Here is a 72,089-nt window from a genome sequence, read left to right as displayed (position 1 = left end):
AAAGTTTAATAAATTCTTTCGGAAGCCAAACAAGTTAAATGCTGAAAAACTTGAGAAAAGCAAAGCCTTTGTGAAAAAGAAGAATACTGTGAGTTCGAATACAGGTGTAAGCAACAACAGTGTCAAACAAAAAATAAGAATTCTGAGAATAAAGTTCGATGTTTTGAATGTTCTGGTTTTGGACACACAGCATAAGAATGCCCTAATCGCCTTAAGAAGAAGAGTAAAGCTATGAAAGTTACTTGGGATGACTTAGATGAATCTGATGATGATTCTAGAAAAGACGAAGAAAACTTTGTAGCTTTTACCGCTTGCTTACTTAATATTAATTCTGTTGTTGATACTAATAGTACATATGATCATGATATGTTACCAGCTAAGGAAGATGAATCTGAAATTCAAAAGGCATATAATGACCTGTACCTAGAGTCATTTAAACTCAAGAAAAGCAATCTTAGACTACTTCAACGACTCAAGGTAATCGAACTAGAAAGAATTCAATTTGAGGAGAAGTACAAATTGGAACTTGAGCGTGTCAAAGACCTTTCTGAACAACTTGACAATGCAAAAAATAAAATGAAGGCTGATAAAATTGAACTAGAGCGACTGAATAAGGAAGTGACATTTATAAAAGGGAAGAACAAACTTGACGAAAGGCTCAAGATCTCTGAAAAGACAGGTATGGTATTAGATACACTAGTAATTCAAATAATAATAAAACTATCTTCGTTTCTGCAGGTATACAAAAGGAAGAATATCTGAAGTCATCAAACGCATTTACAAAGCAATCCTGGATGAATGCTTCTAAACTGAAGTTGAATCTACAAATTGGTGAATCTTCAATGGCACCAAAGGTGAACTTTAGTCACACTCCTCGACAAAAGGTGAGTAGAAAAGGGTTTGTTCCGACATACTATCATTGCGACATTCTAGGGCATATTCGACTTCATTGCAAATTTTTGCAAAAACCTAGAAGTGCTTTCATTTATGGGATGAAAACAAAGGCCATATGGGTCAAGAAAAGTGATTTGAAATGTTATGCTGTGCATACAACCTTGAAAGCTTTAAATTCTGATTTGTGGTATTTAGACAGTGGCTGTTCAAGACATATGGCGGGTGACAAGTCGTTATTTTCTAATCTTGAAAAACATGAAGGGGGACTTGTGACATTCGGAGATGGTAATTCATCCAAGGTAGTAGGTAAAGGAAAGGTAAGTTCTCCAGGGGTTTCTATTCTTGAAAATATTTTTTATGTTAAGGGCTTGAAAGTAAATCTTCTGAGCATCAGTCAATTTTGTGATGAAGATTATGAGGTAAAATTCCCCAAAAATGATTGTACTATTTTAGATCATAGTGGTAATGTTATATGTTATGGATCTAGAACATCTAATAATTGCTATGTTGTTGGAACGTCACATAAACAGAAATGTAACAATACCTCTTTCGACATTGCAGATCTTTGGCATCAATGTCTTGGACATGTGAATCACAAGAAATTATTTACTCTATCCAAACAAGAAGTGGTAAGAGGAATTCCTAAGATGAAAGAAATGTCAAAAAGAGTGTGCGGTTCGTGTCAAATTGGAAAACAAATTCGGATCTCACACAAGAAGGTAAATACAGCTACCACCGACCGTGTGCTTCAATTAGTTCATATGGACTTGATGGGTCCAACAAAAATGGAAAGTCTTGGAGGTAAACGCTATATATTCTTAATAGTCGATGATTACTCTAGATATATCTCGGTTGCCTTTCTACGTGAGAAGTCTGAAATCTTTGAAGTTTTTCTATCACTATGCTTAAAATTGAAGAATGAAAAATGTACTACCCTAGTTAGGATTCGTTCTGATCATGGAAGAGAATTTGAAAATGAAATTTTTTCTATATTTTGAGATTATCTTTGTAACGCCCCCGCCCGGCACGGGCACGTGCACGCCCACGCACCCACACGACACGCATGGCGCACGCGACAGGTCGGGCGGGGCTGTCACACAACAGATACTCTCCTATACGCATATAATCATGACATCATCAAATAAAACCTGCTAACTTATCCATGATCACACATCACCAAATAAATCATACTATTAACCAAATAAACCGGTTAACATATGAATATCCCAGTCCACAATAATATACATTAGACCACTACATAATCTGGCAGTACCCACATAGGCCACAACAAACCATCAAGATACAACTAAAATAACTAATACAAGAGTACACTATGATTCGACCTGTATTATACAATTCATCGTCTAATACAACAGAATACAAATATCAAATACTGGTACAACTCAAATCCTATATAAACTATCATCTATACCATCTCGCATCTATAGCTCACCTCATCATCACTCTAAAATATCTTCTCAAGATATCTCAAGTTGCTATCACATACCACGTATCTGAGGGGGTTAGAAAAGAGATAAAGAGAGTTATGAGCAAAAGGCTTAGTGAATAGACTTTACTCCAAATCAGTGATATCAAACAGAGAGTAAATCATGTACTGGATAGTATGAATCAGAAAGAGCATCATGTCATGAATGAGTATATGAATGTTCCTCAATAATACATAAATGAAAAATAGATAACATGTCATGTCATAACTGATAAAATATATAATCCTCGACAATGTATAAATAAATCTCCATGTCATACCATCATCATAACTCTCTCTCAAATATGACATATGATGCATGCCGACTATGACCATGCTATGATATCAAATGCAACCATATATAATGCATATTGATCACTCGAGAATTAGGTAACCAAATGATAATGAAATCATATGCATTTCTCAACATCACAATCATCAATCATCACGGACATCTCGGTATAATATCATCATACTAGACCGTTGTGCACAGTCAATACCCGGTACCCAGTCTCAACATCATGTCCAAAGACTCAGAGCATACTCCGCCCCCGCAAGAGTATCTCTAATATAACCATACCTCGCCACCCGCTAGGGTATCAGCATCCATCCAGACCGAGCACCCACATAGTTGATAGAAACATCGTGAGGATAACTCACCACATATGGCCTAGCCAACGACATGTGTCCGAATGTCTGCTGCGCACACAGACTAACGACCTCAGACGTAAGGCTAACAAGATCGCGACTATGTCGAGTGATCAATCATCTCTAGGCACGCCCTGACCCTCGCGCCCACTCGGGTATCCTCACGCTTTCTATCAACTATCCTATCAATCACATTTCATGCTTTCCTTCTAAATGACAGAGCAAATGCATATATCCAGTACGATAACAAGTCAATGTATAACAGGAATTTAGGTGGAATAGGAATCAAGAGAAAATGATGCAATGTAGTCTCCAACTGTATCGTCAACACATGCATACTCATGCTAATCTATTACATGCATACTCATGCTACGGATCAACTTGGTAAACAATCATAACAGTAGAATCATCTCTAATTATCTCTATATATATCACCAATGTATTCATATCCCAAATCAGCATAATCGAATGCATGATAAAATATGCTCGACTATAATCATCTCTAGATAAAATCATATAATCATGCTGCAGGCCAAAACATGCATGTACATAAATATATAATATAACCTAATTTGAGAAAGACGTCTAAGGGATAACACATCTTATCAGAAGACTCAACACACCTATCCCTCGAGTCCATCAATCAACTGCCACTCGACACTGGTAAGATTCTCGGGGTCTCAAATAAGGGGGTTCAGAGTCTGAAAATGTTTAAGTAACATAAAGTTAGTTGTTTATCTGATTATAATTCGTTCGAGTAAAATATGATATTTTATTAGGTTTAATATTGATTAGATTTATAGGATAAATTTAATTGTGGCAATATTAATATGCAATTTATATTTATTTAATAAAATCCTAATTTGGTAATTATAGAAAATAAGTATATAGTAATTTATCTCCTTTTTATAAATAACCAAGACGACTATATATATGATTTAATAAAAATATAATTATAGAATATTATTATTACTAGTTATTTTGTAATACTTACTCTTATTTAACTAATCCTAGATTATACATAAAATAATCATTATCCTATTATACAAAGATAATCTGCAATTCTAGTATTCCATTTTATACAAACTATTAGACAATAATAATATACTAAAAATAGACATATATAATATAAGTTAAATATAAATATACGACTACATATATTCACTAATAAATAATAACTAAAACTCTAAATAAATTTATTGCGAATATTTATAGCGAATATTTATAATTGTAATTAATAAATTATTATACTAAAATGCTTAGTAAAATTATATTAGTTATCAATTATAAAAATAATTAATTACCTAAATAGACTATGTTACTTATCATTAGGAAGTAATTATATATAAAAATAATAATAATAATAATAGTCCTCTTCTAACACTGTCTGCTACACAACAAGAGGAGGAGGGCCAAGAATGGACAAGAAGAAGAGAGGAAGGAGAGGAGAAAGAAAGAAAGAAGAAAGAAGAAGAAGAAGAAGAGAAGAAGGAGAAGGAAGGGAGGCTCACCTAGGCTGCGGCGGTGGCGGTGGCGACGGTGACAGCGACAACGGCGGCTAGCGTTGATAAGAGAAGGGAGAGAGCTCAAGAGAGAGAGGTGATAGAGAGGGAGAGAGAGAGAGAGATGAGGGTAAGAGAGAGAGAGAGAAGGTGGTGCGGCGGCAACGACAAGGGAAGAGAGAGAACGAGGGAGTTAGAGAGAGAGATATAGGTGGTGAGAAAGAGAGCGGTGCTAGAGAGAGAGAAAGAGAGAAGGGTAGAGAGAGAACGAGGGAGTTAGAGAGAGAGAAGGTGGTGAGAAAGGGATAGGTGATAGAGAGAGAGAAAGAGAGGAGGGTAAGAGAGAGAATGAGGGAGTTAGAGAAAGAGAAGGTGGTGCGGCGGCGACGACGGCGACGGCGGCGGTAGGCCGGCGTCGGCAAGGGAAGGAGAGAAAGAGGGAGCTCAAGAGAGAGAGAGAGATCGAAAGAGAGAGATATTTAGAGGGAGAAAGAGAGGGGCGGTGAGGGTGGTGCTGCGGCGGCGACGGCGGCGGTAGCCGGCGTCGGCAAGAAAATATGTGAGAAAAGAGAGAGAGAGAGAGAGAGAGAGAATATGTGAGAGAGAAAGAGAGAGAGATATATAAAGAGAGAGAGGGAAGGCGGTGGAGGAGGGGGAAGGGCGGCGACTGCGGGGCCCGCCGCAACTAGCTGGTTCGGCCTAGTTGGCCGGGCTGGCGGTTGTGGGCGCACGTGGCGCCCCCAACACGCGCCCACGTTGCATGGCACGAGCTCGTGCCATGCAACACCAATATATATATATATATATTTTTATTTCTTTCTTTTTGTCTCTTTTTTTTAATTTATACATTATTATTATTTATTATATTATTTTTATTATTATTATTATTATTATTATTTATTATTATTATTATTATTATTATTATTTGGGTTATTACAATCTTGGTATTCAACATGAATTTTTAGCTCCTATAACTCCACAACAGAACGGGTTTGTGGAAAGAAAGTACCGAGTTGTGCAGGAAATGGTTAGGGTTATGCTTCATGCTAGAAATGTTACTCAAAGGTTTTGGGCAGAGGCGGTCAATACAGCGATACATGTGATAAATCGTGTTTATCTAAGACCAGGTACAAAAATGACTACATATGAAATCTGGAAAGGTAAGAAACCGTGTTAAATATTTTTGAGTTTTTGGTAGTAAATGTTATATCTTGCGTGATCGAGAATATTTGACTAAATTTGACACTAGAAGTAGCGAAGGCATCTTCTTAGGGTATTCTAATAATAGTAGAGCCTACAAAGTATTTAATCTTGACACTATTACTGTTATGGAATCTGCTAATGTTATGATAGATGAATCCACGACTGATATAACTGAAACTACTCCTATTTTTGTGTCTGCAGATACATATAACGAAGAAATAAGAAAGGAGCTTGATTTGGAAATTGAAAATCAGGATGAGGACAAAGTTGAAATGAACAAAGATGACTACAACGTACCGGAACCATTTGCTAGAGTGAAAGCAAATCATCCACTGTCACAAGTGATCAGAGACGTGAATGAACCAATTAAGACAAGACGACAAATCCAAAGTGAGGTATCATTTACTTGTTATACATCTTCTTTTGAACCTAAAAATGTGAAGGAAGCATTGTTAGACGATTCTTGGGTTAATGCTCTGCATGAGGAATTAGAGCAATTTTCTAGGAATGATGTTTGGTATTTAGTTCCTAGACCTAAGAATGTAAATGTCATTGGAACAAAATGAATTTACAAGAATAAAAGTGATGAACATGGCAATATAGTTCGAAATAAAGCTAGACTAGTAGCATAGGAATATACTCATGTTGAAGGTATAGATTTTGATGAGACATTTGCTCCTGTTGCTAGATTAGAGTCTATTCATATACTGCTTGCTATTGCTTGTCATTTAAAATTTAAATTGTTTCAAATGGATGTTAAAAGTGCTTTCTTGAATGGTACTCTGAATGAAGATGTTTATGTGGAACAACCGAAAGGGTTCGAAGATCAAAACTTTCCTTCTCATCTGTCTAAACTGAAAAAGGCCCTCTACGAGCTAAAACAAGCTCCAAGAGCTTGGTATGAGAAGTTGACCACTTTGTGGGGTTCACTCGAGGGGGAGTGGACAAGACATTGTTCATTAGACGGTTGAACAAGAGTTTAGTTGTGGCACAAATATATGTGGATGACATTGTCTTCGGGGCAATGAGTCAATCTTTAGCTAAGGAGTTTGCAGATCTCATGCATAGTCATTTTGAGATGAGCATGATGGGTGAGTTGAAGTTCTTTTTGGGACTTCAAATTACTCAGTTGGAAAGATGGATATTTATTGCTCAAACCAATTATGCTAAAGATCTTGTGACTAAATTCGGTTTAGAAAATACAAAACATGCTAGAACTCCTATGAGTACAACTACCAAACTAGGTAAAGATATTTCAGGAAAAAGTGTTGATCAAACACTGTATAGGAGCATGATTGGTAGTTTTTTGTACTTAACTGCTAGTAGACCAGACATTGCATTTAGTGTCGGTGTGTGTGCTAGGTTTCAGTCTGAACCTAAGGAGACACATTTGTTTGCTGTGAAACGTATTATAAAATATGTCGGTGGCACAGTTGACTTAGGTATCTAGTTTATGTATGACTCGGGAGCTATTATATCTAGATACAGATCGATTGGCGGAGTTCATGTGATGATAGAAAAAGTACCTCAGGTGGATGTCTTTATATTGGAAACAATCTGGTTGCTTGGCACAGTAAGAAACAAAACTCGATATCTTTATCTACTACGGAGGCCGAGTACATTGTAGCGGGAAGTTGGTTTTCTCAGTTACTATGGATGAAACAGATGGTCAAAGATTACGACATTGAACAAAATACTATGGTGCTTTATTGTGACAACATGAGTGCTATTAATATATCGAAAAATCTTGTTCAACACTTGCGTACAAAACATATTGATATCCGACATCATTTTATACGCGAGTTAGTTGAAGACAAAATAATAGCACTGGAACATGTTGAGACGGAGAAACAGTTGGGTGATCTATTTACAAAACCTTTGGATTTATAGAGATTTGAGTATCTTCGTACTTCTTTAGAGATTTGTGCTTTTGATTGATTTTTTTTTTTCGTTTGCGTGTTTCTTTTTTATTATTTCTTTTCGTTTCCTTTTAGGTTTTCTTTACTCTGAACTTTTCTTTGGTTTTAGTTTCAGATTTGTCGAGAGTTCTTTTTTTGTCATAAATTGATGCACTCTTAGATTCAATAATATACTCTTGACATATAAATATAATTTTTCTCTTGATTATGAGTTATTATAGTCAATTTTGTCATCTTGTAGTATATTGTATCATTTCTGATTTATTCACACTCTCGACTTATATAATAATTACACTAAATTTAATGCACTCATAACGTGTGTATATTCTTAAGTGAGCATGACATCATGAAATTTTCTTTAAATAGCTCACTATTGACTTTGATTTGCATAGTTTGACCTCATGCTTAGTCTTCACAAATGTATTCATAAAATATCAATAAAAAGGGCTACAATGAGTTAGTGTGAAAGCCATCTTGTTTAGAGTCCAGTTTGACTCAGTACATTGCTTGCAAATTAAATAAAAATTTTGCTATTTGTGTATATATTCTCACATATTGTTTGATATGTACTATAAGAAAAGAGCTATTTACTCATATGTGAAAGCCATCATTGCACCTATATGGTTTAAGTATATAAAAAAAATTACAGGAAAAATTCCCATTCTATTATGGAGAATAAGTCGAAAAGTGCAAATTTAAACACTAAGTCGATTTGACTACTGTGTTGTATCATTGTTCAAATAGGAAAGTTTATTTAAGAAGAGTGTTTTATGTTATCTATGCTCAACTTGCATATGCATATTGTTATGATCAATCAAGATTAAATTAATTTTGAGTGATGCATTAGAATTGATTGTAATATGCTTTTAAAGATTTGATTGATCTGTGTATGATTTATTTCATTCAATTGTCATATTCTATGTCTTGAATCTATTTTGAATTTCTAGAAGTGCATCTCCAAAAAGATTTTTTGATTTTTTTTCTTAGACTTTTTATTTTTAAAAAAAAGGGCGTTCAAACGCAAAATTTTGAGTTCGAACGCGGTGACTGGCGCGTTCGAACGCACTCAAGGATTCTTTATATATTGCGTCCGAACCCAAGGGTTTTCATCTTTCATCTTCCAAACCCTAGAAACCCTTCATTTTCTCCCTCTCAAATTGTAACACCCCAATTAAAAAAAAAAAAAAAAAAAACCTGACTGACGCACGTGCCGAGCACGTGCGTCAGCCTGTCAGCCTGCCACCCTGCCCTTCCCTTTCTTCTTCTTCTTCCCTTACTTTGCCGTGCACGCCACCCATCTCCCTCATCTCTTCTTTCCCTCACCGCAGCCTCTCCGTTCTCCTCTCTCTCCCTCGTGGTTGCCGCCAGCCGCCGAAGCCGCCGAGCTCGCCGACCCCCCCCCTCCGGTAAGCTTTCCTTCCCCTCCTTCCTTTCTTCCCTTCTTCCTTCCCCTCCTCAGCCTCGTGCTGTGCCGGACCCATGCCGTCGCCGTCCCCGCGCTGCGCCGCCGGCCTCGTGCCGCGCCGCCGCAGCCCATCTGCCTCTCCGCCTTCCCTTCGTCTCCTCCCTCGGATGGGGAATACCGAGGGGGGGTGGGTGGGTGGGGGGGTTGTTTAACCCCGTGATCCCCTCCCTCTTTTCTTTTGTGGGGCTGCGGTCATACCGCAGCCCACCTCCCCGGGTGGGCTGCGGTCGAGACGCGGCCTATCGAGCCTGGGTGGGGCTGGGTCCGACGCAGCCCCGAAGCCTTGGTGGGCTGCGGTCCGACGCAGCCACCTGAGCCCCTTGGTGGGCTGCGGTCCAAACCCCGGCCCACTAGGCTTGGGTTGGGTGGGGCTGCGACCGCAGCCCACCAACCAAGCCTCCGGTGGCTGTGGTTGGACCCAGCCCACTTCGGCCAACCTTGTGGGGCAGCGGCCCAATTGCAGCCCACCTTGGCCCCTTGCCTATTAGGTTAGGTTTGAGCCTAACCCAATACCCCTAGCCCAGCCCTTTGGGGACCATTTGGACCCTATAACCTCGTTTACTTTTTTGCACCTGATTTAATTAGCCTGATCTAGTATTAGGTGAATTGTAGGATGACATAAGACCCGCCCTAGGAGACCCTTGACTCATGTAATTGCCAACCATAATTACGCTAATAAGATAATTGATTCTATTAGTTGGCTAATCTTACATATGACTTTAGTTGCGTGAATTAATAGGATTGACACCGCGTGAGGAAGATTTTCGGATTCCGGACTAGCTGACGAGTTTTACCATACCGTGGAGACCCCCCAGGCGAGTAGAGTTATACAAATCTAGCATAACATAATTACAGTCATTATACCTGTGTAGAAAATGTCGGTATTAATGCATGCAGTTGGTACTCCCTATTATATCTTTTGCATACGTAGTTATTTATAACCTGTTCATCATAGTATTATGAGAATGTTAATGTGACATCAACATTAGTATGATAATGCTTTACATGTGTCCGGTATGGTATACCATTGCATAGATGTATGATTCTTTGTGAATGTAGAATGTAATGATCATGATGACTATAACATGTTTTATGCACTCATAAACACTTTGCACCACTTCCACCTATCATTAGTAGTCGATTTCGACTAGGCGGTACCCTACTCACTCGGTCCGGGGTTAAGGGTAGAGTGTATCTTATATGACTATACTATTAGCGGCCTACACCTGAGGTCGGGAAGCCTGTGTGGCATTCAGGTAGTTATACTGCATAGTTAGGACTAGATTATGATGATAGAAGAACATGATTGTGAGGCGGGGATATATCTCTAGCGGTACCCGACGACGCAGGGTTAGGGCGTTTGTTGATGAGCCGAGGGCTCCCGATTCTCCCGCCGAGGGCGGTGATGATTTAGAGAGAGTGAGATATGGGCTTACGACCGGGGTCCTGAGTCTGATGGCCACAGACAACCGGTCACATGTAGTGTCGCCATACACGTGTAGGTGACATTATCGCTAGATGTGTATATATCCCCCCCTCGATGTATGAGATGATGGATGATTGTTTCTTAAGAGTATTTACCCTGTGTGGTGAATAGCTCGGTGAGCGATGATAAGTATGATTATTGCCTTGGTAGACATGAGATGACTAAACTGCTATTTTATTGCTATGCATAATATGTAAAACCTATGATTGAGATGTGTATGAAAAGAGATTGTCTCAAGCTTTATATCTGTGTGAACTTATCATAATACGTTTAGGATCTAGCATGTTCCAGGATAGTGATTGGTAATCTTTATCAATTGCATTGACTTAGTAAATTGTGGTAAGTCATTTCAATAAGCATATCGTTATCGTTAGCAAATATAGGCATACATTGGATATATACATGCGATGTCATTAATTTAGATTGTATGAATCCTACTCGCTGGGCTGTAAGCTCACCCCTCGTGGCGGTATTATTTCAGAGCTAGGGGACGCAGGTGCGGGTAGCGAGGAGTAGCCGCTTTTCTTTCCAGTACGTATATTAGTGTATTAAGCCCCTGCGAGGGTGTGATGATGACGTATTTTTTTGGACTTTAGCATTGTATTTTGGATGTATATTTGGAAGGCTTGTTGTGGCCTGTGGACTTGTATCCAGACTCTTATAATTGAGTTTATTTATGGTGAAATTGTGCTGTTGTGTGCCTTGTGAAATCCTTGTACTGACAGGTCATGTGATACACCGCGTGGGGGGGATTTACCCACGCGGTTTACACGTGTATTTGGAGGTTTGGGTGTTTCACAAATCTTCAAGATCTTGGTCTTTTTCATCAAATTTCTCACTATAAACCCTTTTAGAAGGTAGTTCTCCTCCGGATCTAGCATCTTTCGGCTGAATTTCTTAGTTTTTTTTTCACTTTTGCGAGGTATGATCATCCATCAATTTTCCTATTTTTTTATTCAATTAAGTCTTTTAATCTTGATTGATTTCGTGCGTTTTTGAGTTTTGATCACGTTAAAGTTACTATCTTGATGTTTCTTGTATGATTGAATGTGATATATTAGCGTTTTCATGTGATGGATTTCATTTAGGGCCTTCATGGTTTCTTGAATTTTTTGGATTTCTTGCTATCTTTTTGTTGGCTTTGGGCATGTATTGAATCTTGCATCTTGCTTCTTTCTCAAGAATGCCTAGAAAAGCTGCAGTTTCCAAGAAACCAAGGCCGCCTTCATTGCCTACTTCGGCTCTCAAGTTTTCTACATCTACTGGCTGTAGGGTGATACAAACATAATTTTGGCACTCAACCTATTATCTGTGAACGGCCCGTGGTCATTCTAATTTTTCTGCCTTGGGGATCGAAAAGATCTTTACTGAGCGAGGATGGTTATCTGTGTGTCGGATGAGTGGGACTGCATATGTGGAAGTTGTTAGGGAATTTTTCAGTAATGCCACGGTTTTAGAATGATGTATACGTTCTACTGTCCGTGGGGTTTTGATATACTTGGACTCCAATGTTATTCGTGCTGAACTCCAACTTCCTGATGGTGAGTTCTAGTATCCATCATCTTCTCCACTTCCTGATGTCAACGAATATGCTGGTATTGTGTTAATCAAAGGGGAACGTTGGAAGGGAAACATGATGCCTTATGCGAAACTGACATCAGTGGCTCGCATGCTTCACCTGCTTTGTCTGTACAACATCACCCCCAAGACTCGACATTTCAGTATTAGTCCGGATCGTGCCTTCCTCCTTCATGCGATGTTGTCGAGAGTTTATGTTGATTTGGCTACGGTGATCTACGATTCCATTCTAACAGCTGCACAGAAAGAAGCGCCTCATGAAGGGTTGCCGTTTGGCATATTTACTACCAATTTGTGCACTCAGAGTGGGGTGCGAGCGGATGCCTCGGAACCTTCCCTTACTTCGCAAAAACTATTGGATCGGATTACTCTTAAGCAGAGTCAAGCTCATGATCAGTCGTCTCCTCTCAAGCCATCCTCTCCCGCCGTTGGACGTTCATCACACCTCGACATTTTTTATGACAGTTCGGACGATGACTCATCTCACACTAATGGAGAGTTACCACAGTTCTCTGACCGTTTCGATCAGCTAATGCAGGACCTCCATTCGGTCATGAATGATTTACGAGCTAAGCAAGCTCGTCAGGGGACTGTACTTGACTCCGTGTTGTCGATTCTTCATCGTCAGTTCCCTCCGAGTTCCTAGTCTTTGGCATTTGTGTCAAAAAGGGGGAGAGTGAGTGTGAGTTTAGATGTGTGTTTGGAGTTTAGGAGTTTACTGATGTAGGGGGAGTAATGGCGTAGGGGGAGTTTACTAGTTTATGTTTACTGCATAATAACTTTGCGTGAATACCTATGAACTTTGTTTGCTTGAGTACTTGTGAACTGCTTGCTTGATAACTTGTGTTTGGATTGTTATTCATTTCAAGTTATTTTCACTTGATATTGGTTTGGTATATTTTTATTTGTAGGGATTGATGTGCTAAAAGTACTAGACTTGTTGAATGCTCATTTTGAATTCTTTGTAATATCTTATAAACTAGATGTTTTGTCACAAATTGCCAAAGGGGGAGATTGTTAGGTTTTTAATTGTTGGCAATTGTGTACAAAATATTCTAAGTGTATTTTTACATGTATATGAGCTTTATACAAGTCTAGAATATCTTTGGTTTGAAGAATTGCAAAATTATTAGAGAAAAGCTATTGAGTTCACACCGCGTTCACAAACGCATTTGAACGCGGTGCGTTCACAAACACGTTCGAATGCGGGTACTGCGTTCACACAGACCAAGAACTGTGTTCACAAACGCGTTCGAATGCGGGTACTTGCGTTCACACAGACCGAGAGCTAAATTTACAAACGCGTTCGGACGCGGATACTGCGTTCACACAGACCGAGAGCTGCGTTCACAAACGCATTCGAACACAACTTGAAGAATTCAAGCTGTCGCGTTCGAACGCACTCGGGGCCGTTCGAACGCACCTGAGATCAAGTCATGCCATTCGAACGCACCCGGGCCACGTTCGAACACACCAATGAAGTTTGAAAATCTTGGACTTTCATGAGTACGGATAAGACTTCGATTTGGCTCTATCTTGGAGATCATATATAAGGATTTTGATGCCCCATCTCTAGGGTGGTTGAAGAAGTATTATTGAAGGTGGTTGAAGAAGTATTTTTGAAGGAGACTTCTTGAGGCTACATCGGTTCTTCAACTAACAAGATTCCACTCATCTTAAAAAGTTAATCTTTCGTCTTAAGGGCAATCTAGACGAAAGATCAATCTCGAGGGTTACTGAGGTTGGACTTCAATCACGAGAAGCAGTGAATCCTGGGTTCTAGCGAGCAAGACTCAGAGGAACAAAGTCATTTGGTTCGACGGGTTGTTTTGTGAGTCAGTCTTGTAATTGCTACTATTTTAGTGATTAGTTTTGATCCGAGTTTGGATCCGTGATTTTTTTCCCATTTGGGTTTTTCCACGTTAAAATCTTGGTGTTCTCTTCTTTCGTTAATATTTCTACGGACTTTTATTTAAGCGAACGAGTGATATCATTGCCTAGTATTTAGATACATACTTGTGTCTAGGGGTTTTTCAATACTCCACCCACTCCTCCTCATCTTCATGTAGAGTTAACACCCGAGCCCTAGGGTTCTCCTCGGGTTGCACTGGTCTAGGGATAACCGGGGCTTCTCATGCCATGGGGTGTGGAAGAATCAGCTCGCGGTGGTGCATGACGTGTCCGTCGGTAGAGCTAGCCAGACCCGATGTTTGACGCCGATGTGTTGAGGTCTCGCCGCGTTCCAACATCAATCTATGAATCATTTCGCGAGTGGCGTGGTGGTCTTCCTTGTTCTCACCACTAGCCTTCACCAACCTTTCCAAGATCATGTTGGTCGGTGCCAAGGTAGCCATCAATGTGGACACTAGGCCTTCCGCAGTCATTGGACTTTCCGTAGAAATATCCGCTCTCAGTGCTTCACGCCTTGGTGTTTCGATGTTTGTGCCTTCCTCCATTATGTTTAGATCTTTTGTTTGCCTTCTAGATGCCATCGCTCAAGTCATCGTCATCAATGATATCTCAGCTCATCAAGGAAGGGAAAGGTAGGAGAAGAATATGTTGCAAGCTCGACGGTATCGAGTTGGCGCAATAGTGCATCTGCCGCTCTATTTTTTGTTCCCTTCTTGTATTGTATTTCATAATCATACACCAATAATTTTGTGACCCATCTCTTCTATGTCAGAGTGTGTATACGTTGTCCCATAAAGTATGGAAGACTCCTTTGATCTGTTTGTATAATGAATTGTCTACCGATCAAAAGATGCCTCCACTTTGTCACCGCATGCAAAATTGTCAACATCTCTCTCTCATAAGTCGATAATTGCTGAGATTTTTGTGATAAAGTCTTGCTAAGATAAGCAATGGGACGTCCTCTTTGCATTAGTACAGCTCCTATGCCAACACCCGATGCATCACACTCCACAATGAACTCTTTGGTGAAGTCCAATAGCGCTAAAACGGGCGTCGTTGTCATTGCTGTTTTTAGTTTTTCAAAGGCTGAAGTGGCTTTATCCGTCCATCTAAAAGAGTCCTTCTTCAACAAAGAAGTGAAAGGAGCAGCGATCTTGCCATATCCGGCAATGAATCGGCGATAATATCTGGTCAGCCCCAAAAATCCTCTCAATCCGGTGATAGTAGTAGGAATAGGCCAAGCGGTCATGTATGCAACCTTTTGAGGATCCGCCACTACATCTTTCGCTAAAATAATGTGGCCTAAATACTCCACTTGTGGTACTCCCCATAGACACTTAGACTTCTTGATCTTAAATTGGTTTTGTTTCAACAAATTTACCACATCCTCCAAATGCCGCCAATGCTCCAATTCATTTTTGCTATACATCAAAATGTCGTCAAAAAATACCAAGACATACCTTCGCAAAGAGGCTGAAATACATTATTCATGAGGCCTTGAAAGATAGCTGGAGCATTGGTGAGACCAAAAGGCATCACCCGAAACTCAGTTTTATGCACATCCGCCAAGTGAACTCTAATTTGATGATACCCAGCTCTCAAGTCAAGCTTACTAAATATAGTCGCCCCTGCAAGCTCGTTCAGCAAGCCCGATAGTCGACACAAAAATACCATGTCCCGTCCTTTTTTTGCACCAATAGCACGTGGGATGAGTATGAGCTACGACTTGGTTGAATGAGGCCTTGCTCCAACATCTCGACTACCATCTTTGAGATATTGCACATGTGGATACTGATATGGCCTCACGTTCGTCGGTGCAGCCCCGGGTACAATCTCAATGCGATGATCCGCCGCTCTCCGGTGGCAACTCCTATGGCACCTTAAACAATCCAGAAAAGTTATCTAATAAATTAGACAATTCAATGGTAGTACTTGAACTCATTTGAGACTCATCTCCTACTGGTGCTAACTGAAGAAGATAGATCAAATCACATGCACAAGACAGCCCCCACCATAGCTGCATCGCAGGAATCGGCGAAGACCGAATACCATCAAGCTTGCACATCTTTATTTCCTTGTTTAAATTTCATCCACATGCTTCGAAAATCAAATGTGACGGGTCCCAAACTCTGTAACCACTGAGTGCCAAGGACAATGTTCGCTCCTTGCAGCGCCAATGGATACAAGTCCACAATGATGTCGTATCCTTACACCCGTATACCGACCCGACGACACAAGCTCTCTGCTTTAAGCTTCGTGTCGTCTCCAATAGCAACGTCATATCCCGTGGTCAATTCGGCATCCAAACCTAATCCTCCTCATCGATGAAGCGCACCGATGCCGCACGCCTCTCGAGTTCTACCACCGTCGGTTGGGTTTTGTAACGGAGGTGGGGGATGATGTGTAGTCATAGATAAGAGGGGATTATTGACACTCACATGACGCACCCGAATACCGACTCGGCGACACAAGCTCTCCGCCTTAAGGTTCCTGCCGTCATTAATAGCAATGTCAAATCCCGAGGTCGGTTCGGCATCCAAATCTAATCCCCTCACGAACCTCCCGTTTAGAAAGTTGTGTGTACTCCCCGAATCGATGAGGATGTGCACACAATATTTTGTAATGAGTCCGTCTACTCGTAACGTCCTCAGCGCGAAAGTACTCGAATATGCATACATCGATATTTCAGCTTGGATATCTTCCTCCGCACCCACCTTAACAACCTCCTCATGGATCTCCTCGGGACACTCTCCATCATCAACAACCTCATCATCATCCTCGAGACCATCGATGAGCATCACACTCTTGATCGATTTGGCACACCGATGACCGGGGGTGAAACGTTCATCGCATTGAAAGCAAAGGCCCTTCGCTCTTCGCTCCTCCACCTAGGCAGGTCTGAGAGTTCGAACGAGGGGTCTTGTGCTTCCTCTAGCATCAGAAGGTGGTCGTGGTCTAGTACTAGCAGCTGCTGTCCTTGAACCTGTAGAATTTCCAGCCGACATTTTAGAAGCAAACCACCCATCTCGGTTGCCCCAACCTATTTTTGCTGCCATCTTGAGAGCCTTATGCTTTTGCTTCATCCTAACGGCCTTCTCAAAGGCCTCCTCAAGAGTGGTAGGGCATAAAGCACGAGCATCCGCATTTATCTCCTCTCGCAGCCCTAAAATAAATATGTCAATCAATGTTAGTTCGGGCCAAGGTGGCTCACAACGACTACTAATTCTTTCAAACTCGACTTGGTACTCCAATACGGTTGTCCTCTGAACCATCTTGCTTAATGTGGCAGCAAAATCTTCATATGCCACTGTCCCAAATCTGCATGTAATCCTCTTACAAAAATCAACCCATTTGATCATTCCTCCACCACAAATAATCGATCTATACCAATGCAATGCCATTCCTTGGAGGTGAAAGATTGCCATCTGGACCTTTGCATCTTCCACTGTACCTTGACAATCAAAATATTGTTCAACTTAAAACACCCAATATGTTGGATCACCGCCTTGGAATTTTGGAAAGTCGAAGCGTGCGGCTCTCCCCCGAATAGCGTTGTCGGGTTCGCGAAAGATCCTTGGTTTAGGTCTAAACCTTTGTGCAAGTCAATCCCCTTCTCTAAATCCTCGAGCACGCCCATCACCATCTCCAAAGGGATCAACCTCATCCTCTAAGTGCCAATCCTCCTCATCGACGAAGCGCACCGGTGCCGCACGCCTCTCGAGTTCCACCACCGTCGGTCGGGTTTTGTAACGGAGGTGGGGGATGATGTGTAGGCACAGGTAAGAGGGGATCATTGACACTCACATGATGCAGCTGGATCTGTGGGGTATCAGTTCGATGAGGTCCCACCGATGGTCCTTCTTGAAACTCCGATCGTCGTCGAGGAAATGACGAATCAAATTGGTTCATGACATATTCCTTGAAATCATTGTGATCTTTTTGAATTGAGTCAACTCTATGCATCAATGTATGGAATATGCATCAGGTTCGCACATCCAGAGAATGCGAATTATGCATTCGAACGCACTACGAACACCTCCATCGCGTTCACAAATCCAGAAAAGTGAGAAATATGTGTGTTCGAACGCGATCGGGCGCATTCGAACATGATCAACGAAAATATACTATTTAGGGTTATTTTGAATTGTTTGGTTAGCCTCTAAAGGTGTGGATGGCAAGCACGGAGTCATTATTGATAAATTGAGTTTTTGCCTTGTCTCCCTCATCTTCTTCACTCCCATTTTCTTGATCCTTGGTGACACTGCTTCTAGCCTCCTCAATCGGCCAATCACCCTAGACCCTTAGGGGAGGCCCACTCCTCCCCCTTCTTCCAATCTATCCAACACTTGCCCTAACCTTTCCATCACCCATAACCCTTCCACCACCCCTTATTCACCAGTGCCACCCCACCTCTTGAAGTAAGGAATCCAGTGCAACTGAGATCACGTCGATCGAACTTGTAGATTAAAAGTTATGGGGAAAATATTGACTATGGGTCAAATGGTTGTGTGGGGAACGTGAGTAATGGAATAGGAAAATAATGGTTAGGTTTTGTGGAAGATGGTGGCTATGATGGTGGGGTAGAGCATTAAGCTAGATGAAGGGGGAGAGAGTGGACCGATCCTTGAGAGGCAAGGGGGCACTCCAATATTTGAAGGATAACTCTAATATTTCTTCAATAATCCTCAATTAGGTTATCTTCCACATATTTAGAGGATAATCTATCAAACAAAATAATTAAAAGATAACCCTAAGATAATGCAGTTCGCCGATTGCATTCGAACACAGATTTCACGTTCTCTTTCATTGCGAACGTAGGCACGCATTCGAACGGCGTGTTCGAACGCGGTTGAACGCGTTCAAATGCACTAAACACGTTCTCTTTTTGCAAATGTATACAGTCGTTTGATAGTCGTGTTCGAAAGCCAGGAAGTCGTTTGATAGTCATTTCCCTCCGAGTTCAGAGTCTTTGGCATTTGTGTCAAAAAGGGGGAGAGTGAGTGTGAGTTTAGACGTGTGTTTGGGGTTTAGGAGTGTAGGGGGAGTTTACTAGGTTCTGTTTACTGCTTAAATACCTTTGCATGAATACCTGTGAACTTTGTTTGCTTGAGTACTTGTGAACTACTTGATAATTTGTGTTTGGATTGTTATTCATTTCAAGTTATTTTCACTTGATCATGGTTTGGTATATTTTTATTTGCAGGGATTGATGTGCTAAAAGTACTAGACTTGTTGAATGCTCATTTTGAATTCTTTGTAATATCTTGTAAACTAGATGTTTTGTCACAAATTGCCAAAGGGGGAAATTGTTAGGTTTTTAATTATTGACAATTGTGTATAAAATATTCTAAGTATATTTTTACATGTATATGAGCTTTATACAAGTCTAGAATATCTCTGGTTTGAAGAATTGCAAAATTATTGGAAAAAAGCTATTTGAGTTCACACCGCGTTCACAAACGCGTTCGAACGCGGGCGGGTACTACGTTCACACAGACTGAGAGCTGCGTTCACAAACGCATTCGAACGCGGTACTTGCGTTCACACAGACCGAGAGCTACGTTCACAAACGCATTCGAACACGAGTACTTGCGTTCATATAGACCGAGAGCTGCGTTCACAAACGTGTTCGAACGTGGGTATTGCGTTCACACAGACCGAGAGCTGCGTTGACAAATGCATTCGAACGCAACTTGAAGAATTCAAGTTGTCACGTTTGAACGCACTCGGGCCCATTCGAACGCACCTAAGATCAAGTTATGCCGTTCGAACGCACCCGGGGCCGCGTTCGAACGCACCAACAAAGTTTGAAAAAATTGGACTTTCGTGAGTATGAATAAGACTTGGATTTGGCTCTATCTTGGAGATCATATATAAGGATTGTGATGCCCTATCTCTAGGGTGGTTGAAGAAGCATTATTGAATGAGACTTCTTGAGGCTACATCGGTTCTTCAACTATCAAGGTTTCACTCATCTACAAAACTTAATCTTTCGTCTTAAGGGCTATCTAGACGAAAGATCAATCTCAAGGGTTACTAAGGTTGGACTTCAATCACGAGAAGCAGTGAATCGTGGGTTCTAGCGAGCAAGACTGAGAGGAACAAAGTCGTTTGGTTTGACGGGTTGTTTTGTGAGTCAGTCTTGTAACTGCTTCTATTCTTCTTAAGACACGTTTTTCTACGTTAAAATCTTGGCGTTCATCTCTGCTTTCGTTCTTAATATTTCTATGGACCTTTACTTAACCGAACGAGTGATATCATTGCCTAGTTTTTAGATACATACTTGTGTCTAGGGATTTTTCAAGCTGCGAATGGACAATTTGTGTCGCCAGATCAGGATCCGCATATAGGGACACAAGCTTACCGTGGACTTGTACCCACTCACATTTTGGGGAGCTTACATTATCCTGGGTATATAGTGGTTGCGGAGCTCGGGACCCGTGACATTTGACTTTGGTAGCATGTGGATGGCGTTTCAGCAGAATGGTAGAGTGGTTCGGTTCGAGGGCGCGAAGACAAAGCCAAGCCCGGCTTTTCATTAGATGATGGGGTGACCCCACCCCCCGTGGATAGGGAAAGACACAATGAAGACACTATGGCCACCAGCAGCACCACCCGACGAGTTAGGCTAGCGTTGGACCAACTTAGAATATTATCTGACTCATCACCTTAAGGACAAGGTGACAGAAGTGTGGTGGACTATTATGACCCAAGTTAGAGGGGTTTAGTTAGTTAGATCGAGTCATTTTATTTTAAATTTCTGCATAGCAATTTTCTACACTTTGTTGGGTTGAGTCATGAGACGTTTAGATTGGGTCTAGTCTATTTTCAGCTTTACTTGGAGGGCAAGTTACTTATCATGGGTAGCCACTATATAAGGTGTGGTGAGCACCCAAAGTAAAAGCAATGAGAATTACCCTAGTCTTCCCTTTCTCTCTCTCTCTCTCTCTCTCTCTCTCTCTCTCTCTCTCTCTCTCTCTCTCTCTCTCTCTCTTCTCTATCAGCTAGCGGCACTCTTACTGGGGCCATCAACTAAGCCTACCCAAGCTAGCTTGACAACTTCCCTATACCTCAACTCACCCCCACCTCAGTAACCACATCGCCATCTCCTTCAGCTCAAACCGCTTCCATCTCCTTCACTTTCACAAACCAACCCCTCCTCCATATACCATCTTCTTCAGCCGAACTTCCTCCATCTTCCTCACTGCACAACCCGATGACTCATAGCCACTGCACAACCCGATAGCTCGACCTTCCCTCTCGTCGCCGACTACGACAACTGAGCTCGACCTTGTTGCCAATGGTGGGGATGTTGAGTGCGTGGGATTGAGCCTACTACCTCCAGATGACACTTGCTGAACTTGAGCCTACTCAAGCTTAGGTAAGCCCAAACTTTCTGAGTTGTTTGAAGAGCCCAAAGGGCTGCTACCAACAAAGGATATGGATCACAAGGTCAAGATTGTGCCAGGGCTAAGCCGACAAACATGCAACTATACTAATATCCGCAAGGTATTATCTAGCAGAGCCAGAGTGCCTATTCGTCACCTGTCTTGTTTGTGCCAGAAAATGATAGGACTTGGCCTTTTTGCATTGACTATTGAGCACTTAATACCATCACCATCAAAGATCGGTACCTTATACAAACAATAGAGGAGTTGTTGGATGAGCTAGGACGAGGCCTACTTCAGCAAGCTTGATCTTCGGGCTGGTTATCACCAAATCCAACTTCATTGGCAAACATCCACAAAATAGCTTTCCGAACTCATGAGGTTTCGGGGTAAAACCGTTTGGATTGACGAATGCTCCAGCAACATTCCAAGGCTTAATAAACGAGTCTTTTGCCCACTCCGGCGACGGTACGCATTGTTATTCTTTGATGACATTGTGTACAATAGAACTTGGGAGGACTATTTGGGACGCTTGCATGAGGTGATGAAATTATTGAAGATGAATGCGTTGAAGGTATAAATGTCCGAGTGCTTGTGGGGAGAGCCAAAGGTGGAGTACCTGGCCATGTGACTTCGGCCCGAGAGCTCGTCCAACAACTACAGAATGACAAATATGGGGTACCAGTCGTTTACAATTATGCCATTAAACGCCCAGAAAAAATAGTCTAAACTAAGATAACTCACTCAACCCAACAAGCTCAATGCCTCATGAGGCAATCCAATCCGACCCGAATCACATCATAAATATCCAAATAAATATGTTACCTATATGAATATCTAAATCCATAATAATTATACTAGACTGTGACTCTAAATTGCTACACAAGGATGTCGTAGTAGCATAAAACTCCAAATGCATGATTACTGCACAGGGTAATACTATGTACTACTCAATCCATACCTAATACAAGTATTCAACTCTATTAAGATATATGAGCTCATATATATAGAAAGATAAATAAGCTACATCGTTATTCTCAAATACCCTGCAACCATGTACTAAATTATACAATTATAGTGAAATCACAATGTATAATTTACTACATAACAAACTATAATTTATGCTACAACCACCCAGCAACCATGTACTGAATTATCCAACTAAAGTAACACCACACTGTAGAATTAACTATATAACAAATTATAATTGGCGCTATGAAATCATCTTCCATTTTCACTTTAATGGTTGTATTGTCTGCAATACAATAAGAGACAAGAAAGGTAAAAGGATAACTAAGAGAAACATATTCATTGTCTCTTCTGGGACATCTTAAAATCCAAAAGTGCCTGATATTCTCTTGAACATAAGGGCAGAGGAAAGAGAAACAGAAACAAAAGTCACGGAAGAAAAGAAAGAAAAAGAAAATGAGAATCCCAGTAAAAGAAATTAACTGTTATCAATATCAACATCAACAGTTATTGTGCCAATGAACGACTGTGTTTAACCTAAAATACTGATACATTAATGATATTCTAATGAAGAATCAATGCAACTATCTGCATCCAAAGAATTGGGGCCATACTTTACCCAGAAATAAGAACTCCCAATGTCTTAATGCCAAAGTTTACCACAGAAGCCTGTTGGAACTGGTGGAGGCCTCTTGCTGCAGATTGCTTCTGAGAAGGTGTCCACAAGCTGTCCAGCAAGACTCGCAGGATCGTCAATCAGAGTGTCAACGTAAACACTGACAACCCTTCTCTCCTGTGGAGTTGCTCGCAGGCTAAACCAAGTCAAAAATTTTACTCTAAAATTGGTCTCAATGTGTCCCTCGCACTCGAGCCATCTGATCATCTTAACACAATACTCATAATCCCCTTCCAAAGATCCATCTTTATTACATATTTCCTCACATTTTCCTAAGAATCTTTTCTTTGATGAGCTCCCAGGTTCCCTTCCAGGCTTTGTTGGGCTGTTCTCATGCACATTGCTGCCTGGTTTCAACTTAGAGCTCCTTCCTGAATCTTCCTTGCCATTTTCTGGCCCGCATAGTGCGATCTGCTGAGTTGAATCAGGGCATTCAATAACCATCTCATCTCCAGTACGTGCATTAGATACACCCTCTGACCTTGGGATGTCCAATGCCTGATTGTGCTCCATAGAGTTCGTGGAATCTCTCTGGGAACCGGAATGAATCATTGAGTTTGGCTCCTCATCCAAAGATGACCCAGATAACCCTGGTGTTTCCTCCTGCTCAGTACATTCTGTTTCACTTGTGCTGCCAATATTGGCATTCTGTGAGTTATTTTTATCTTTACAAAGGTGATCAGATGTTTTCTCTGATTCAGGAATTTCAGGGTTTTCACAACATTCAAAATAACTTTCTGGTGACTTATTGAGATCAGTATATGCAGTCCTGTTGTTATTTGATTCATCTCCATCAGATGAAGGGTTAGACAGTCCATTACTGTTTGCTTTTGGGCTTCCACAATTTCTAGTTTCTCCTGGTGCAAGGCCCATTGAGTCATCCTTCAAAAAGGCTTCAGTCGTTACTCCAACTTCCCATGTACCTAATTCCTTAATGTTGCTAAATGCGACTACCTTGAACAAGTAATTTGTTGCTGGAGCAAGTTCTCTTACTATGAATCTTCTCTCTGAATTAATTAGAGTATAGGTTGGTTGCAGGGAATATTCGGCTATGTCAGTTTTTCGATGCCACAAGTTAAAACCAGCCAGATCTTGAGATATTGTTGCGCAATCCTCTGAACCCAACACCAAGGTAACTGATGTTGGCAAGACATCTTCAAATTTGATAAAACTTGATTTTGTTAAGCTGGGTTCTGCAAAAACATATATATTCAGAAAGAGATCAACAATGGAAAGTGAAAAGGAGCCATAGCATGCCCAATTCATAAAAACCCTTACTCTGAACAGTTGAAGAGGCACTAGAAAGCATGGATTCCAGTGATTCCAGTGCACGTGCACACAACTTTTGAACCTCAGTACCAACAGAAAGTCTGTTTACAATCCCACGAGCCATATTTGGAATACCAGTTATAGGGCCAACCTCGGCCTCCAGCTTCTTTACTGCTGTGTCCACAATATCATGCAAACTTTGGTATTTTTCTGTTAATCTGAGGAGCTTATGGCTAAGAGAAATCCGGTAAGACAGTACATCTACTCGTCGAGCATCTTTAGCTACCATAAGCTGCTTTTTCCAGCATCTGCAAGAAAAGAAAATAATTGTTCTTGAGGAAAATTTTGAGTTATAAATTTTGAACTAAATTGAAGCACAACTTTTATCTGTCACTAAATTAGTAAAACTTAAGCCAAGATGTAATGAAAAAAAACACAACAGCCAAGGAATTTGCTGCGGTCAATCATGATTGACATATCCTGTCATGATGAACTGAAAGAAGGCATGATGCAACCATTGCTCTCATCTACAATCCTAAGGGTTGAGGACATGCAAGTTTGTTAATAGTTTGGATATTTTTTATGCGAACAGGACCAGGTCGGATCACATCATGGGAGCATTAGGCTCGATAGATCAAGCCTATTTATCTAACTTGCTTATGTAACTTAGTTAGAATCCTAGTAAGAATTTGTTTAATTAGCTAAATCCAGTTCTGTGCAATTTTGAAAAAATATTTAAAAGATATTCATTTGACTGCCAAATATTATAAAACTAGTTGGATACAACTGGGGACGTCATGATCTAGAACTCTCATATTCAATGTGTCTTCATATTCGGATTATATCTACAACGAAACGGAGAATTAATCAGAGGAAGATAAGGAGACTGATTTAATTAAGTCATGTAAGCCATTAAAACAAGTCTTAGGTAAGTTATGTAAGTCTTTAAGGCAAATCCTAGTTTAGTCATGTAAGTCTTTAAAGTAAGTCATAATTAAGTCATATAAGTTTTTAAGATAAATTCTAGTTCCAGACAGTTTAGAATTAATCTCTCTATATATATAGAGTGCAACCCTAATTGAGTTATGCATTTATCAAGAATTACTTGGCTTTTGTCCTTGCCGTCCCCTACTCTCTCCCTCTCAACTTGGTTGTCAGCCTCAACATCTCCCTCCTCCCTCTCGTCAATTGCCGCCACATCTCCTGTTAAAAATTCTCGTTTTGCTTCTAATCTTCCTCGTCCGCCATAGCACCCTTGTCCCTAAGGACTAGCCTCCCTACTTCATCTTCTCTTCCTCTTGGTTATCCTTCAGTTCATATTACTGTCCAAACATATCTTCAACCTTTGGTTACTATTTAATCTATATCTCAAAATCTAAATGACCAAACCTTGATATTGGATTCGTTAGAAAGCTTTCTTTAACAACAACAATATATCCAAATTGCAAGAGAATCCAACGGGTGGATTTGACAGAATCACCCTCGAAAGTTTCGTCCTTAAATTTGTCTAGAAATCTTTACGAATTGGATCAAACAGGTTCGTACCAATTTTATTGGCTTAGAGTTCAAAATATCTTCTACTCTTCAGATGACAGACAAATAGACATTATGCAATACAGTATTTTACAGTATCCTCAAACTTGTCCATATATTCGCATGTTATATAGTCTATTGGAGTACGCATATCTAAGGATCATAGGAATAAAAAAAAAGTAGGAATTGTTGTTTTTTTGTTGAAGATTGCATGCTTCAGAATGATTAAATTTGTTAGATTGTGCAGAAATGAGACAGAGATGCTAGCAATGTTACCTAGTGATTGAACATTTTGAAAATTGCAAATTAAAGAGGATTCTCCAAGTTGTATCAGATGATACTGGAATATCTCAAAAACATATTGTTAGTTAAGCAAGATGTATTTTTAAAAGCAGTTAAGCAATACTAGAGGTTGCCACTTACTTATGCATATCCTATAACGAGGAAGAGAGAGGAAGAGGCTTTGTAGACCTCTAGGATTTATGCCATGACATAGGCTAACCCAGAACAGTAAGTGATGAAGGACAGGTATCTCTAATACCAAACTGCTCTAGGATGAACATAGAGAGAAATGGATTCAATGAAAAATATCAAGATAAAGAAAGATATGGATTTTAGCAGTAAAAGCAGCATATAGAGCAAAAAAAAAAGGAGAGAGAAAAGAGAATAAAAAAATTGTTTTTGTATGATTGTTACAAAAGTAGGCGGTAAGGTTGCTAAAGTGCCCGACAGTAAGAAGCTGCTCTAATACTGAACCCCAAAAAGTTGTTTCCTGGTTTCCTTCTGTGAAAGAGAAAAAAAGAAATAGAGAATGATTTGAAAGAAAAGAAAAAAGAGATGAGAGAATACATGAGAAAAAGAAGGTATTAAATAAAGAAAGATAAGCTGAAATCACTCAAGTAGGGCTTCACACCCCGGAGGGTTTGGTATTACAGTGATCTACGCTTCACAAGAAAGAAGAAAGATAACATCTATTTTCCTTTATTTTTTTTGAAATAAAACCTAGCCATTCTCACAAAAGACCTCCATCTCGTTTTTCTAATAAAGGGTAGATAAGAAACCCTAATCAAACTCAAATTCCTAGTTGGATTAGATCAAATATATTACCCATATAGGTACCAATAAATTCTAACCAAAAGGCTTCAGATTGAGTCTAAAAGGAATTCAAATATAAAAAAGCTACGAAAATACATTAAACACCTGAAATAAATGACAGAAAAAAATTCCAAATAAACTAATATCAATTCTCTAATCTGGAACAAGTTGTCACCCTTTTTATTCCCTGCATTGGTAAGTGTATCTGATAAAATAATGCCTAACTTACTAGATTCGTTGTATTGGAAGCATGCTAGATTATCTGGGAACAGAAAAATAAATAAGGCCTACACGTGGGGACAAACAAAAAGCATTCAATGAATGCAAAGTTAGTCCAGACTCCAGTTAAAAGCTTCTTCCACCAAGGCAAGAAAGAAATCATGCGGCAATAAACTATGAATTCTTCTCGTTTCTACTACATTCTATGGCATTGACCGCTAAACTTATAACAGCTGAATTATGCTTCCTTTCGTAGATATTCGATAGAAGAAACATGAAGTATACAGCTTCATATATTTTCCAATATAGTGATGCCATCCCTTGAATTATGAACAAAATAGGAAAAAAATTCTAATTACATGATTAGGCATGTGGATATGGCTATTTATGATATCACATGGGTCTTAGATGCAAGTGAGATGTCTCAATCATATCCAGCATAAAATGTAAATAATTTAATCTGTGTTTCTGACAATCGGAAAATCAAAGTCCAGTACTATAAGAATCTACTGGGATCATGAAAGTCATATTATAACTCGGCCTCACTACCATTTTAATATGCGATAGAACGATACCACCACTCAACTAAAGAAAATTAGGAAAAATACCTGAGCTAATAATTAAGCATGTAAAATATGGCTATTACATGATATCATATCGGTCATAGTTTCCAATGAGATATCTCAATTCCCATCCATTTGCAACTAATTGGATCCAAGTGTTGAGTCAGAAAATTGTTGATTACACTGCTTGAAGAATTTATTTTATCATGCAAGTCATAATAAGCCCCAGCCTTATATTGGCATCAAAATGTTCACAAAATATATACATCCCAGCCTGCCAAATAAAAGGCAACATGGACAACCCATAGTTACAATAATATGAACTGGAAGTAATGAGTCACAATGACGACTTCATGTTTGATTTGTTTGGACTATTACATAAAAGTATCAGAAAAGAACAATAGATCGAAGAAAAGATTTTTGTCATCAATCTACCTATACTTTGTTCAAAATATACATGATGGTATGCCAACTTGTGGAAATGAAAAGCAATAAATAAAAAAAATCATGGAAAGAAAAGCTTCAATCTTTTTGGTGGATACCTTCCTCACCTAATATTGATTGTTGAAGGCTTGAAGCATAAGGACATGAAACGGTATTTGTTGCCATGACTCGAAGTTGTGAACTCAAAAGTTCAAATACTAACTGATATCATGTGGCAATAAACTGACATAACATAGCTTATAGGAGAAGAGGTAAGAAAGCAACTATTAATGAAAACAATAGAATATGGTGAGAAAAGAATGGTGAATGAAATGCACATCTAAATGAGATAGTGCAAATGCTCGATTCTTGATGTATGCAACGAAAAAGGTGAATAAGATGGCTTGCCTAACAGAATGTCAATATTATAATTAATACAAGAAGTCATCCTAATAATGACATAACATGGATTTATAAGAAGACGCACCTTTCTTTGGCAAGACCTGAACTTTACAACTTGATGGTACCTTTTCCTTATTAAGCAGTAGTACAATAAAATGAATATTTTGTTCTTCTTTCTTCCTTCCTATTATATTCATTTTGGAAATTTTATTTAAATCGAGTGGACAATTATACTCCAATGGTAAATAGCTACAAGAAAGTTTATTTGGCTATTCTAGACCTTCTCACCTTTATCAAAAGAAATCTTTCTAGAGGGCATTGTCTAGATTGATAGTAAGGTTTGCCACCAAGCATGCCACTATCATGATTGAGTCATGGAAGCATATTTGCCAGTAATAGTGCTATTATTGTGAATATCTTGCCTGTCAAACAATATATATTTGCCAGTTTTGCATTTGGATGTCCTTCTAATGATGGGCATCCATGTTTGAGAAGGATTAGGTGTCAGTGGTCCTGTTAGTGCTGGCATTTAAATTTGACTAGCAAAAAGATCACAATGCCAACCAACTCAGAATTGAACAAAGGTGGGTAGGCTCATGGAAATGAGAAGAGAATGAAAGTCATCACAAGCCTAGGCCACAATGATGTAGGTCATTTTTTGGGCTAATTCCATCTTTTAGGTCTTCAAATGTATTTGTTTAGTTTTATTTGGTTCAAATTAAGTACGAGTCTAAATTGGAACTTTCTAGTTTTGAAAGATAGTCTTTCTGTCAAATTGGGGTTTTGAGTTGTGTTACCTACATATAATTTTACAGGTCTATGGCCGATTAAATTCAGTTTATTCATCAATAAAAGTCAAAATATTTCTCAATATTTCAAGATCAAACCGTTTTCTAATACAAGAGACAATGTTTTTGATATGGTATCCATTAGAATTAACAAATCAGAGAGAATCACAATCTGATAATCATAATTGAATAAATGGATATAGAGCAAGGTTTCCAGTATCGGGATTAGGATCGGTATCAGCCGCACATATCGGATCAGATTATTTTTTAATTACGTAAAATTCTAAATATTATTTAAAAATGCAGAAAATTTTCCAAAAATTTAGAAAAAATGAGAGGAAAATAAGAAAATAAAAATTACTCCCATATGAAGCCTAAAAACTTAAAAAATGTATTAACCTACTTAAAATTCAAAATTTTGATGAATATCAAGCTTATTCTCTCCTCCCCCCTCTCAAAATTCAAAACTTACTCAAAAATTACTCACATAAACATTCATAGCTACAAAATCAGGAAATATAATATTGCTATATCTATAGCCCATATCCATGTCAATGCTTCACGCCTTGTCATTTCATAAGTGGCAACTATTTGAAATGTAAAAGCACCAACTAATTGGTCCAACGTAGAATACCAGCTAACTTGCCTATTACCAAAGATTTGCATCAATACTATAAGCAAACCCTATGCCTTCTCCCATCCAAGTTTCTTCCTTCCTCTTCTTTTGTTTTTCTTCTACATTTCCTACTTTCTCTACCTAACAGAATCTAGAATATATTTGATGTAGTTTCAAAATAGATCCTGCAATAGATTAGGCAGCAAATTGATCGATTTGATCCTGTTGGGGAAATATCGAAGTAGAGAAGAATCAATTTTTGGGTTGGAAGAGCAAAGTGCTTATAGCTTCCTTTAGGATCGTAATTTCACCACCTATGATGCAAATGGACTCATAGAAATTCCATTTCCAAGGTACAATGTATTTACATATCAAGTTTCTAAAGACTGCAGCTCCAAAAAACTTGGGGACTAACTACCAACCCCAAAAATCAGCAACAAAGATTAAATTAGTAATTTTGATTGTAAGGAGAAATAAAAAAAGGCTGATTGTCTGCAATCTCCATGGTACTCTCTACCTCTAGATTGGAAGAATCGTAGAGCATATGTTCGTACTATATACGACCGTCGACCATAATGAATTCGCAACTTTTCAGCCAATAAAAGATGTTGGATTAACTGATTTTATGGCACTCGTTCGAACACCAGAAGCCATTTAAATGTCATTCAAAGACATCTCAAATGTTGCTCTCAATCCTTTCCCATTTGTCATAGGCTCGAACGCCTTTTAACGTTGCAACATTCAAATATCCTCTAGCCCTATTCAGATGCTCTTATATTATTTTGCTCTTCTTCTTTCTTTTCTCTTTTTTCTTTTTTTCTGTATATATATATGGAGACACTCGAAGGTGCTCCAGCAAGGACTGAGAGCATGACAGCTAACATGCATCCACTCAGTCACTCACTAGTCTTAGTTTCCCAACATAGAAAGCGAGAGAAAGAAAGGAGAAAAAAGAAGAGAAGTAGAAGCAGAAGAGAAAATTGAGCAAGAAGATCCTCTCCACTTTCATGAGCCTCTCTCTCTATTTAGGTTTTATCGGGAACATCAAAATTGATCGACCTGCATTAAGTATTTTGGCCGATATGACAAATATCCGTCCGATACCAGCAAACTGACTGGTATCAGGCTCGGGTTAGGAATTGGCCGATTTTTGGATCCATGTTTTTAAGTACAAAGTAGATTATATCACTATGAAGAAAATAAAGATCTATCAGAATGCTAAATATAAGATGTACCATTGTAAACAACAAGCAAAGGAGTAAAAGTAAATTAACCATGTAAAAGAGACATGCTGGAATCCATAAGCAGAAGCATATTTGTTAATAACCAAACATGCAATTTATGTGAATTAAAGGCTTGTGTGAATGAAATTACCCAAGTAAGTCATTCTCTTTTCCACAATATATGCAATAATAGCTCCCATCCAGCCTCATTGTCTGCCCATTCTTCACAATGCCAGCTTTTTCATGCTTAAGAGCACACTCCAGATGGCACGACAGGCCACATGAATCACTCTGAGATGGAGCATCCGAACTACAAAACAGCCATAGGCTAGGGTCCTTATTGTCATCATACTTGTGGCAGATACAACATGAGCAACGTTTGCAAAATGAATCTGATAGGTTAAGAGTAGCCCTGCAAGCTAAATTTTGGCAGTGGCGTGCATCAGTGCCTAGGAGATTATTTGTCACAATCGGTAGACGGGATGGGTGTTCATTCTTTCTTGGTCTTTTGGAAGGGGTTTGGGGATTAGCTGTGAGCAGGTCCGGAGTGTCCTCCACATGTTCTGATTTTTTCTCAGACACAACTCTGAAAAGATATTCAATCATTCTCTGCTTTGTTAATCCAGTGTACTTCCTTTCCTTTCCCATCTCAGCACATAGAATCTCTAGAAGGTCCCTGCGGCTCCATGTCTGCAGCTTTTCAGGGGCACTTTCTGGCCATTTTGACAATTCGTGAACAAGCTCTCTCTTTTCTTCAATGCTCAGCTTGCGGCATTTAGATGGATCAAGTACAAATCCTGGGGCTTAAGATCACATTAAGTTAGAAGACTAAGTAGCATAATGAATGAGAAACAAACATGATAAGACTTATGACGTCAATTTGTAACGAAGAAATCAGAGAAAAAACTAATAATAACAATCTGCATGAGAGATTGCCAGAGCCAATCATATAATAAAAGACAAGCAGCACAAAACAATCAAGGGAAACATTACTAGGTCAAGTTTACTCTATAAGCAACTTAGTGATGCACAGATATCATATTAAAGCCTACAGACCAAATTGTTCCTCGAATCTCTATCCATGCTTCATAGCATTACTGATGCATGCACAATTACATAGCTCATCTAGTGTGGTTTGATAAAAGAAAATCTTAAGAAACAAGGATACAATATGACAAGGATATGCAAGATGTGTGTGTATATATGTACTGCAAACAAAAAATATATTTTGTATGCGTGTCCTATATTGAACTAAGATTATTACAATTTACAAGGGTTAATTTTATAATTATAACTTGTCATAATATATACTAACCCTGTTCGGAAACCTCAAATCGCAGTATTTGAGTTGGAAATCCTACGTTTGGAATGTCCCAATCAAAGGAATTCGGTCAACTTCGGATGATTTTGAAGGATTTCACTATGCATAACAAAATTGGATGATTTGGGGTCAAATTTCACAAGAATCTATTTCCAACTTAACCAAACTTTTCTATATTCCATAATTGCCTTTAGTGTATAATTGATAAAACCTTACTTTTGCCTTTTCTCTTCTCATCTATTCTCACATTACTACTCTCTCATCCTCACGTTAAGTTTTACTTCCTCTTTCTCCCCTTATTTGCTTCTAATCATTTAGTGAATTACTGCACCAACTAATGTGGATGACTGCACAATGATGAACGAAATTAAAGTGCTTAATTTGATGGCTCTATAAGTTGTTTAAATGTTGTAAGCAAAGGTCAAAGGACTATGTAACTTTTCTCTACTTTTGTGAAGAACTACACCTTATTCGCAAACATTTATCTTTTAATTTTCTCTACTTTGGGATTTTTCCATACTATACAATTTCAAAATTCTTATAGTGAGTTGAAACTTGGAAACAATTAGTAGATTTCGTAGGCTACTACTTCTACTAACATGATTGTTGTGGCAGTAAGTTAGCACATAGGTGACTAATAGTTACTTATACAGTTATCTTTTAGTTGAGATGAAAAACTATGAGCAATTCAGAAGAAACTGTTATGAATTGTTGATCATTTATAACAAATTGTTGGGCACTTATATTAAGAGAAAAGAACAATGTTCTATGAATTACTAGTTTATCGTTTGTGGCATGAAATCCTAATGTTGACTGCCTACAAATTCACAGATCATGCATAGTGAAATAACATCTCGAGTCAACTTTCTTGCAAATAGAATCCTCTTGACTTATTCAAAATCCTCTGATTTGACTTCTGTCTGAACTGTCAAAAGTATCTAAGAGATATCCTAGAAGTAACCAAGGGTATTTGTTTTCTTTATTTTTATCTTAAAAAGAATCAGATATATGAAGGAAATATCTAACACGTATCCACAAATTATCCAATGAATATCGTGCCTGAGACTTACATCTAGAAATTTGAAATATCGTGTCTGAGACCTATTCATTCATCTTAAACATGGTTCCAATTTTGGTCAAAAGTTGAAACCAATCTACTTGAGCAGATACAATGATAAGTTCTCGAACCAAAGATAAGCTAAGCAACTATTCATTCAAGATCTAAATGTATTACAGGAATTTTTTCAATTCTGCGCAACCGCGGAAAAATATTTGTCAAATATTCTCCTGTAGTCAGAAAATTACGAAATCAATTGAATTAGATCCGTAATTTCCTGATCTACAACTTTTGTATTTACGCCCTTCGCAGATTCGAACTGTTGCAGGGGTGAAAACACGGAATAACGTGGGTGATGGTGGAGGTGACGGGTGGAGCGGATATTAGGGTTATGGATGGATATGGAGATGAGGGTGGATTATAGATGTGATTTAGGAATATAGACGAAGGGAATGAAGTGGTCGAGATCCCAAAGAAGATAGGTGACTCGACAGTCGACGGAGATTAGAAGTTAGAAAAAACCTTGCCAACGGTAGAGGTGGAAAGATGGTGAAGAGGGAGGTGGAAGATTAAGGTAGATAGATGATAGAGAGGCAAGAAATCAATATTCCAATAGCATAATGAATTTGGCTGCCATCCACATATATATAGAGGCTAGCCAACAAATCCTAAAATCATAAGTAACCCGAATTCTAGAAGATTCCCGTCGATCGCATTCGAACGCACCAAAATACGTTCTCTGTATGTGCGAACGTGATGCAAGCGTTCAAACGCACAATATGCGTTTCTTGTATTTGCGAACATGATGCAAGCGTTCACAAGGGCGTTCGAATGCGAACCCTCCTGCGTTCCAACGCGACCTACATGAATTTTATTTTAATGAAAATAAACACCTAATGCAATAAGAAATGTTCCTAACTAAGTGTATCATACAAATCATTTCAACCATTACTGTTTGAAACTAGGCATGCCACTAGGAAATTGGCTAGTCCTAGATATATAGTGCCTTTATCAATAGGTTACAAGCCCAGTTTGGTTCATTTCAGTCGAAGACCATGAATGCTGATATGATCGGTCAGGTTGTAGATCTGCTAATATAGTTGATAAGAGTATAATTCTAATAATTGCCATTCACTAATTATTTGAGCCTTCTCTTTCATTTCAACTTTTAGCTAGCCTCATATTTCACATCTCAACACCACCAAATCAAGCACGATCATCAATGATTGACAAGGAACTAGTAGAGCTAGAGCCACATGCAACATCTTATGAGCCCAGAGAAGAGAAAGTTCCAATTTGTATTGGTTTTCCTCTCCACCTCCCTCACCTCACAACTCCCTCACATTAATTGTTGCTTTCCTCAATTTCCGTAGGTCTAATGGTTGTTTAGCCACATTTGCATCAAGAGGTATCTTCCGTAATATTTATTATTGCATGAGTGGTCACATCCACTATAGAAGGTAGCAACTCTTCATATCAATGCAAAAGGCTTCATATGATAATTATATCTAAACATTTTTTTGATAATGACAACCTATTAATACAAGAGTTTATGCGATCAAATAAAATAAATACCACATATTCAGCAAGAAGTAATGTTAAATTGTTAATCCTCCTAGTGCAAGAGATTTCCATCAAGTATCTGGATCAAGAGGTGGTGGAGATCTATGAAGCTTGGATATGGATATGGGATACAAATACGATATGGATATGCTGATACGGTAAATCTTGAAAAACAAGGATAAGATACATTTCGGATATGTAGGTCATATTTATATATATTGATGTATGAACATATATATTAGTGTAATTGTACTTGCACTTTTTAATTGAGGAATTATATATTATTGTAGTGTGTGATAGTTTATATTACTAAGACCTTCAATTTATCCATAAAAAGAATTGCCATTCATAACAAAAGGCCTTGTAGATTATGTGACAAGCCAAATTTATAAAATAAATAAATTAGAGATAATTATTTAGATAATGAGAGACTTAGTTTTGTCCTTAAGATTTGGATTAAATTAAATTAACATTTTTATTTATTAGGTATATATTTAAATAAAGAAAGAGATTAGAATCCAATCTTATTAAGACTCTATTATTTTTTAATTTATAAATAGAGGGAAAAATTCAGAGAAAAGAAAAAAAGAACCCTAGATATGAGAGAGAGAGTGCAGCAGTGAACTCTAGCGACGATGGCTTAGGGCAGCGGCATTGACGAAAGAAGAAGAAGAAGAAGAAGAAGAAGAAGAAGAAGAAGAAGAAGAAGAAAGAACTTAGGAGGAAGAAAGAAGAGGAAAGATTTTTTTTTTAAAAGGTTTCTGCTACAGTATGTGCGGTACCATAAAAGCAGGAGAAAAAAAGGAGTTTGCTACTACAGTACTTGCAGGAACTGTAGAAGCAGGGAGAATAAGAGAGAGAGAGAGAGAGAGAAGAAAAGAACGAAAGTAGGAAGAGAAAAAAATGGACAGGAAAGAGAAATAAATAAAAGGGAAAGAAGAAATTTGTGGGGCACCTAAAAATACAAACTGAATTAGATTCGGAAATTAGATTAATTGGGATCGAGCAATTAAAGTAGAGATCTTTACTTGGATTATTGATTTGAGCTATTCTATTTAGACCCCTAGTAAGTGGATTCACTCACATATTTATTTTCTCATATTTTATAATATAATTTTACTGACCGATTTGCTTGAGGAGGATATTTTCTAGTTTTATCTTTGTGCAGTATTATACTTCATGCATTATGATTATATTCATGCTATGTTCTTCGTGCAATATTATAATTCAAGAAATGTTAATCTTCATGCATTGTTATACTTCATGTAGAAAACAAATATGTTGATCATAAATAACTAGCAAAACATTAGTTATAAATAGGTGGGATTTTGAGAATAGACTCAGGCTAAATATTATTCTTTGTGCTACCTATGGTGACTCAAGTTTACCTTAAAATCTAAGAGATAGACCTATTTTGGTCAACCCATAGTCCATTTAGGTGAATCTGATGGGATTTGGGAACAGTCTCATGCTATACCAAAATTCTTCCTAAAGTAACCCTAATTTCAGTTAGTAGAAAAGACAAGATGTATTTATTTCGTAATGACACTTTCTAGTAATCCTAATTAGATCAACTATAAGGAAAATCTCAAGGTAACTTCTAGTTGATGTGGATCTATGAAATACAATCCTCAATATAAGATATTTGGCATTATTGAGATTGAGAAGTTATTTAATGAAATTGAGCATGTTATCATCTTGTTAAATTGCATTATCATTATTGTGTTTTATTATTCACGTTATGAGCATGTTGTTATCATGATTAATTGTTGACCTTTAGTTTTTATAACTGGTATATTTTGGTTTCACTGGCTTTTAGGTAGATTTATCCACTGAGCTAAAATTGTTAGCTCATAAAACTCTATTAATATTTCAAATATCAATCGGCATGGCCAAAAAAATATGATGCACTAAGATATTTTACCTCCACGTAAGATTTGCTTTACCCTTTAATTGTATTGGTTAATATTAAGGTTTCATGTATCTCGAGTCTACTGGAGTATATGGCCAATAATGATTCCAATTTTGGGTCGTGACAGATTATATAATATACTTTTTGATAAGATGTATGATAAACAAGCAATTTTGATTTATAGATCATAAAAAATTGACATTGTAACATGATTTCTTAATTAGGCATCTTAGAAATGTATAAACCATTCCTTTGTTCACAAATGAAAGTATAAAACCTTCTAGATATGATAGAAATGAAAGGTAATAGTCTTCTTCACTTGGACTCATATTGGTTAGAATCACAAAATTATGAAGTACCTAAGAAGTATCCAAGAAGTATCTACAGTCATAGTTTTATTTTTTTTAAATTGGATATTTTAAGGAAGTATTTTATGCATATCCAGAAGTATCCAATGAGTCTCATACCCGATATAGTATTAGATACGGATACATTGAGAGGATGGAACTATGGAAGTATCCATGTTTCCTAGGTGGAGATTGGTGATTGCAATGCTTTCATTTGAGGAGATAAGTATAGTTCTAATACATGATATAAGAAAATCATCAATTTATGGGTTTACTCAATCTTAGGAATAGCATTGTCAAAGTTCATAAAGCTAGTGGTCACTTTAAAAATGCAAATTTCCACATTGATGGACAAGAGAGGAAAAGAGTGATAAGCAATTGGGTATTGGGTAGTACGTGCAATAACTCATAAAGGAGCAAACTATGAATTATCAATTTATAAAGGAATAATATGTATTTTCTTCCTTGTGCTGCATATCAACAATGATTTCTATGTTGGAGGATATTGCAAAGTGGCCTGGAATTAAAATGTCATACAACAGGATTAGATGAAAATGATGATAATGAACATCATTTATATTTTACAATAATGGAGGGTTTCTTAATTCATGCAAACAAGTAGAAATAATCAACCTATTAGACAATTATAATCTGTCATGTAATATGATGTTTGTCAGTGTCTATGCATACCAATAGATTTTGAGAGGTATGGTCTCCTCCCTTTTGATCCGACATCAAAATTGTTATGGAAACCTACACTATTGCAATCATAAAACTTGTAAGAGCTGAACACAGCCTTCAAGGAATCTCAGATAAATGTTCACCTAAGGTTTATCTTGTATTACAGTGGAATGATATTTGGCTATGTTGAAATACCACACTACAACTAGTAAAGGCTGCAGACAAATTACCCTATAAATAACTGCATTACAAATTAATGGTTTCATGCAAGAAGCGGAACCAACAGAACTTGCAAGCTCCATAATGCTATATGCAACAACAATTTAGTTGTCTGAACTAGCAAGTTGAAGTCTCATCTAGTTGACAGATGTCACAGATCCAGTAAGCTTTCAAATAATTTTCTCCATTAAGAAATGTAGCAAGTTGTATATAGCAACTTTGCCAGATTAGATAAGCTCCCTTATTGTACTACTCAATAGAGCCACAAGGTCCTGATCTTTCTAGAGAAATTGCTTAACTCTACCGTTATCCACATGCATTATGCATTATGAGTCCCAAGCAAGTTTGCCTACCATTGGCATGGACGATGCTCCAGATATTTAAGGTCTAGACCTGCGAGGATGAGTACATATTGACTTTGGTACATGATCTAGATCAGACACAAGAACTCTTCTTAAATGGGATCTATGTGACTGCACAGGTGGCCTTCTATGCTGCCACGCATAACATAACTCTCATAAGGGCCCCATATGACCTGTTTGAGTCATACTACATATTTACATAAATTGTTTTAGCTACAAGTGTTGGTAGACATACACAAGAAATCCTTGTATAGATAGGTGTCTATCTTCCGAGTTCCTCTTCAAGATCTTCTATATCTTTTGAATTTCAACTTGATTTGCATCGGTTTGTCTGTTCAAGTATTACCGGATATGGAATGCATAGGCACCTACATTAAGCATCCACATAATGCATATGTGCTATGCAGATTCTCGACAGTCACAGAACCATTTCACTGACATTTACAACAGTGTTTGCAAGTGTAGATCAGTACAGGTTGGCATATCTAAGTTTGCATATCAGAATATCTAGATTTTTATACTAATGTAGGTAATACACGCAACCAGCTAAACTTGGACTAGATGGGTGTGCTCATACTTTCTGGTGTTTGCAGCCTACTGATTGAGGATTGTGAGTGGCATGAGCACATGACCTCCCTTTGTTTGTAAAGTGTCAGGACGACCTCATATGGTTGCGTGATTGCAGCTCGTAGTGGATCTCTGAGGGTTCCTGGATGAATTTCATGGAATCTTGGGTTGTGCATACTTGGGTCCAGTTTATATTATGTTAGATGCCTAGTTCTCTGAATGTTGAGAATGTATAGTTACCCAAACACAAGTAATTCTACAAAAAAATTAGACTGCACATATAATCATTTCCTAAATTACCGATTCGCATAGAGAAGTCAGACGAGCAGAACTTGAGGGCTCTAACAAAATACGTCACACAAGTAAGCGGATGCTACTTCAATACTTTATGCTAATTGATCATTAAAACCAGCAAATTCAAGTAAGCCTTCATAAAAGCTTCAAATTTTCTTAGCCATACAAATTCAACGGGGCAAAAAGCAATTCAAGAGAGAAACTAACAGACGAAAAGAATTTTGGAAAAAAAGAGAGGAACCAAGCATCAGATCCCTTTCCTTTTCTTTTACGGAATATTGCACAAAAAAAGAAAACAAATCTGCAACTGAGCATGACCCAGGAAATCCAACACAGCCACCAATCGAGTAAAACAAAGAAAAAGAATTAGAAAAATCACATTAAACCAATTAAAAATCCAATCTTTCCACATACCCAATTCATCATTTTTCCCAGATCGAGCCCAAACGCATAAAAAAACCCAAAACCTGACCCAAAAAAAACATGGAACAAGGAGAAAAGGGAACCCACCAGAGAAAGGAGGATCCATGGCGATAGATCTCAGCTGCTCCCCCTTCACATTACCTCCTGCAACCATGCACGCCCATCAAAACCGAAATAGAAAACAATAATCCCGCACCTCCAATTTAGAACTTCTTCATACCAAGATTAAAACGAGCACCAAGGAAAAGAAGTCAAGGCTGACTCGGTCTCTCTTCGCCTCTTCCTCTGCGTTAAGATTAGATTATGACCGCGAGAGAGGGGATGGGGGGTTTTAGTGTGATGCGTGAGCCATCGCATTAAACTATTCACGTACAAAGACCGCAACCAATCGAACGAGAAAAAAATCTGCGAGCCAAATTAATTTATAAAGTGATAGGGGGAGGGAGGTATTAGAAAAGGCTATCCATGTCAATGTACAATGTCTTCCCAGTTCCATCCTTTTCTATCCAAGTGTTAATAGATATAAAAAATTAAAAAATTAAAAAATTAAAAAAAAAGATAGAAAGAGATGGTAAAAATGGAAAAGTAGGATGCCCAGGGTTGGTGGAATAGAAACTAGAAACGAGTAGCAAACCGAAACCCTTCGGATTTTTTTTATTCTTTATTTCAGCTCATTGATGCACTTTTGTAGTTTCTCAGCAATGCTAATCTTAAAGGTGGAAACGTAGTATGAGAAATGGGGGAGCTCTGTTTAGTTAGTAGATCGTGAATTTAGAATCCTAGATAAATAAAATATTTAAATAATTTAGATTAAAATAAAGCAATTAAATACCTAGTATTCATGATGTTTGTCAAAAACAAATACGACATTTACTACCACGAGTAGAAGACACATAAGATGTACACATAACTATGTAAATGTTTGTAAATGTATGGTTTTATAAGGATAGGGACGGAGCCGGCTTCTAAGAGGACATTTAGTAGCAAATTAATTTTTTTTAAAAGGAGGGGTTAAGATTAAAAAATAAATAGCCTTAAATTTGTAGGGGCATGGCCCTTTGAGTCCATTTAGATATTAAAGTATTGTTTATTTTCACATAGGTTATCTCATCTATATTTTTTTGACATTTTAAAATGACTCTTTATTGATTATCCATTCATGTGACTATTATATAATTAATTTTAGACTCTTTAAAAATTATTTTCCTCTTTATCTTAGATTAAAAAAAAAAGTTAATCGTAAGATGACCATGTGAGATATTAGGTAGTTGAGAAAGTCAAATATCATAAAATTTAAATAAAATAGTCTATGTGAAAATGAATTATAGTCTGCAATTAACCCCTTTTTACTAATATTCTTCTCTAAAGTCTATTATTTATTTATATACCACTCTAAATTTAATATTTCTATTTACACCCCTCAAAATATGATGCGATTCGGACCATATCGGATCACCTCGAAAGGCATTGGGCTCGATGGATCAAGTTTAGTTATCTTATTTATTATTCTTAGGTGGTTTAGATAAAGTTTTAGTATGTTAGACATTCTATAGACATCCGAATAATATCAAACCAGTTAGAGAAAGTCGGTGACTTCCTCATCTATAATTTTTGGAGTTTCGGTATCTATCTACAGCAAAACGAAGGGTTAACCCGAGAAGATAAGCAAAACTGGTTTAGTTAAATTTGTTTAGGACTTTTTAATTTTATCTCTATAAATAGGGTCTTATGACCTATATTTTAGACATGCTTAGAATGAAAGATTGATTGGCTTTTGTCATTGCATCTCTCTCAACTTGGTTGCCGGCCTCTACATCTCCCTCCTCCCTCTTCACCAACCCCCTACTCCCGTAGGAAAGGCCTACTTCTCTCCCCCTTTGTCTCTCTATCTTAACCGTCTCTATCTCTTATACGATTTTTATCTTTACTCGCTATTACAGTTGTAGGCTAATCATAGCCTTCAACTATCAATCACATCCGCATCAGTAAGCCGCCACCACCATCATATGTTGCCAAGCCATCTCCATCAACTACTCGGCCTCCACTCCATCATCACCTCCATCCTATATGTTAGGTTTTTATTTGTTGGCAATTGTGTACAAAATATTCTAAGTATATTTTTTCATGTATATGAGCTTTACACAAGTCTAGAATATCTCTAGTTTGAAGAATTGCAAGATTATTGGAGAAAAGACGTCGAGTTCACACCGCGTTCACAAACGCGTTCGAACGCGGATACTGCGTTCACACAGACAGAGAGCCGCGTTCACAAACGCGTTCGAACGCGGGTACTACATTCACACAGACCGAGAGCTGCGTTCATAAACGCGTTCGAACGCAACCTGAAGAATTCAAGCTGTCGCGTTCGAACACACTCGAGCCCGTTCGAAAGCACCAACAAAGTTTAAGAATATTGTACTTTCGTGAGTACGGATAAGATTAGGATTTGGCTCTATCTTGAAGATCGTGAGTACGGATAAGATTAGGATTTGGCTCTATCTTGTATTTTCATGAGTGCGGATAAGATTTGGATTTTGCTCTATCTTGAAGATCGTGAGTACGGATAAGATTTGGAGTTGGCTCTATCTTGTACTTTCGTGAGTACGAATAAGATTATGATTTGGCTCTATCTTGTACTTTTGTGAGTACGGATAAGATTTGGATTTGGCTCTATCTTGGAGATCATATATAAGGATTGTGAAACCCTATCTCTAGGATGGTTGAAGAAGCATTATTGAAGGATATTTCTTGAGGCTACATCGGTTCTTCAACTAACAAGGCTCTTCTCATCTACAGATCTTAATCTTTCGTCTTAAGGGCTATCTAGACGAAAGATCAATCTCGAGGGTTACTGAGATTGGACTTCAATCACGAGAAGCGGTGAATCGTGTATTTTAGCGAGCAAGACTGAGAGGAACAAAGTCGTTTGGTTCGACGGATTATTTTGAGAGTTAGTCTTGTAACTGCTACTATTCTAGTGATTGGTTTTGATCCGAGTTTGGATCCGTGGTTTTTTCCCGTTTGGGTTTTTCCACGTTAAAATCTTGGTGTTCATCTCTACTTTCGTTCTTAATATTTCTACGGACTTTTACTTAAGCGAACGAGTGATATCATTGCCTAGTATTTAGATACATACGTGTGTCTAGGGGTTTTTCACTATACTTAAAAATCTGTGCCTCCACCCACCGATCCCAAATCCCGTGCAGACCTAAATCTCAGAGGTTTGACCCTCCGACCTTTGTTTACCTTCTCGAAGATATCTTCCGATCTGATTTATGTGAAACTAGATTCGTTGGAAAGTTCTCTCCTAGGGCGGGCTATTTTATATCAAAATTTTATGTTAATCTAATGGCTAGATCCTCTGCAATATCTCTTAAAAATTATATCCTTAAATTTGTCTAGAACCACTACGAATTGGATCAAGCCGGTTGGTGTTGGTAATTTCATGTATTTGACATGAATTTTTATTAACTTTGAGCTAAGTTTTAAGTGGAGCCCACACATTATTAATGATGGTTTAATGGTGGAATTAATTTAGCTCAAAGTGTACTTTATTGTCAAACATTCACTTAGTCAAATCCATGAAGAGAAGTGAATGAAAATTGGCTCTAAAGTGGGTATCATGGTAATGGAAAATAAAGAAAAGTGAGTTTAGTACCATATTGGATATTTGAGAAATGTTAGTATGGTATATAAGTAACAAACTTCTTATCGGCTTTGGGCCCCAAAAGGGGTACCTATTTTGTGGGTAAAAGTTACTATGCAACTTAACTCACACGCGTGCCGCCCGGCTCGGTTCGCACGCACGGGTCAAGTCCAATTTTAATATTTTGCCTGATATAGAGGGAGACCGACGTCCACTGTTCCAGAAGCAATCGATGGATGGTGAATTGATCTTAAGGAGATAGTATCCAACATTAGACTCGACTATGTAAGTTTATTTTGATCGAATTTTTAATTTGTGACTCTTTGGAATCAGATTGTTACTGCCAACTGTTGGTAACAAAATACTTGGTCCTTCTCTTTTTCTTTATGATTTTATTGTAAGTTACATTAAACATGGATAAGAAAAAAAATTATAAAATTCTGGGACAGTTGAGTTACACAGACATCACTCTGTTATGACGAAGACATGACCCATGTAGAATTTCTTTTCTTTTTTTAGAATGGAGAAGATCGAAACTACGGAAGTCAAAAGTTTCATCCAAATTGATCAAAAAGGCATTTGAACTGTGTTTTCTTTTCTTTTATTCTTTTGATTTGGTGGTTAGGGTCCACCATTCCTGCAGGACTTCTTGATTCGTTTTTAATGATGATAGATAATATTATCTCTTGATTGGTATCTGATTTTAAATAATATTATTTTGGCTCCCTCAGTTATTTCCATCCCCCTAACTGTTTAGAAGGAAAACATTAAGTGATCAATTTATCTTCAATTTATCTCTTTCTTCCCTCTCTGCTATATAAGGGTGAATCATTTTCAAAATACCTAAAATTTTATTACGTGATAGTTTTCTAAGAGAAAAAAATAAGAAACAATTATGAGATACTTACTATATGGTTGGAAGGGCTCATATGCTGCGAAAAATAAATAGTCACTTATTGAGGGGTCTAAGTGTCATTATTTTCTGAATTAATTTGGTTAAATAATTAGAGCACGGTTGGTTATCGGCTACAAGTGCCCAAAAATGCTTTTATGATGAGGTAGACAAACTAATAATTTGTTAGTACTCAGCAATAAGCAGAGGAAGTCATAGCTGCGACCGCATCATACTTTGGCTTCTAGTTTGAGTAGATAAGGATTGAAATGCTCACATCCCCAACTGACAGCCTAGTAATGGAGTGCAGTAGGTGACATCCACTTCTCTCGCACTAATCGCCAACACACATCATAGAGAAGTCTGTTTAGATAATTCTGACTCTCCTATAGCCCTTTGTGAACGTCAAGTTAGAAGTCTGGAGGCTTGTGCACCTAGGTAATCTAGGTATATATATATAGCAAATACTTCAATGCCCTATAAAATTTATAATTTTAATCTAACGGCTAAAATAGTCAGTTTTCATATCCGCTATCGGTTTCAAAGTCACATTACGTTAAAAAAATAGTATAAAATTTGATTATGTTTGTCTAACTTCTAAAAATAGTATAAAATTTGATTATGTTTGTCTAACTTCTAAATTACACGTTTTTATTCTTTCGTTAAGATTTCTATTTCTTAGATTTGATTGTGATAGATATGATTATGCCTTAATTATATGAGATATTATTTAATACTAAACCATTTAAATTTAATTATTTGGAGATAGACTTTAATTTAAATATGATTCTCTATCTTTATCTGTTATTAATTTTAATTTAAATCAATCTTAAACTAACGAGAAATATATGTAAATAATAAAAAATAATCAAATAGATAAATTTAATTAAACTTTTATTAAGTTAATTATAAAAAGACATCAATACCCTTATTTTGATATATATACATTACTCTCAGTTAAGAATATATATGTCTTTTACTTGATAAATTATTAAGATAATATAATTATCAAATAATAATGTGCAACGTAATATATTTAGTAAATAATAATTACCTATTGAACCGGTAATATCTTTTAAATTTTTTGTATTCATATTATACCCTTGAGGATCTTAACCGTTAGATCTTTATCAAACCGATTGATAAATAATTATCTTTACGATATAGAAAGAGAGCGGGGGGTGGTAGTGGTTGCATAGTTGCATAATAGTAGGTGTGATCCAGTTTATTGCATCAAATATTTTAGTGAAAAGATGACATCTCATATGTCTAGAGTCAATAGGGTTAAGCCATACCTGAATAAGACGACTTGTATTCATGCTCAGCTTAAATTAGCCTAGATCGAGGCTAATTCAAGCTTGAGTTGAGTTGTAAACGAGCCTAATCTAAATATATTTCAAGTTGAGTTTAATTCAAGCCTAATTCAAGCTTGAGTCTTAAACAAGCTCAATTCAAGCCTTAAACAAGTTTAGATCAAGCCGAATTCAAAGTGATCAAGCTTAAATTAAGACGGGCAGGGCCCGTCACGTACAGATACACTCCTATGTACATATAATCATAATATCATCAAATAAAACCTACTAACATATCCATGCTTACATAATCCATCACCAAATAAATCATACTATTAACCAAATAAATCTATTAACATATGAATATCTAGGTCCACAATAATATACACTAGACCATTACATAATCTTGTAGGACCCCACATGTAACAACCTATCCTTAAAAAATAAATTAATCTTTGCATGGGCAATGGGGCACAACGTGGGGGAGGGGGTGCCACACACCCCCTCGCGTCGCTGCAGCCAACCAGCTGCGACGGGCCCTAGCGCCACCGTAGCCACCGCCAACCCCTCCCACCGCCTCTCTTTCTCCCTCTATCTCTCTCTCTCTCTCTCTCTCTCTCTCTCTCTCTCCCCCACTGTCGACCCGTTGTGGCTGTCGTCGTGCTACCGCAGGTGAGCCTCCTCCTTCTTCCTCTTCCTTCTTCTATCTCTCTCTCTTTCTCTATTTCTTGCCTCGGGGTCGGGCTCGCCGGAGTCGAGCCGTCAGCGAGAGGCTGGCCGCTGGATGGCCACCAGCGACCAGTGCCCTTCTCGCCGGCCTTGGTCCACAAACCCCCTCCCTCACCTTCTTTCTTTCTTCTCTTCCTCTTCTCTTCTTCTTCTTCTTCTTCTTCTTCTTCTTCTTCTTCTTCTTCTTCTTCTTCTTCTTCTTCTTCTTCTTCTTCTTCTTCTTCTTCTTTCTTTCTTTTTTTCTCTTCTTCCTCGGCTTCTTCTCCTTCTTTTTCTGCACACTAATGGTAGTGTTTTAATTAATTAATTAATTAGTTATTTATTTATTTATTTTATTGACGTTAATTATTTAGGTTTTCCTTCTTAATTAATGTAAAAAGATTATTTAGACATTAATTATTTTAATAATAATATATATTCTTCAATATGATTAGTATTAATTATAATTTGTATAATCAATGATTAATTAGGTATAAATATAGGTAATACTCATATTTATTTATTTATATCTCTATTAGATTAATATATAGATTTATAGATTATAATGATCAAATTTCTATACTAATATTTTTATGAGATACATTTTAAATAATTCTAATAATTTATTATACATTATTATTTTGTAACAAATAAAATAATCGGCTTATGTATTTATTTATTATTTTATAAAGTAATGACTACATAGTCCCTAATTAATCAAGGTATAATTTAATTATAATTAGGTTTTTATCTATATTTATATTTTTTTTATTTATAATTAAAAATCTAGCTAGTTATAAAAATAAGTAAAAATTCTAAAATCTAATAAATCATCATATTTTACTCGAACGGATTATAATGGGATAAACAACTAACTTTATGTTACTTGAACATTTTCAGATCCCGAACCCCTTATTTGAGACCATGTGGACCTTAATAGCGATGAGTATCACTCGGTTGGTTGGCGGATGTAAGGGATACATGGCTTGCGTCTTCGGATCAAAGTGAGTAGTCTTATCCTCTAGACGCCTTTCTCAAATTAGGTTATGTTATATATTATGCACATACATGTTTTGGCCTCCAGCATGATTATATGATTTTATCTAGAGATGATTACAGTTGAGCATATTTTTATCATGCATATAATTAGGCTGATCTTGAATATGAGTATGATGATGATAAATAGAGATGATGAGAGATGATTGTACTGTTGTAAGGTTATGTCCAGTTGAAATTTAACATGAGTATGCATGTAATAGATTAGCATGAGTATGCATGTGTTGACGATACAATTGGAGACTACATTGCATCATTTTTTCTCTTGATTCCTATTCCACCTAAATTTCTATTATGCATTGACTTGTTATTGTATTGGATATATGCATATGATCTATCATTTATAAGGAAAGCATGAAATGTGATTGATAGGATAGTTGATAGAAAGCGTGAGAATACCCGAGTGGACGCGAGGGCTAGGGCGTGCCTAGAGATGATTGATCGCTCGACATAGTCGCGATCCTGTTGGCCTTACGTTTGAGGTAATTAGTCTGTGTGCGCAGCAGACATTCGGACACATGCCGTTCACCAGGGCATATGTGGCGAGTTTTCCTCACGAGGTTTCTATCAACTATGTGGATGCCAGTTTGGATGGATGTTGATACCTTAGCGGGTGGCGGGGTATGGTTATATTTGAGATACTCTTGCGGGTGGCGAAGTATGCTCTGAGCTTTCGGACATGATGTTGAGATCGGGTACCGGGTGTTGACTGTGCACAGTGGTCTAGTATGATGATGACATATATAGATGATATTGATGACTGAGATGTTGAGAAATACATATGATTTCATTATCATCTGATTACCTAATTATTGAGTGGTCAATATACATCATATATAGTTGCATTTGATATCATAGCATCGTCATGGTTGGCATGTATCATGTGTCATATTTGAGAGAGAGCTATGATTATCGTATGACATGGTGACATATTCATTCATTATCGAGAATTATGTACTTTTATCAGTTATGACATGTTATCTATTTTTCACTTATATATTATTGATGATATATTCATATACTCATTCATGACATGATGCTCTTTCTGATTCATATTATCCAGTACATGATTTACTCTCTATTTGGCATCACTGATTCGGGGTAAGGTCTATTCCCTGAGCCTTTTGCTCATGACTCTCTTATTTCTTTTCTAACCCCCTCAGATATGTGGTATGTGATAGCGATTTGAGATATCTTGAGGAGATATTTTAGAGCGAGGATGAGGTGAGCTATAAACGTGAGATGATATAGAAGATAGTTTGACCAGATATTGAGTTGTACCATTATTTGATATTTGTATTTTATTATATCAAACGATGATTTGTATAATACATGTCAAATTATAGTGTACTTGTGTATTAGTTGTTTAGTTGTATCTTAATGGTTTGTTGTAGCCTATGTGGGTCCTACTAGATTATGTAATGGTCTAGTATATATTATTGTGTGCTTAGATATTCATATGTTAATAAGTTTATTTGGTTGATAGTATAATTTATTTGGCGTTGGATTATGTGAGCATGGATATGTTAGTAGGTAGTATTTGATGATGTCATGATTGCATGTGCACAGGAGTGTATCTGTGCGTGATGGGCATCGCTAGTCCTGTCACGTGTGCCGCGCGTGGGCGTGCACATGCCAATGCCGGGCGGGGGCGTTACACCACAAGCCACGACAAACCAATAAGATACAACTAAAATAACTAATATAAAAATGCACTATGATTCGATCTGTATTATACAAATCATCGTCTAATACAAATGAGTACAAATATCAAATATTAGTACAACTCAATTTCTATATAAATTATCATTTATACTATCTCGCATCTATAGCTCACCTTATTATCGCTCTAAAATATATTCTTAAGATATCCCAAGTTGCTATCACGTACCACATATCTAAGGGGGTTAGAAAAAAAATAAAGAGAGTCATGAGCAAAAGGCTCAGTGAATAGATCTTATCCCGAATCAGTGATGCCAAATAGAGAGTAAATCATCTAGTGGATAATATGAATTAAAAAGAAGCATGATGCAATGTATGAGTATGTATATATATGTATCCTCAATGACATATATATAAATAAAATTAATTTTCATGAATGAGCATATTATATCCTCAACCAAAAATATATCTCATGATGAAATTACAATATAACATCACCGAATATAATAACATATGATGTATAATAATCATGATCCAATGATACTAGTCACATCAATGATAATGCATGATGCATGCCAACCACTAGATAATCATATATGTTAGAGCCAGATATAATCTACATATCTCTCACTATCATAATCATCTATCTCAACTCTGAATATCATCCATTATACTAGACTACGATAATCGACCCCAAACTCGATACACATCATGCTACAAGCTCAGAGCATACCCTATCATACGCTAAGAGTATCTCTAGAGATAAATCATACCCTAGCATACGCTAAGGGTATCTCAGAAGAAAATAATCATACCCTGTCATACGCTAAGGGTATATCAATGATAGTTGTACTCTGTCATACGCTAAGAATACAACCATCAGCCATCACCATACTCTACTATACGCTAAAAGTATGTCCAGTATCAGTCCAGATCAGATACCGTTCCAGCCATCATATCACATACACAAGTATTTTTATGATTTTTTAATACATGATAGATCATATGCATATATCTAGTACTACAACAGATTATACAACTAAAAAATTTAGGTGGTAAAAAAGCCAAGAGAAAGATGATGCGATGAAGACTTCAACCATGTATCTAACACATCTATACTCCTACTTGTTTATCACATGCACACTCATACTAGAGATCATCTCAGTATAAAATTATAATAGTATAATCATCTCCAATCATTTCTATATATCACCAATGTTCCCATATCCTATATCAGCTTAATCAAATGCATGATAAAATATGCTTGACTAAAATTATGTATATATCATATAATCATGCTAGAGGTCAAAATATGTATGTACATAATATATAATATATCATACTTTGAGAAGGGTGTCTAGGGGATAAGACTACTCACCGTGTGATTAGAAGATCCAATGCACATATCCCTCCCGTCCATCGATCAATCATTACAAATCACTAGCAAGATTCATGAGGTCTCAAATAAGGGGGTTGGGATCTGAAAATGTTTAAGTAATATAAAGTTAGTTATTTATCCAATTAGGATCCGTTTGTGTAACATATGGTGATTTATTAGGTTTAGAATTTCTTCTTTTGTTTTTATTAAATGATTTGATCTATATCATATATTTAATTATAATAATATTAATATATTATTATTCTAATTGTAGATTTATTTATAAAACCATAGTTTGCTAATTATATATTAAGTATATAATAGTCAATTTCTTTTGGTAAAAAAAATGTAAAATAGCTACATGTACAATAATATAATTTAAAATACAAGGACATATATTATATAATTTTACTTTAATTATTTTGTGACTACTACTCTTACTAAACCAATTAAGAGTTGCATATAAAATAATCTTTACTTAATCATGTAATATAAACATTCAGTAAGTCTACTATTTTATACATGCATAATAATGCATAATAAGTTGTATATTATGTACAAATATCTATAATTATAATTAACTAAAATTACACTAATTACACTTATCTAATAACCATGTTACTATATATATATATTCTTGAAAATTGTAAATATCTAAAATTCTTATTTATATTAATTAAATAAAATAAGTAATTTAGATAGGTGTTGCCAGAGAAGAGGTAAAACTATGGGAGGAAGAAGTAGAGGAAAAGAAAAAGAAGAAGAAGAAGAAGAAAAGGGAAGGGAGAGAGGCTCACCTCGACGGCGGCGGCGGCGGCGGTGGTGGTGGCGGCAACGATGGCAACAGTGACGGCGGCAGGCCGGTGTTGGTAAGAGAAGGAGAGAAAGAGAGAGCTCGAGAGAGAGAGGTGATTGAGAGAGAGAGAGGAGGCTGAGAGAGAGGCAGTAAGGACAATGCAGCGGTGGCGGCAGCAGGCAGCGCCGATAAGAGAAGGAGAGAAAGAGAGGGGGAGAGAGAGAGCTATAAAGAGGGAGAGAGAGAGGCGGTGAGGGAGGGGTGCGGCGATGGTGGTAGCAATGGCGACGGTAGGCCGGCGTCGACGAGAAAGAGAGAGAGAGAGAGAGAGAGAGAGAGAGAGAGAGAGAGAGGGAGAGAGAGAGAGGCGGTGAAGGAGGGGAAGGGCGACAGCTGCGGCGGCGACGAGGCCCGCCGCAGCCAGCTGGCCTGGCCCGGTTGGCCGAGTCGACGATTGTGGGCGCACATGGCGCCCTCAACATGCTCCCACATTCTGCATGGCACGAGCTTGTGCCATGCAACACTAAACTTTTTTTTTTAATTTCTTTCTTTTTGTCTCTTTTTTTAATTTAATTTATATATTATTACTGTTATTAATATTATTATTTTATTTTTATTTATTTTTTCTGGGTTATTACATGAATGCACTATTTGAACAGTTGTACACGTTCACAAAGATAGAGAATGAGAATTGCGCATTCGAATAACCTTAGGCTTGTTCGAACGTGCCCATTCAAATGCCTGCACGTGTTTGCAAAGATAGAAAATGAAATTTGCGCATTCAGACACAATCGGGCACATTCAAACGCGTTGCATCAAGAATGGGTTTTAATTTTGTTGTTTAGGTTATAAGGGTAGCCTCTAAGTACTGTGAAGTGCACCCTAGTTGAGGGATGTTATGAATAAAACTTCTTTTTCTCTATCTCCCTTCCTCTCTCTCCCTCCTCATGCCCTAATTTCACATCAACCCCTAGCTAACATTGGGTTAGATCTTTACCCTCGTCTGTCACTGCTCTACTTTTTCTAGGAGCGACCCCCTTCTTCCCCTTCGTCCGATCTCTTACTCTGATCGCAAGTATCCCTATCTTTATACTCATCCCACTTTCATTCTTTTCATCACCGTTAAAGAACTTCCTTCAATCTAAGTACCCAACCTAAACCTTCTTTAGCCCGGTTCATAATAGGCGTCAAGATGATTCGAAGTAATCACTTACAAAAACTTCAATCGTGTCCTGATGAGATAAGTGGTGTTAGACGATATGCTCAAGACAATAAAGGAAACGTCATATTCAAAAACAGATTTAGAGAATCTTTTGGCCGTTTATCCTAGTGCAAAACAAAATGATCCTCACCTCTTTTTAAGGAATAGAGAGCCAGAGGTTAAAAAACTGATTGGAAGGAAAACTCTAAGAATTTCTACTCTCATCTTCAAAAGTTCTCTAAGTTCCCTCATGGATCTATATGCTTATAGAATGGCAAAAATTCTATAGAAAATGCTGCATTACTATAGCAGCACGATAGGAGGTCCCGATTTTCAGATATTATTTAGATTCTTATCAATAAAAAAAATCTCCACTTGTTTAACTTTTTTAGAGAAATCACCTAGATGAGATATCATTTATTTCAACTAATAGATTACAAGCTTAATATATAGAAAAAATTGAGAGATAATTTGGATAAGCCCCATAACTTAGTGATACATCAACGACACAATAGTAAACATATTATGTCAAGCCCAATGGGTGAAGGAAGGACAATAATCACAATCATGCCAGTCACAAAATTAGGATAATGGGCTTCCATCTCGTCACTACCCTAGCAGATCCAGGCTCACACTAAAGCACACCAGCATAATAGCACCACATCCTACACAAAACCAAAAAAGAAACCAAAACCAACAAAACCAGTTGCTGCCTGCACTTCTACTGCCTCAACTCCAAGAAAGGTTTGCTGCAATAGGAATATCGATGAGAGAGTTAAGGCAGCAATGATGACACCGGCATGTCAGCTACAAAAGCCTATTATTTTTCCTCCTCTCTAATCTTGTGACGGTTAATTTAGATATTTATAAATTATTTTATATATTATAATAAAATATTTTTTGTTGATACTATTTAAATTAACGAAGGGTGTTAAATGAGAATTATAATGAAAAAGTAGGGGTTGGTTATAAAAATCTCAAAGACAGAATGTGAATAACAAAATAAATAAAATATAAAATGTAATTTGTAAAATTTCCTATAATATAATATAATATAAATATATTTTGGTATGAGATATTAGGATGGTATCCATATTATGTCTTTTTGTTTGTTTAGGGGTTTTTAAGGATAACTTTATGTATATTTCTTACATGTAAAATTATGTCTATCTAGAACTTTACTCATATTTTAATATATAATTGTAAAATATAATGATTACCTTGAATTTGTTTATATAATAATTTATATTTTGTTATAAAATTGTGAATAAGTATGTCAACTATAGTAGAAATCTTGTTTAAAAAACGTATATAATCAGAAGTCACCCACCTATCTAAATTATGTTGAATTAAATTAAATTAATTTTTAGCTAGAAATTATAAAACTAATCATGATATGATAATATAATTACTAAAAAATAAAATTATATTTCTATTTACTTTTAAACTTATTTCTTATATTTCTATAAAAAAGGAATAATAAATATCTATTTATATTAAACTACGGAAAGAAAGATTAATTTGATTATTTTTATCTCTTATCTCAATTATCACAACCAGATATCATCTATCTCATACTTTTATTCAATATTTATCCTAATTTTTTTCAACCGAAGAGCCAAAAAGTTTCAGCTTAGAGATCCATCTTTCTCATCATAAGTCAATTCTAGAGTTGGATGGATGATGATTGAGACGGATGGGCCTAAGCTATAATCAAGGTTAAAATAATAATTAAAAAAAGCATTTGGGACTGAAACAAACACGAGACTAAGACAAATGGCATCATCATAAGACAAAAAGGATTTGGGCCCACCTTACGCCCCCCCTGGTCCCGCCGAAAGTGTGATCAGCTTACCAAAGATGGGAAATGTAAGGTGTGGACCCGAGGGTAGGTCAAATGTCATCTTCACCAGTAATACAAACACTATCTACTTTTAATCATTTGCCTGCTTTGCCGCGTGAAATTCCACATTATTCCAGAAGTGTTAAAAAAAGAAATACAACCTGAAAATAAAAACTCAGCTACGCTAAGACAAGGAGGCTCTGTTACGGCATAGGAAACTAAGGGCGGAGAAAGAGTCGCCATCCCATGAGAGGGAAGGGACATCGGAAGGACAACAATTGAGCACGCAAGAATCGAATTCGTTAATATTTTGGACTGTTTGACTGGATAACGATTTTATTTCGTTTTTGAGTTTGGGGAAGTTTCTTTATATATATATATATATATATATATATATATGTTCTAACTAACACTATCATCATGAAATTAAAAATTTACTTTTAGAAAGTTGCTAAAGATAATATAAATTTATGATACCCATTTAAAATGTTAAATCACTGTGAGAGAGTCAAACTCTATACCACTCAAAAGAATCTGAATATTTCAATCAATAAATATGAGTCATGAGAGCTTTAATCGTCTACAAAATTGTTGGATGGAGATTCATACGGATATTATGTTGCATATAAAATGCTGGCCATTGCCCTGGCACAATGATGGCCCAGAGTGAACCTTTTGTCGCATATAAAACATAACCCCTTGGCTCGTCACTCTTCCACCTATGCAAGTGTAAGAGTATAGACCCTAGGGGGTGCTCCACCTTTTCGTACTCTTGGTACAAACCTTAGAACAGCCCGTCACTGATAAGCTCTAATACTAAATAATAGGCTCTGATACCAAATGATAGGCTCAGATACCAAATTGATAGAATCTGGAACCAAAAGATCGGCTACAAAACAATTCCTTAAGATCTGAATTTATTGCAGGAAGCAGTTTGCGCCACTATAGGAACATATTTGTCAGATATTCTCCGGTAGTCAGCAAATTACGAAACTAATTGGGTTGGATCTGTAACTTCCTGATCTACAACTTTCGTATTTACACCCTTCACAGATTCTAATTGTAGTAGAGACGAAAACACGAAATAACGTGGGTGATGGTGGTGGTGACGGGTGAAGTGGATGTTGGGGTTATGGATGGGTATGAAGATGAGGGTGGATTGTAGAAGTGATTAAGGGAAGTAGACGAAGGGAATGAAGTGGTCGAGATTCCAAAGAAGAGAGGTGACTCGATAATTGTGAGAGATTAGAAGCGAGGAGAAACCTTGCCAACGGTAGATGTGGAAGGATGGTGAAGAAGGAGGAGGGAGGAGCCTAGAGAGAAGATAGGAGGCAAGAAATCAAGAATCCAATAGCATAATGAAGTTGGTTGCCATCCACATATTTATAGAGGCTAGCCAACAAGTCCTAAAACAATATGAAACCCTAATTCTAGAGGATTTCCATCGATCGCGTTCGAACGCGCTCGATCGCGTTCGAACGCACTAAATGATACGATCTCTCCTTTAGGGCAAAAGATCGATCTTTTCTAATTCTCAGATCTAGACTAGATCTTGCACGGAATTTTGAAATAAGATCCACAAATATTCCGCCGTCGGATCGACGTGAAATTTTGATATTTTTAGGCCCGGAAAAGAGCTTTCCAATAAATCAAGTTTCAGGCGAATCGGAGTTGGGGATCTCGAGATATCGTTCGTTTAGTGGACGAATGTCAGGATGCTCTGTTTTGGATCCGTGGATGGAGGCACGAGATCCTAGGTAATGGTGGATGGTGGAGGACAGGCGTTAATGTGGTGGCACCGGAGAAAAGTGATGGAGGAAGGGTTGTGGTTGATGGAAGGATTAGGGCAAGTGTTGGATAGATTGGACTAGGGTGATTAGCCGGACGAGGGAGGTTAGAAGCGACGTCGCCGGGGATTGAGAGAACGGGAGCGAAGAAGACGAAGGAGGCAAAGCAAAACTCAATCTCAATAATCAATAATAATTTTGGTTGCCTACCACATCTTTTTATAGGCTAACCAACAACTCAAATTAACCCTAAAAACACAATTTTCGTCGACCGCGTTCGAACTTGCCCGACCGCGTTCGAACGTACCGAATTAGCTCTTCTGGATTTGCGAACGCGATGCAGGCGTTCGAACGCGTGATCGAACGCGCCTATCGGTATTTGCGAACGCGATGCAGGCGTTCACAGTGCGTTCGAACGCACAGTACATTCTCTTCACCACGTTCACAAACCGCGTTCGAACTCACTCCACCCGCGTTCGAACGCGACTTACAGAAAACTTATTTTAATGGAAATTAAACACTAAAACATGAAGCAAAAACACTCCTAAAGTGAATCCATGCTCGAGACGACGTCGGTGAAGTCCGAATCGTATCATAACTCTCTCAGATATGTGGTACTTGATAGCGACTTGAGATATCCTGAGAAGATATTTTAGATTGATGTGGTGAGCTATAGGTGCGAGACGGTATAGATGATAGTTTGTATAGAAATTGAGTTGAATCGTTGTTTTTTATATTTATACTTTTTTGTATCAGGCGATGATTTATATAGTACCTGTCAGATTATAGTGTACTCGTGTATTAGTTGTTTAGTTGTATCTTGATGGTTTATCATGGCCTATGTGGGTCATGCCAGATTAAGTAGTGGTCTAGTGTATATTATTCAGGACTTGGATAATTATATGTTAACATGTTTATTTGATTGTTAGTATAATTTATTTGGTGTTGAATTATGTGAGCATAGATATGTGCAGAGGAGTTTATCTATGCATGACGGGCCTCGCTTGACCTGTCGTGTACGTCGCGCGTGCCGTGTGGGCGCGTGGTCGTGCACGTGCTTGTGCCGAGCGGGGGCATTACAAGTATGATAATGATATATAGAGATGATTAGAGATGACTATACTGTTATAATTTTATGTCCAGTTGATATGCAGCATGAGTATGCATGTTGTGATAGATTAGCATGGGTATGCATGTGTCGATTACATGATTAGAGACTACATTGTATTATTTTTCTTTTGATTCCTATTCCACCTAAATTCCTCTTATACATTGACTTGTTATCGTACTAGATATATACATATGATCTATCATTTAGAAGGAAAGCTTGAAATGTGATTGATAAGATAGTTGATAGAAAGCGTGAGGATACCCGAGTAGGTGCGAGGGTTAGGACGCGCTTGGTGGATGAATGATCACTCGACATAGTCATGATACTGTTGGTCTTACGTCCGAGGTCGTTAATCTTTGTGCGCAGTAGACATTTGGACAAATGTCGTTCGCTAGGGCATATGTGGTGAGTTATCCTCACGAGATTTCTACCAGCTTGAAGGGTGCCTGGTCAGGATGATATCGATATTCTTAGTGGATGGCAGAGTATGCTCTAAGCCTTCGGGCTTGATATTAAGATCGGGTACCGAGTGTTGATTGTGCATAGTGGTCTAGTATGATGATGACATATAGAGCTAATATTGATGACTGAGATGTTGAGAAATGCATATGATTTCATTATCATCTGATTATCTAATTATCGAGTAGTCAATATACATCATAGATGGTTGCATTTGATATCATAGCATGATCATGCTCGATATGCATCATATATCATATTTGAGAGAGAGTTATGTTGATAGTATGACATAAAAATTTGTTTATTCATTATCGATGATTATATACTTTTATCAGTTATGACATGTTATTGACTTTTCATTTATGTATTATTGAGGAACATTCATATACTCATTCATGACATGATGCTATTTCGATTCATATTATTCCAGTACATAATTTACTCTCTGTTTGGCATCACTGATTTATGGTAAGGTCTATTCAATGAGCCTTTTGCTCGTGACTCTCTTTATTTCTTTTCTAACCCTCTCAAATATGTGGTACGTGATAGCGACTTGAGATATCCCAAATATAGATGATAGTTTGTATAGAAATTGAGTTGTATCGTTGCTTATTATATTTGTATTTTATTGTATCAGACGATGATTTGTTTAGTGCATGTCAAATTATAGTGTACTCGTGTATCAGTTATTTAGTTGTATTTCGAATCTTCTAAGGGAGTAAATACAAAAATCATAGATTGGGGAGTTATGATCTAATCCACTTGGTGGCATAATTTTCTATATACAAGAGAATATTTGACAAATATTTTTCCATGGTTGCGCGGACTAATTCCAATAATAAATTCAGATCTTGAAAGGAATCGTTCTGTAACCTATTTTTTGGTACAACAACCCATCACTCTCATCCAGAAAGTTGTGTGTACTCCTGGAATCAATTAGGATGTGCACACAATGCTTTCTAATGAGTCCGTCTACTCGTAATGTCCTTGGCGCGGAAGTACGCGAATATGCATGCATTAATATTCTAGCTTGGATTTCTTCCTCTACGCTCTCGTCCACTGCCTCCTCATGGACCTCCTCTGGGCAATCTCCATCACCAACAACCTCATCATCCTCCTCGAGACCGTCGATGAGCATTACACTCCCGATCGATTTGGAACACCGATGACCGGGGGTGAAACATTCATCACATCAAAAACAAAGGCCCTTCACTCTTTGCTCCTCCACTTGGGCAGGTGTGATAGTTCAAACAGGAGGTCTTGTGCCTCCTCTAACATTGAAAGAAGGTCTCAATGGTGGTCATGGTCTAGTACTAGTAGCCACTGTCCTTGAACCCACAGAATTTCTAGCTGGCATTCTAGGCGCAAAGCGCCCATCTTGGTTGCCCCAATTCATTTTCGCTACCATCTTGAGAGCCTTATGTTTTTGCTCCATCCTCACGGCCTTCTCAAAGGCCTCCTCAAGTGGTAGGACAAAGAGAATAAACATCTGCCTGTATCTCCTCCTGCAGCCCTGAAATAAATGTGCTCATCAATGTCGGTTCAGGCCAAGGTGGTTCACAATGACTACTAATTCTTTCAAAATTAGGCTTATCCTCCAAAAGGGTCATCCTCTAAACCATCTTGCTTAATGTGGCAGAAAAATCTTTATATCCCACGGTCCCAAATCTGTGTGTAATCCTCCTACAAAAATTAGCCCAACCGGTAAATCCTCCACCACGAATAACCGATCGATACCAATGCAATGCCGTTCCATGGAGGTGAAAGCTTGCCATTTGGACCTTTGTGTCCTCCACTGTCCCTTGGCAATTAAAGTATTGTTCCACTTGAAATATCCAATCTGTTGGATCACCGTCTTGGAACTTTGAAAAGTCCAAGAGTGTGGTTCTCCCCCGAATAGCATTGTCGGGTTCACGAAAGATTTTGCTGCCACATTAAGTAAATTTCTCTAATAAATTCGACAACTCGATGGTAGTTTCTGAACTCATTTGAGACTCATCTCCTACTGGTCCTAACTGAATAAGATATGTCAAATCACTTGCACAAAGCAACCCCACCGTCGGCTGCATCGCTGGAATCGGTGGAGATCGAATGCCATCAAGCTCTCCGCCCGAAGCTTCGTGCCGTCTCCAATAGCAACGTCAAACCCCAAAGTCGATTCAGCGTCTAAGCCCAATCTCCTCACTAACCTCTCATCTAGAAAGTTGTGTGTACTCCCTGAATCGATGAGGATGTGCACACAATGCATTCTAACGAGTCTGTCCACCCGTAATGTTCTCAGCGCGGAAGTACCCGAATATGCATGCATCGATATTTTAGCTTAGATATCTTCCTCCGCGCCCTCCTCCACAACCTCCTCATGGACCTCCTCTGAACACTCTCCATCACCATCAACCTCATCGTCCTCCTTGAGACCATCGATGAGCATCAAACTCCCGATCAGTTTAGAACACCGATGACCAGGGGTGAAACGTTCATCACATCGAAAGCAAAGGTCATTCACTCTTCACTCCTCCACTTGGGCAGGTGTGAGAATTCGAACGGGGAGTCTTGTGCCTTCTCTAAATTTGGAAGAATGTCTCAAAGCTAGTCATGGTCTAATACTAGCAGCCATTGTCTTTGAACCAGCAGAATTTTCAGCCGGCGTTCTAGGCGCAAACCACCCATCTCTATTGCCCCAACTTGTTTTCGCTGCCAATTTGAGAGCCTTGTGCTTTTGCTCCATCCTCACGACCTTGTCTAAGGCCTCCTAAAGAGTGGTAGGACAAAGAGCACGAACATCCGCATGTATCTCCTCTCGCAGCCCTAAAATAAATGTGCTGATCAATGTCGGTTCAGGCCAAGGTGGCTCGCAATGACTACTAACTTTTTAAAATTCTACTCGGTACTCCAATATGGTTGTCCTTTGAACCATCTTGCTTAATGTGGCAGAAAAATATTTATATGCCACTGTCCCAAATCTGCGCGTAATCCTCCTACAAAAGTCAGCCCAACCAATAAATCGTCCACCATGAATAGTCGATTGATACTAATGCAATGCCGTACCTTAGAGGTGAAAGCTTGCCATGTAGACCTTTGCATCCTCCGTTGTCTCTTGACAATCAAAGTATTGTTCCACTTGAAACACCCAATCCATCAAATCACCGCCTTGGAATTTTGAGAAGTCCAAGCATGCGGTTCTCCCTCGAATAGCATTGTCGGGTTCACGAAATATCCTTGGTATAGGTCTGAACCTTTGTGCTTGTTGATCTCCTTGTCTGAATCCTCGAGCATGCCCATCACTATCTCCGAAGAGATCAACATCATCCTCTAAGTGCTAATCCTCTTTATCGACGAAGCGCACCTGTGCCGCCTCTCGTGTTCCACCACCGCCGATCTTGGGTTGTGTATCGGAGGTGGGGCGATGATGTGTAGGAATAGGTAAAATATGATCATTGATATTAATATGCTGTACCTGGATTTGTGGGGTATTGGTTCAGTGTGGTCTCACCGTTGGTCCTACTTGTGGCACCGATCCTCGTTGTGGAGATGACGAAGCCGATCGATTCATGACATATTCCTTTAAAGCATTATGATCATTCTGCATTGCGTCCACCCTATGCAGCAATATTTGGAACATGCCCCTAAGTTCATCTGCCAAGCCCATGTTCACACCCATGGATGTTGGTTGACTCGGTACCGCCGTGGCCGTCCCTAAGGAATCGGCCTCATGGTTAGGGTTATCGTGGATTGAGTCTTCCCTTGTCGATGTGTTCTCCATTGATCTCATTGTTGATGCCATCTTCCTTCTTTCCACCATTAATAGAGGTCTGAGGTTCGCTTGGCTCTGATACCAATGATAGGGTCTAAGATACTAAAAAATAGGCTATGGAACGATCCCTTCAAGATCTGGATTGATTATAGGAACCAGTCCATCTAACCGAAAAAAATATTTGCCAAATATTCTCCTTTAGTCAGAAAATTACAAAACTAAGTTGGATCGATCTATAACTTTTTGATTTACGTCGTTCGTATTTACGACCTTCGCAGATTCTGATTGAAACTAGGACGAAAATATGATATAATGCGGATAATGGTGGTGGTGACGGGTGGAGTGGATGTTAGGGTTATGGATGATAATGGAGATGAGGGTGGATGGGTAATATTGTTTAAGATATAAAGATGAATGAGAAGAAGTGGTCGAGATCCCAAAGAAGAGGGACGACTCGATAGACGAGGGAGGTTAGAAGTGAGGAGAGACCTTGCCAACGGTAGAAATGGTAGGATGGTGAAGAGAGAGAAGGGAGATTAGGGTAGAGAGAAAATAAAGAGGCAAGAAACCAATATTCCAATAGCATAATGATTTTGGATAATATCCACACTTTTATAGAGGCTAGCTAACAAGCCAAAATAATAATTATTAACCCTAATTCTAGTGGACTCCCGCCGATCTCGTTCGAATGCGCTCGATCGCGTTTGAACGCACAAAAGGCGTTCTCTATCGATGTGAACCTGATGTAGACGTTCGAACGCAGCATTCAAATGCGCCCGACAGCGTTCGAATGTGCATTTCATGTTCTTTATTTTTGCGAACCTAATGCAGGTGTTCGCAAAGGTGTTCGAATGTGACCTTTTTCGCATTCAAACGTGACCTACAAGAAATTTATTTTAATAAAAACAAATAACTAATGTAATAAGAAAAGTACAAGAAATTTATTTTAATGAAAACAAATAACTAATGCAATAAAAAAAGTCACTAACTAAGTGTATTAGCACACAATGCTTTCTAACGAGTTCGTCCACTCACAATGTCCTCGACACGAAAGTACCCGAATATGCATGCATCGATATCTTAGCTTGGATATCTTCCTTCGCGCCCTCCTCCATATCCTCCCCATGCACCTCCTCTGTGTACTCTCCATCACCAAAAACCTCATCTTCCCCCTCAAGATCATCGATGAGTATCACACTCTCGATCGATTTGGAATAAAAGTGCTCATCAATGTCGGTTCGGGCCATGTTGGCTCGCAACGACTACTAACTCTTTCAAATTCTGCTTGGTACTCTAACACGGTTGTCCTCTGAACCATCTTGCTTAATGTGGCAACAAAATCTTCATACTTTGCTGTCCCAAATCTGCATGTAATCTTGCTACAAAATTCTGCCCAACCGGTAAATCCTCCACCTTGAATGGACGATCGATACCAATGCAATACAATTCCTTGAAGGTGAAAGCTTGCCATCGGTACCTTTGCGTCCTCTGCTATCCCTTGACGATCAAAGTATTGCTCCACTTGAAACACCCAATCCGTCAAATAACTGCCTTGAAATTTTGAAAAGTCCAAGCGTGCGGTTCTCCCCCGGATAGCATTGTCGGGCTCGTAAAAGATTCTTAGTTCTGGTCTGAACCGCTGTGCTTGTTGCTCTCCTTCTCTCAATCCTCGAACATGCGAATCACCATCTCCAAACGGATCAACATCATCATCTAAGTGCCAATCTTCTTCATTGACCAAGCGCATAGGTGCCGAGTGCCTCTTGGGTTCCACCACCGCCAGCCTTGGGTGGTGGATCAGATGTGGGGGATGATGTGTAAGAATAGGTAAAATAGGCTCATTGACATTAACATGTCGTACTTGGACCTATGGGGCGTCAGTTCGGCGTGGTTCTACCGTTGGTCCTTCTTGAGGCACCGATCATCGTCGAGGAGATGACGAAGTCGATCAGTTCATGACATATTCCTTCAAGGCATTCTAATCATTCTGCATTGCGTCCACTTGATGCAGCAATATTTGGAACATGCCCCTAAGTTCATCCGCTAAGCCCGTATTCACACCCATGGACGTTGGTTGACACAGTCCTACCATGACCGCACCAAGAGATTCAACCTCTCGGTTAAGGTTTTCGTGGGTTGAGTCTTCCCTTGTCGGTGTGCCCTTCATTGATCTCCTTGATGATGCCATCTTCCTTGTCTCCACCGTTAATGGAGGTCCAAGGTTCGTCGGGCTCTGATACCAATGATATGTTATGGAACGTCCCCTTCAATATCTGGATTGATTGTAGGAAGCAGTCCACACAACCGAGGGAAATATTCACCAAATATTCTCTCGTAGTTAGAAAATTATAAAACTAAGGGTGATTGATCCATAACTTCTTGATCTACTTTGACATTTACGCCCTTCACAGATTCTGACTAAAACTGGGACAAAAATATGCTAGAGTGGGAGTGATGATGGTGGTGATGGGTGAAGAGGATGATTGGGTTATGGATGATAATGGAGATGAGAATGGATGGTTGATGTAATTTAAGGGATAAGGACAAAGGGGGAGAAGTGGCCAAGATCCCAAGGAGGAGGGAGGACTCGATAGATGAGGGAGATTAAAAGATAGATGAGACCTTGCCAATGGTAGAGGTGACCAATTGGTAAAGAGGGAGGAGAGAGATTAGGGTAGAGAGACTAGAGAGAGGATAGAGGAAGATAGAAATCAATATTCATTCATCATAATAATTTTGGCTGCCATCCACACCTTTATAGAGGCTAGCCAACAAGCCAAAATAATAATTATTAACCTTAATACTAGTGGACTCTCGCCGATCGCGTTCGAACGCACAAAATACGTTCTTTGTGGATGCGAACTAATGTAGACGTTCTCACGTGGGCGTTCTAATGTGCCCGACCGCGTTCGAATGCATATTTTGTGTTCTCTATTTTTGTAAACTGATGCAGGCATTCGCAAAAGTGTTCGAACGCACCCCTTCTGTGTTCGAATGCAACCTACAGAAACTTTATTTTCTTAAAAATAAATAACTAATGCAATAAGAAAAGACTCTAGCAAAGTGTATCACCCCGGTGCCTACTTAGGTACCCTTATGCTTTTTCCATCAACTTTTCTATCAATAAGATTTATGTATTTTCTTCTATATAATAGATCACGTGCATACATATAGTACTATAAAAAGTCAATATATATTAAGAATTTAGGTGGAAAAGGAGTCAAAAGAAATATAATGCGATGCAATCTCCAATCATATATCTATCATATGCATACTCATGCTATTCTATCACATGCATACTCATATTAGAGATCATCTTGACATAAAGTCATAACAGTGTAGTCATATCCAATCATCTCTGTATATCACTAGCATATTCATATTCAAGATCAGTCTAATTAAATGAATGATAAAATATACTTGACTGAAATAATCTCTAGATAAGATCATATAGTCATGCTGGATGCTAAAATATGGATATATATAATTATATAATATATCATAATTTCAGAAAGGTGTCTAGGGGATAAGACTACTTAGAATCTGATCAGAAGACACAAACCACGCCTTCTTCACGTCCGTCAATCAAGCATTAAATCATCACTAGTAGAGTCAACGGGGTCTCAAACACGGGGTTCGAGATCGGAAAATGTTTAGGTAATATAAAGTTAGTCGTTTATCCTATTATAATCCGTTCAAGTAAAATATGATAGTTTACTAGGTTTAAAATTAATTAGATTTGTACGATAAATTTAATTGTGATAATATTAATACACTATTACCAAAATTTATATTTATTTAATAAGAATCCTAGTTTGCTAATTATAGAGTAAGTAATTAATATATAGTGATTTATCTCTTTTTTTTTGTATATAACTAACAACGACTATATATATATGATTTATGAAAATATAATTACAAATATAATCTTATTAATAATTATTTTGTGATATGTACTCTTATTTAATTAATCATTAACTATATGAAAAATAGTCATCATTCAATTATATAAACATAATATGCAAACCTAATATTTCATAAAACTAGTGGACAATAATAAGATGCTAAAATAATTATATAAATATAAATATAAGATTTTTACCAACATAATTATTGTAACGCCCCCGCCTCGCACGGGCACATGCACGCCCATGCGATAGGTCGAGCGGGGTCCATCATGACATCATTAAATAAAATTTGCTAACATATTCATGCTCATAGAATCCATCACCAAATAAATCATACTATCAATTAGATAAATCTGTTAATATATGAATATCCAAGTCCACAATAATATATACTAGAACGCTACATAATCTGGCAGGTCCCACATAGGCCACGACAAACTATTAAGATATAACTTATAACTACTAACATATGAGTATAATATAATTCGACTTGTATTTTACAAATTATCGTCTAGTACAATAAAGTATAAACACAACAAACAATGATACAACTCAATTTCTATACAAATTATCATCTATACCATATCGAACCTATATCTCACCTCATCATTCTAGAAATATCTTCTTAGGATACCTCAAGTCGCTATTACGCACCACTGAGGGGATTAGAAAAGAAAATAAACAGAGTCATGAGCAAAAGACTCAGTGAATATAATCTTACCCCGAATCAGTGATGCGATAGCGGTGGCGGGGCGCATGGCACCCTCCACGCAAGATGTTCATGCAGCTTCATGGGAACGGGGCTGGGCATAGTGTGGCCGGCCATGTCGTGCCGATGAAAATTTTAATTAATTAATTAAATTTTTTTATTAACGGTTGGGTTGTTACATTTTTCTTCCCCCCTTATAAAAATTTCGACCCCGAAATTTAAATCATGCTGGTATTGTAAGAAAATTAACATATCTAGTTCCACTACCCTCTAATCAAATCGACAATTTTCTAATCTCACTTTTTTAGATAAAGATCTAGAACTCATAATTCGTTTACTAATTTACTCATTAATTCCTAACATTACACAACCACAAGTAACTTCTATATAAGAATAAATTCCTAGATCTAAGTTAGTCAAGTAATCACACTATATCCATAGAGATTGATAATACCACTGGTCTACAAGAAAGAATGTACACCGATTCTGTAATATAGAAAGTGTTGTCATCTATTAGTTGTATCATGTTCTACTCCAAAATACCTCAACCTATTCAAATCTATCACTTCTTCTGCTAACTACAACCATATAGTAATGAAATGACATAATTACTTATGATACATTTATATTATCTCCAAGATCTACAGAATGTATACTCTGATCCCAAACATGCTTAATGGATTAACCCTCAATAATATCATTAATACTGGGTAGCACAATAAATACATAATATTTCAAGAACATCAGAAATATTTAACTCATGTTTTTCTTTCTAGGCAAATTATGTCGCTAATCTAAATATACTCACCATTATCTGATATCATCATAGAACTTGGGCAATAGTACAAACTCTCTTATCCAAAAATACACTACTCATATACTTAAACCATTATGCACTTTACTAAACAAATCTGAATGAGATACCATAACTATTCATATAAGGCTACTAAATCACAGACTATGTATATAATACATTCTTCAAAATAACATACAACTCATCAAATCCAACCTATCAATGTTAATCATACTGCAATATCAAATAAAATTTATAAAGCCTTCTGATTCCCTATATTATCTTCCTTCTTAACTTGCAATATCTGAATGGTTAAATTCAAGTTGCCTCAAGCAACATAGATGATAAAAAAAAATTATAATGATCTTTCTATCAATTGTTTTCTGCATCCAAACTATCTATTCATTAATTCATATAGTTCCAATCCAATCATGATTAACTCAATCACCATTGTAAAAGCAATAACTTCCTAGTAAATTCTGTCAAATAATCTAACAATCTTTTCCAATGACGACAATATAATACTCAACTCATAAAACAAATCCATATCCAACAACTGTTAACATATACTCAATAACATCAACATAGCATCATATAACTAATAAAGTTCCAAGTATTTACTAACCCATCATACTTAATCTTTAAGAGTACATACTCATAATTCAGATAAACTCATAAAAGTACTATCCATGAACTAATAAGATACTAAAGTTCCAAGTATTTACTAACCCATCATACTTAATCTTTAAGAGTACATACTCATAATTCAGGTAAACTCATAAAAGTACTGTCCATGAACTAATGAGATACTAAGGCTATTATGATCTGATCTACCAATAAAGCAAATGAAATCAATTTATTCATATGGATAACAGAACGCCCAAGAATAATAATTATCAACCTCAGTAACATATATATTCTCTTTTATTTTAAATCAACTCACATCCTCAATTTTGTAATTTCTTAAAAATAAAAAATTTACAAACTATAATAGAATTATCAATTCTATAATCATCATCTCCCAATCAGATATCTTTATCTTAAAACTCATATGCAAACTTGTAAGTCATTACAATTATTAAAATCAATCTCATCATTCCAAAAAGCTCGCTCAATAACTTCTGGTAATAATTTATCACGTTAGTCAAAGGTTATAAAGATGCGAATATAATCACTTTCTATACATCACTATTTATTTATCGTCTAACAATATAATAAACATCCGCCAATACACTGAATATGGTCCAACTTCCAAATCGATCATAATGCATAGTCATATATATCATAAACTCTATATGTAATTCTATCTACATACCTCTCTAGTTGAATAATCAAGACATTATCATAATACACAATTTAATACCCATGTCCAAAAAAATCATCATATCTATTTTTTAATAAATAATAACCTAAACATGGTAAGTCCTCAAAAGTTTTAACTTAATATTCTATTACATCCCTCGAACAAAACTCCACAACATATATTAAATATTTTAATCTTGTAATATTGTTCAAAATTATTCTAAAACATCATCAGTACCACATAATAATCGTAAATTAATATAAGTCTACATATTTTCAACTCAAATCCAACATTAAAAACACATAATCTACATGCTATAATATTCTTATCTTCTAAATCTATGTCAAAACTAAACTAGTAATGCATTTTTTCGCTGTCATACAAGGTATATCAAGTGCTACTATCTTAGTAAATTACTATCACCTTATACGGTTCATCTCATTATCATTCTTCCACTTAATCATATCCATATATTTAGCAGTTTCTAAACTAAACTCACTTTCATGTCATCCAAAAATTACATTAAATCTTAATTACTAAAATCATTCATAATTCGTAATCTTAGTTCATGTCATATTTTCGATCTTTATTATCCTCTTTGTAATCATCAAGTTAATAATGTAACAAAGTTGCTAAACATCTATTTGCTAGAACAATCAGAACTTTTATAACTACTAACACAAGCATCTTGCAAAGACAACCTATCATATCAATCATCCTAAAATTTTACAATCCCCAATCATATCACATCATCTAATATATTTTCACAATATAAGATCATCCAACTACAATCAATGATTAAAATCCACATAAAGATTCAAAATGGTCTTCCTACACCTATACCTTTTTACATCATCTCCTAGTCCCAACTGTATCCATAAAAGAATCAAAATCCAAAATATGCAATATTTATTCAAACTAACCTCAAATCTACTGATAATAATCCTCCTGCACAAAATACATATCTTCACATGTTTACAAATTTTTACACTTTATCACATCATATGAATATATCTATATCTCTAATATTTTGCTCCATAGACTGTAACACCTCAGCATCAATAACATCAATACATAATTTAGTAATATTTCTTCCTATTCATTAGTAGCATAGATAAATTCTCAATATACCAATATCTAAAATTATTTCTATCAATATCGTCAAGCATCAAACTTAATAACCTCAACGTTATAACTCAGGCATCTATCTCAATCAATTAATATCAAACTCATTGAGATCGACTACTAGCGCAACCTTAAATAAAATTGACAACTAGTGTACTTGATGGTTTGCTAGATCATCCTTAAATCTAAGCTCTAATACAACCTAAATTATAACTCCCCCGCCCGGCAAAGGCACATGCACGTCCACACGCCCACACGGCATGCGCGACACACGCGATAGGTCGGGCGGGGCCCGTCGTGTACAAATATACTCTTATGCCCATATAATCATGACATCATCAAATAAAATCTGCTAACATATTCATGCTCACATAATCTATCACCAAATAAATTATACTATCAATTAGATAAACTTGTTAACATATGAATATCCAAGTCCACAATAATATACACTAGACTACTAGATAATCTGGCAGAACCCACATAGGCCACCACAAACCTCAATATACAACTTATAACCACCAACACATGAGTATAATATAATCTGACCTATATTATACAAATCATCGTCTAGTATATTAAAGTATAAATATAACAAACAACGATACAACTCAAATTTCTATACAAATTATCATCTATCCAGTCTCGCACCTATAGCTCACCTCATTATTCTAGAAATATCTTCTCAGGATATCTCAAGTCACTATTACGCACCACATATCTGACTAGGTTAGAAAAAATAAAGAGTAAATCATGTATTGGATAATATGAATCACATAGGTGCATTATATCATGAACGAGTATATGCATGTATCCTCAATAATATATAAATGAAATATAGATATCATATCATAACTGATCAAAGTATATAATTCTCGACAATGTATAAATAAAACTCCATGTTATACCATCATTATAACTTTCTCTCAAATATGACACATATGAAGTATACCGGCTATGACCATGCTATGCTATCAAATGCAACCACATATGATATATATTGACTACTCAATAATCACGTATATCAGATAATAATGAAATCATATGCATTTCTCAACATCTCAATCATCAATGTCATATTTGAATGTCATCATCATACTAGACCACTGTGCATAGTCAACACCCGGTACCCAATCTCAACATCCTACCCATAGACTCAAAGCATACCCTGCCATATGCTAAGGGTATCTCAGTCATAATCATACCCTGTCATATGCTAAGAGTATCTCAGTCATAATCATACGCTACCATACGTAAGGATAAATCAAAATCTATCCGGATCGGGTACCCCACTAGTTAATAGAAATCACATGAGGGTAACTCACTAGACGCATGCCCTAGCGAACGATGGGTGTTCGATATTCAAGCTGAGATATCTATGCATGCATATTCGGGTACTTTCGTGTCGAAGACATTGCGGGTGGACGGACTCGTTAGAAAGAATTGTGTGCACATCCTTATCAATTCTGGGAGTATACATAACTTTCTAGATGAGAGGTTGGTGAGGAAGATGAGCTTGGACGCTGAACAAACCGCAGGGTTTGAGGTCGCTATTAGAGATGGCACGAAGCTTCGGGTGGAGAGCTTGTGCGCCGGGTCGGTATACACCTACAATGACACGACATCATTGTGGACATGTATCTGTTGGCACTACAAGTAGCGGACATTGTCCTTGGCACTCAGTGGTTGCAGAGCTTGGGACCCATCATATTTGATTTCTAGGGTATGTGGATGAAATTTAAGCAAGAAAACAAAGAGATGCAGCTTGATGGCGTTCGATCCCCGTCGATTATAGCGATGCAGTCAATGGTGGGGCTACCTTGTGTGAGTGATTGGGCCTATCTTCTTCAGTTAGGACCAGTAGAAGATGAACCTCAAATGAGTCCAAGTACTACAATTAGTTTGTCTAATTTATTGGATAAATTTGCTGGACTGTTTGAGGAGCCAAAAGAGTTACCGCCAAGGCGAACGACGAACCATCGCATAGAGATTGTGCTTGGGGCTGCACTAGCGAACGTGAGACAATATCGGTATCCACATGTGCAAAAGGAAGTTATCTCCAAGATAGTGGCCGAGATATTGGAGCAAGGCCTCATACAACCAAGTCATAGCTCTTACTGATCGCCTGTGTTATTGGTGCGAAAGAAGGATGGGTCATGGCATTTTTGTGTTGACTACTCTGATACCAGCTTGATACGATCTGGTACGGAACTTTGAAATTAGATCCCAAAATATTCTGTCGTTAGATCGACGTGATATTTTGATATGTTGTAGCCTCGTAAAAGAGCTTTCCAACAAATCTAGTTATAGGCGAATCGGAGTTGGGGATCTCGAGATATCGTTCGTTTAGTGGACGAATGTCAGGATGCTCTGTTTTGGATTCGTGGATGGAGGCACGAGATCCTGGGTAATGGTGGATGGTAGTGGACCGGCGTTAATGTGGTGGCACCGGTGAAAAGTGATGGTGGAACGGTTGTGGTTGATGGAAGGATTAGGGCAAGTGTTGGATAGATTGGACGAAGGGGGAGAAGAGGGCCACCCCTAAGAGACTAGGGTGATTAGACGGACGAGGGAGGTTAGAAGCGGCGTCGCCGGGGATTGAGAGAACGGGAGCGAAGAAGAGGAAGGAGGCAAGGCAAAACTCAATCTCAATAATCAATGATAATT

The 72,089-nt window shown here is 37.6% G+C and overlaps 1 protein-coding gene across 2 annotated transcripts; it reads right to left on the bottom strand.

Annotated features, from left to right (window-relative positions):
• Nucleotides 1–22,895: 22,895 nt before the first annotated feature.
• LOC140792826 (VIN3-like protein 2) lies at nt 22,896–40,472 on the bottom strand. 2 transcript variants are annotated; one of them, XM_073144052.1, is made up of 5 exons: nt 40,223–40,472; nt 40,090–40,146; nt 31,408–32,053; nt 24,404–24,702; nt 22,896–24,318 (listed from the first exon to the last, which is right to left on the bottom strand). In XM_073144052.1, the coding sequence occupies exons 2-5, from the start codon at nt 40,106–40,108 to the stop codon at nt 23,093–23,095; spliced, it is 2,190 nt and encodes a 729-aa protein (XP_073000153.1). In that variant the 5' UTR covers nt 40,109–40,146; nt 40,223–40,472; the 3' UTR covers nt 22,896–23,092. The 2 variants fall into 2 exon arrangements, with proteins under 2 accessions (XP_073000153.1, XP_073000147.1); XM_073144046.1 differs by having other exon boundaries at nt 31,408–32,059; nt 40,223–40,392.
• Between the last annotated feature and the right edge of the window lie 31,617 nt (nt 40,473–72,089).

The sequence above is a fragment of the Typha latifolia genome, chromosome 1 (genome assembly GCF_019914945.1).
Source record: "Typha latifolia isolate L0001 chromosome 1, TyphaL0001v2, whole genome shotgun sequence".
Lineage (NCBI taxonomy): Eukaryota > Viridiplantae > Streptophyta > Magnoliopsida > Poales > Typhaceae > Typha > Typha latifolia.
This window is presented reverse-complemented; position numbering and strand designations above follow the sequence as displayed.

What these genes read in the sequence shown, in the direction of transcription:
- LOC140792826 (XM_073144046.1), bottom strand. An exon ending in AAAGAGAATGACTTACTTGG is followed by an intron (nt 24,703 to 31,407) that starts GTAATTTCATTC and finishes CTTTTCTTGCAG; the next exon opens with ATGCTGGAAAAAGCAGCTTA. An exon ending in TGCCTCTTCAACTGTTCAGA is followed by an intron (nt 24,319 to 24,403) that starts GTAAGGGTTTTT and finishes ATGTTTTTGCAG; the next exon opens with AACCCAGCTTAACAAAATCA.